The sequence below is a fragment of the Urocampus carinirostris genome, chromosome 16, assembly GCF_059441175.1.
Source record: "Urocampus carinirostris isolate Australia breed hairy pipefish chromosome 16, RoL_Ucar_1.0, whole genome shotgun sequence".
In the NCBI taxonomy this organism is placed as follows: domain Eukaryota; kingdom Metazoa; phylum Chordata; class Actinopteri; order Syngnathiformes; family Syngnathidae; genus Urocampus; species Urocampus carinirostris.
In genome coordinates, this window is record NC_142364.1 from 37,262,956 (window position 1) to 37,335,044 (window position 72,089).

At 42.9% G+C, this 72,089-nt stretch overlaps 2 protein-coding genes and 3 pseudogenes across 3 annotated transcripts; 4 read left to right on the forward strand and 1 right to left on the reverse strand.

The window, feature by feature from the left end:
• Positions 1–4,818: 4,818 nt before the first annotated feature.
• On the reverse strand, positions 4,819–5,903 carry LOC148351253 (uncharacterized; annotated as a pseudogene).
• Positions 5,904–7,844: 1,941 nt separating this feature from the next.
• On the forward strand, positions 7,845–15,681 carry LOC148351254 (uncharacterized; annotated as a pseudogene). Its single transcript, XR_015847100.1, has 6 exons — positions 7,845–8,011; positions 8,481–8,533; positions 9,425–9,528; positions 9,623–9,986; positions 10,379–10,637; positions 15,054–15,681. The product of XR_015847100.1 is annotated as an uncharacterized LOC148351254 (transcript).
• Positions 11,654–13,564, forward strand: LOC148351255 (uncharacterized). The gene has a single exon (XM_088320029.1). It carries the CDS (start codon positions 11,864–11,866, stop codon positions 13,553–13,555), a length of 1,692 nt encoding a protein of 563 aa, XP_088176155.1. The 5' UTR covers positions 11,654–11,863; the 3' UTR covers positions 13,556–13,564.
• A 4,980-nt stretch (positions 15,682–20,661) lies between the features above and the next one.
• On the forward strand, positions 20,662–21,800 carry LOC148351256 (uncharacterized). Its single transcript, XM_088355505.1, has 4 exons — positions 20,662–20,727; positions 20,795–20,942; positions 21,040–21,149; positions 21,308–21,800. The coding sequence occupies exons 1-4, from the start codon at positions 20,662–20,664 to the stop codon at positions 21,614–21,616; spliced, it is 633 nt and encodes a 210-aa protein (XP_088211631.1). The 3' UTR covers positions 21,617–21,800.
• A 28,389-nt stretch (positions 21,801–50,189) lies between these two features.
• On the forward strand, positions 50,190–62,406 carry LOC148351257 (uncharacterized; annotated as a pseudogene).
• Positions 62,407–72,089: the final 9,683 nt, after the last annotated feature.

Sequence of the window (72,089 nt, forward strand, 5' to 3'; positions counted from 1 at the left end):
GTGGGTGGAATTAAAAACGCCCTTACTCAATGGACGTAAAGAGACTTATTATTATTCACACACTGTCTCTTCATGTCAGAGGAAAGCAGGGGCATTTCTGAGGCACTGCAACCTAAAATTCTGAAAAACGCTTCGAGCCAAAGTCATTAAATCGGTTTGACGTTTTTTTCACTCACTGTTCCTTTAAGTTGTGACAAGACTTGGCTGTTTCAATGGTTCTGCTGGCAGAAAATAAAAAAGAAAACCGACCTTTCAGTCATTGTAAATAAAAAAGACTTTTTTTTTTTCAATTTAAATATTGTCTTTTTATGGATGACAAAGCATTGACTTTTTTAATACAAATCCTCCCATACAAATGATTTGACGATTATTTAACGGTGTTGCACTTTTGGGTTGAGTGCCATCTTGTGGGGTTTTTTTAGTACTGCACTCCTGTTGGAAAAACATTCTGGCTGTCCCTTTAAGTTCTCGCAAAACGTGGCTGTTTTAGGGGTTCCGAGGGAGGAAACTTAAAACGCTCTGAGGGGAATGGATGTAAATTGACGTCCTTTTTTAACACACTGTCCCTCTACGTTCTGACACAATTTGGCTGTTTTAGGGTTTCTGAGGGATGAAATTCAAAACGCTCTGAGAAGAATGGATGTAAAATGACTATTGTTTTTACACACTGTCCCTTTACGTTCAGACACAATTTGGCTGTTTTAAGGGTTCTGAGGGATGAAATTCAAAATGCTTCGAGCCAAAGTCATTCAATGGGTTTCACGTTTTTTTCACTTACTGTTCCTTTAAGTTTGGACAAATTTGGCTCTTTCAATGTTTCTTTGGGCGGAAATTAAAAACGCCCTAAGTCAGTGGACATAAAATGACTTATTATTATTCACACATTGTCCCTTTATGTCCGAGGCAAGCAGGGGCATTTCTAAGGGACTGCAACCTCAAATTTGAAAAAGGCTTTGAGCTAAAGTCATTCAATGGGTTTCACGTTTTTTTCACTCAATGTTCCCTTAAGTTTGGACAAATTTGGCTCTTTCAACGTTTCTGTGGGCAGAGATTAAAAATGCTCTCTGTCAACGGAAATAAAATTACTTATTATTATTTACACACTGTCCCTTTATGTCCGAGGCAAGCAGGGGCATTTCTGAGGCACTGCACCCTCAAATTTGAAAAAGTCTTTGAGCCAAAGTCATTCAATGGCTTTCACGTTTTTTTTTACTCACTGTTCCTTTAAGTTTGAACAAATTTGGCTCATTCAACGTTTTGGTGGGAGGAAATTAAAAACGCCCAAGTCAATGGACTTTGAAACAAAGTCATTCAATGGTTTTCACGTCTTTTATACTCTCTCTTCCTTTAAGTTCAGACAAATTTAGCTCTTTCAAGGTTTCTGTTGGCAGAAAATAAAAATGCTTTGTATCGATGGACCTAAAATGACATATTACTAATTACACACTGTCCCTTTATGTCCGAGGCAAGCAGGGGCATTTCTGAGGCACTGCAACCTCGAATTTGAAAAACGCTTCAAACCAAAGTTATTCAATGGGTTTCACGTTTTTTCACTCACTGATCCTTTAAGTTCAGTCAAATTTGGCTCCTTCAACATTTCTGTGGGAGGATATTAAAAACGCTCTGGGTCAATGGACCTAAAATAAGTTGTTATTAATTACACACTGTCCCTTAATGTCCGAGGCAAGCAGGGGCATTTCTGATGCACTGCAACCTCAAATTTGAAAAACGCTTCGAGCCAAAGATATTCAAAGGGTTTCACGTTTTTTCACTCACTGTTCCTTTAAGCTCAGACAAATTTGGCTCTTTAACGTTTCTGTGGCCGGATATTAAAAACGCTCCGGGTCAATGGACCTAAAATGACTTATTATTATTTACACACTGTCCCTTTAAGTCCGAGGCAAGCAGGGGCATTTCTAAGGCACTGCCACCTCATATTTGAAAAAGGCTTTGATCCAATATAATTTACTCGTTTTCATATTTTTTTCACTCACTGATCCTTTGAGTTTGGACAAATTTGGCTGTTTCAGCGTTTCTGTGGGCGGAAATTAAAAACGCTCTAAGTCAATGGACATAAAATCATTTAGAATTATTCACACACTGTCCGTTTATGTCCAAGGCAAGCAGTGGCATTTCTGAGGCACTGCTACCTCAAATTCGGAAAAAAACGCTTCGAGTCAAAGTCATATCAATGGGTTTCACGGTTTTTTTACTCACTTTTCCTTTAAGTCTGGACAAATTGTGACAGTGTTTCTGTGGGCGGAAATTAAAAACGCCCTAAGTCAACGGACCTAAAATGACTTATTATTTACAACCTGTCACTTTATATCCGAGGCAAGCATGGGCATTTCTGAGGCACTGCAACCTCAAATTTGAAAAACGCTTCAAACCAAAGTTATTCAATGGGTTTCACGTTTTTTCACTCACTGTTCCTTTAAGTTCAGACAAATTTGGCTCTTTTAACGATTCTGTGGGCGGATATTAAAAACGCTCTGGGTCAATGGAACTAAAATGACTTATTATTATTTACACACAGTCCCTTTAAGTCCGAGGCAAGCAGGGGCATTTCTGAGGCACTGCAACCTCAAATTTGAAAAACGCTTCGAGCCAAAGACATTTTCAACACCTCGCTAGACCAAGCCATGGTACCATCATGCTTCAAGATTGCCACCATCATCCCAGTGCCAAAGAACCCCCAGATCTTATCATTAAACGATTACCGGCCCCTTGCACTGACTCCCATCATAATGAAGTGCTTTGAGAGACTAGTTAAAGAGCACATCACCCCCAGTCCCCCCTCCTCACTCGACCCCTTTCAGTTTGCCTACAGGACAAATCGCTCCACCGGGGATGCCGTCTCCTCTGCTTTTCACCTGAGCCTGACACACCTAGAGGAGAAGAACACCCATGTGCGGATGCTGTTCCTGGACTTCAGTTCAGCATTCAACACCATCATCCCACAACACCTGGTAGACAAAATGAGACTCCTGGGTTTCACACCCCCCTGCGGAACTGGTTGCTGGACTTCCTCACTGACAGACCCTAGTCAGTGCGGATTGGTCAGAACATCTCCGATGTCATCACCCTCAGCACAGGCTCCCCCCAAGGCTGTGTCCTGAGCCCCTTGCTTTTCACCCTGATGACACACGACTGCGTCCCTTGGTCAGCCACAAACCACATCGTGAAGTTTGCGGACAACACAACAGTGGTGGGCCTCATCAGGGACGACAACGACTTGGCCTACAGAGAGGAGGTGGAGCAGTCGGTGGGCTGGTGCAGGGACAACAGCCTGGTCCTGAATGTTGACAAAACTAAAGAGATCATTATCAACTTCAGGAAAAACCAGCCCAACCATGCCCCACTTCTCATCAACAACAAGGCTGTGGAGGTTGTCAGTAGCATCAAGTTCCTAGGGCTGCACATCACAAACAAACTCACCTGGTCCGTGATCCCCTGGCCATTAGACTGTTAAATGGTCAATCAAACACATAGTAAATCTAAACTGCAGCTAATCTGTACATCTGTTGGTTTTGTTTGACTTTATTGCACTACTGGCAGTTCTTTATAGCTAGCCACTCCTTGCACAGTGTTCTTCTCTGCACTATTCGTACTACAGTGTTATTGTTACTGTTTACCTGACTTGTTTACCTGACTGTGCATTTTGCACATCTGTTTAGCTGCTCCTCTTGCACTGTTTGCACTACTATAAAATACTATATATAGCCATAATTATTTAGTATAGTAAATTTGGCTCCTTCAACGTTTCTGTGGGCGGAAATTAAAAACGCCCTAAGACAACGGACCTAAAATGACTTATTATTAATTACACAATGTCCCTTTATGTCCGAGGCAAGCAGGGGCACTGCAACCTCAAATTTTAAAAACGCTTCAAGCCAAAGTTATTCAATGGGTTTCACGTTTTTTAACTCACCGTTCCTTTAAGTTCAGACAAATTTGTCTCTTTCAAAATTTCTGTGGGCGGATATTAAAAATGTGTCCAAGGCAAGTAAGGGTATTTCTGAGGCACTGCAACCTCATATTTGAAAAAGACTTCGATCCAAAGTCATTCAATGGTTTTCACGTTTTTTACACTCACTGTTCCTTTAAGTTCGGACAAATTTGGCTGTTTCAGCGTTTTTATGGGCAGAAATTAAAAACGCCCTAAGTCAATGGACGTAATGAGACTTATTTATCAATCCAAAAATAGGAAGCCCGTCTTTTGAATCTGTGATGATGAGAGTCTTTTTATTTATATACTTGTTACCATTGATAATAATCCACTTAACAGATATGATATGCTGGAAATGGTCAATATTTAAGAAATCTCTTATCTTTGAATTCACATATTCCAAGTTTGACACTTCTGATACAGAACACAATTCTTTCTCATGTGCAAAAATTTCATTTGTGTGACTATGAACACTTTCTACCACTTTACTGTGACCTACAAGAGATTTGCAAACATTTTTGTAGTTTAATTTTGAAGACCACTTTTTAAAAAATTGATGCTCCGACTCAAATCTCATACACATGTGCCTTGTTAAGGGACCCAGCGCCTCAATTTGTGAAGGGAAATGCAACATATAATGCTGCTTTGGTGTTATATTGTTCTCAGGGAACAGCTCCTTGAATGTTTTAAGGTGCTTCTCTATCATCACTCTAAGTTTGTGAAGGGTTTCCCTAAATAGTAGAGGAGCAAAGAGGATCTGGGTTATCTGAATCAACTCTAAGATGAATTTAACATGGCTATGGTCCTTGATACTATTCAAAATATAAGGAATTATCTTCAAAAGTATCAGCATCTGCCCATAAGACTGTTTAAGTTTTGTTGTCATTTGATGTCATTGTACTGACACTGATTGGGCATGGTTTGTCTTTTATATCACTGGGTGAATATCTAAAACAATTTATACCTGAATTAATATAATCCAGATCAATCTCTCCTGACAAAATTAGGAATTTTAATACACATTTAATTTCTAGGGGCACAACACCCTCAAGCATAACGTGCATTATATCTTGAGGAGTTTGCTGGATAAGGTCATATGCTGGAAAATCTGTAAGTTTACTCCTCCTGTTAATACCAAAGGTAGTCTTAAGAACATTTTTAACGTGGTCTGTTCTGGCCCTCTCTATTTCTGTACACTGTCTCATGTGATTTTCTAACGTTCTCATGGTAAAACTCTTTTCATCAAAATTGTTCTGCATGGTCTCAAAATCACATTCAAAATGCCTACATTCACTGAAAGAGAACCCAACTCCAGACTTAAACCCAGCCAGTTCATGCTGAGCAAGAGTATCGCCACATATAGATTTTACTGCACCATGTATAATTTGACCTGTCCCAATTTTGACACCATTGTACAATTCTTTTAAATCCTTTTCAATGCGTTCTAAAATAACATCAACACCTGCTTGTGCAATGTCCTTAGCTTTGGCAATAGCAAGTAGTCATATAGCAGCCAGTTTTGACCTAAACTTGGGGTCTATGTTTCCTAGTGTATAATAAAACATGAGTAACTTGTTCACAGAAGTATGCGGTCCAAAAGGGTTACATAAGTCTATCTCATCAGAATACAATGTCAACTGTAAAGCAGTGGGCTTCGATGAAAATACGGATGACTTTTGAAAAGGCTACCATCCACTATGTTACAGAGAAATCCATCTTTGTTACAATTCTCTGGAGGAGTACTGGCCATACCGTGTATTCTTGGGTTGGACAACAGCTGCTCTAGGCTCTTGATGAGGGGAACATAGAAAAAAACCTTGTTTTTAAGTTTAAGAACCCATGAAGAACCTCTCTTAACTTTACACAGTCTTTGGGATATTACAACCTCCTCCGCTTCAACTGGGGTAAAATGTTCCTTAATGGTTTGGTCTTGCATGAATGTTGTGGTCAACATGGAGAATGGATCTGGAAAGTCATCAAATGTTGCCAGAGCCTCATGCCGTAGATGTTCTATGTTGTCTGAATGGCCATGAGTGTCAAAAATGTCTTTTACTCTTTCTTTCAAGGTTTCTACAAGATGAAATTGAAATTGTTGTACTTCTGATACAATGCTGTTTATATTCCTCTGTAGAGAGAGAGAGTGAGAGAGATCTCATTTGATAAGATCAATCAACTACAGCACAAGTAATGTGATTGGGTAGAGGGGTCACGAAACAGAAGCATTTGTCAATATTTTAACAAGAACCATTTTAATCTGCAAACCAGGCTTAATGTCTAAAAACACAACCTTGTCCTTTAATCAGTAAATTCTCAAGAAAAGTGCAAAATATGACGGCAGTAGTATCAGAATCAAAATACTTTATTAGCCCTGAAGAATAATTCAATTTCAAGTAGTAAGTATTTTTGTATGGTCACAAATATTTTTGATATTAATGTGACAATATGATTTCTCCTCACTCTAGAAAGTGTCTACTAAATGCATATAGCCTACCCGAGACAGACAACATGTTTCACGAATATCCACAGTGAAGGCAGCTGCACGTCTGGACAAGTCCTGTTAAAATAAATATATTCAGCCTTATGATAACTACAGTGGGACCTCGGTTATCCCGGTTAATGGGGACCAAAACCACCCGCGAAAAGTGAAAATCTGCGAAGTAGCGACGCCCCTTCAAAAATGCTTGAGAAAAAAATAAAATCATATTTTATTTCATCATAATTATTTTTTAGGCCCGCAAAGCTCTGAATCCGCGAACGTCGAAGCAAGAAGTAACGAGGTCCCACTGTATTTTGCCCTTCAAATCATCAAACTATTAGTCTTGACGTTAATGATATATTCTTAATTCCAAAATGAACATTTACCCACATCTCTCCATAACTTAACACTATATGATTTCCGTGCAGTGGACTTTTTAAATATTGTTTTCGGGTGCATCAGAATAGGCCTATATCTGACGAGAACATAAGTTATGTAGGATATTGTCATGTTCCAACAAACATGCAAATCATGTCAAAAGTACAAATGACATGAACAAAATAGCCTATGGTCATATTTTAGCAGCTAAGTTCAACTTATTGTTTAGCAATAAACAGAACTAGCTGTGGGAGCCTGGATTTAGCTTAACATGTCAGAACAAGTCACACTAATTGAACTGCTTAAAAAAAGCCAAATTGTTGTACTTTGTCGCTTTCAATATAAGAGCTTACATGTTCCTTGATAGTTGGCTGAGTATCGTGGACCCGCTCTTGGTTTGGCATTCTGGCGCACTCACAATGGAAAGCATCTTTTTGCGAGAAGGCGGCCTGATTGCAATTTGCATCATCGCAAGTCACAGTACTTGAGGTCGACTCTTCAATTTGGTTGCCGGTGGGTGTAATACAGTTTGAAAATATTGCTGTATCGAACCTCTCACCTCCAACCCAGCCTGTGCGAAACGGCACACACTGCATGGGTGGGCGTCCATTGGCCATATATGAAGCATGCCTCCGTTTGATATGATCGTAAAACGAATTGAATACTCAGTACTGTTCTCTGCATTCATCAATTCCACAAATTGCAAGAAAGTTCCTATTACGTCCGTGGGCTATATTAATGTGACTTAGGAGTGCCTTCAAAGTCAACGCAATAAATGCAAAACAAATAAGGCAGCGCCATCCACCCATGTCTGCTACAGCATTACTGTAATAAAATCGAGTGTGGTTGTGATAATGGTGTTGCATACGTTAGGTGCTAGTTTCCGCCTTTTTTTCGCGCTCGATAATTCCATATCAAAACAAGAGGGATGCCATTTACAATGCAAGTGACTGGCCCGTACGGTGTCCTTACTAAAATTGGATAGTCTTTACTTCGAAACACAAATTTAATATGTATAAATGAGAACACTATATTTTTTCCTTGAGATAGTTAATAGATTTTGTTTAATAATTGTATAGTGCGTTCCTTTATATGGTTCCGCCCATTTATTCGGACCTACTTGGACTCGCTCATACAATCCCAACGTTCGACGAACTCCATTCGGTAATTTGACTTCAAGAGAAGTGAAATACTTTTACAATTAAAAGGTTTGTTTGTTTGTTGTCTTAACATTTAACAAGAAACAATGTGATTAAGAATAAAATATTTTTCTCAACGGTATTTATGCGTAGTTAACGTTTTAAATATACGAACGTTTTGTAAGGCGTTGGCTTGAGTCTTGAGCTAACCCCTTACAAAACGGTCGTTGATTTAAACCGTTTACTATAATATATAACGTTAAAACTATTCAACATTACGACAAGAGCCCTGTACCAATCTAAGCGACCAGGATTACATGTTACACAGTTTCTCTCTTTGTTCAGCATGAATATAAATTCATATATCCACACATGCATATCCTGCTTTAGCTTAACATTGGGTCGATTGATAATCAATGATTTATTAATTACGTTGATTAACTTAAACTATTTTGCTAAAGTAAGAGTAGTAATGAACCTATTTGGGTAATTGTAAACAAGGTATAATGCATCAAATTAATTGTTTAAATTTTAACAGAAGCATGAATGCCCCAGAAAAATTGGACCAGGTGGCAAAGGACATTCTAGCAGGTAAGAATGATGTCATATTTTACTATTTAACAAATTACATTGGGTTTGGTTGTCACATGATCCATGGTACAACTATTGGTGGCTCATAGCCTGGGTAGGGATTCCGTTTTGCACTTTAGCCTTACCCCAGCTACAAACAGGCTTTTCTCCTGTTGATCAGTCCTGTTCAAAGTTGTGCATGACAAGGGCTTGGTCTGGCATTTGCCAGGCAAGGGGTGTACCACAAAAATTCCTAACCAATTCTCAATCTTAGAGGAGATTGAGTTGTGGTCTGGCTTTAGCCACAGCAAGGTACATCATTCAATTACCGTGGATGGCCAGATGTAGATATGGGTCTGGATATTTAGACTATGAATTAATTGGACAAGATGTTGACAATTGAATGCACACAATTCTTACTGTAGCAATATCAACAGCACGCTACTTGCACATCACACACAGCTTAACTGTATAGCACTAGTCTTAAACCAACACTGGGTGATTTATCTTATTTTATGTAGACTTCAAATGTTTGGATAAAAACATATCAGCATTAATATAGTAATCTTTGCTGCATGTTAAACACTTATCCACACTCAAGTTTACTGGATAGGTTTCACGGGTATTGTATGTCTTTGCCCCGCTCAACTTTTTCTCAGTTCGTTTTGCTTTACTCATAATATTTCTGTAATAGTTTCTTATGAAATATGCGTTTATTCAGTACTACAAAATTTAGAGATATTGTGCTGCTGTCTCTATTATGACCTACATGTCTTAACCTCTAAGCATGTTGGAACAAGAGTTTTAGGTAAAGGAACGTAACAGTGCCAGAACTACATAATCTCTGGATTATTCTTAATCAGTTGTCATTATTCTTCAATTCATTTTCCTCTGTCTCTATTTGTCACACAGTGGCACAAATTGATGCAGATGCTCTGCACACACTTTCAGACCTTTTTCCAGGGCCTGAACATTTTCTTAGGAGAAAATCCATTTGGAATGTTGTGCATCCTGAGGTATGACAAACTTGTCTCATTGTCCCTTGAGATTTTCTTAAAACACCATCTCAGCAAGGGTAAATTTGTCTTCTTTTCATGGATTTATTCACAGGAGCAGGCCTCATCCAGCAACCAACACCCAACAAACGACGATACCAACAAAGAGGAAAGTCCAGCCAAAACCATACAACTTCCGAGCCTCCGATATGTTATTTACACAGATAGTGAATTAGAGCATGTTAGAAAACACTATTTTGAAATGAAAAAAATTGGACGAGGAGGAGAGTGTGTGCTCTAGAGAGCTGTCTTGTAGGCTCATTCGAAATACAGTGACTAACATGGTCTCTAGATTGAGGGCCTCGACCGTCGAAGACTTCATAAAATACTCTACCAAAGAAGACCTGCAGTCAATGGCAAGGAGACTTGTTTTGTATTACCCAATGTTGTCCGATAAACTGGATCTACAACGTCGATGGGTAAGCAAGCATTTCAACATGTAATCATTTCATCACAATATGAGTGAAAGAGTACAATGACTTGGTGATTGGAATCCTTTGTTGTCATTATTTATTATATGAATTGATGAAATGGATATAGTCAGCCACTTAATTTGACTGATGGGAATTTGTTTCCAGTCTCAGACAATATGGGAATTGGGATCTAGATAGTATGCTGTCTATCTTATCTATAGACAAGTAACTAAGTTTGATAAACGTATTGATATCTTGGAACAAAATGGTTCTGTATTAACATCTTTACCCTTGCACACTCTTAACCAACACAAGTAAATGGATTGTTTGTCTTTGTTAGTCCATGTGTTGTCCTAAACGTTTCTGTTTACTCATGGTCTTTATATTTCATGTTTCAGTTCAAACTCTTTAAGCAACTGAACAAGAGGTTGCAAAACATCAGGACTCCACGCAAAACCCAGGGGGCTACACCAGCAAGGGGAAAAAAGAGACGCCTTCAGTTTAGCGCCACAGAGAAAGAAGATGAGGGGGATTTTGACTCCAGCACTTCCACTGTCATTGTCTCCCCAAGCTGCAGTAGCACCATCAGCAACCCAGAAAGTGAAGGGGACCTCCAAGTCATAACCAGCACTCCAGCAAAACAAGCTGATGCTCTTGGTAATTGTATAAAAAAAATGTGGCATTCTCAATGGAGTAGACCCATTCATTGAAATTACACAAAATACAAGATAAATCAGCACTGCATATCGTTCTACTTCTTTTAGGAGGGCACAGACAAAATCTCCAGCTTTTATTCAGGGATGTGATTTTTCCGCTAATTCGCGGAATTCCGCTTTTTTTATCTCCAAAAATAAAATTTTAAGATTTCCGATTTTTTAATTGGTAAAAAAAACGATTTCGTCTCTACAGCATTCCATTTTAGTGTTTCCGTAACTGAAATGAAACGTACTTGCGATTGGTTGAAGTCTCCGTGTTGACCAATAAACGCGCTTGTTATAAAGGCGTAGGAGTATGCCATTGTTAATTTCTCACACGTTTTTGCCGAGTGTTTAAAGAAAGATGTCCGAGATCGAACGCAAAGATGCTCCGCGAGGTAAAGAAATTGATAAGATCGTAAAAAACAAGTTTCGATCGGACTGGTTGGAGAAGGAATTATCTACAAATGTTGGAAAGAAGACTGTGACGAATTTGTTCAGTGACTTTATTCGGAAGATCGATCGTGCCGGGAAAGCGCTTTGCATTTGATGCCATGATACCATTGTCTATGGTGGGAGAGGTTTCAAAGCTCTTGAAAGTCACGCAAAGAGCAAAAAACACGTGAAAGAACTCCAGTCAAGAACAACAAATTATTCCATCGCTGGTAGTTTCGGTGCCCAAACGAAAACTCCAAAACTTTAAGGCCTCCATCCCTTATTGACACCACAAACGGAAGCGGTTATAAAGAGACGTGATCCACCCCAAAAACCTGTACCAGTTGCTGATAGAGTCGTGAATTTTGAGGTAGGTGGTAAACTTTTCAAATTTATTTGACAGTTTTCCCCTTTTTTTCGAAAATATTATAACGTAATATAAATGGCCATAAATATTTAACAATTACAATAATAGATTTTCATGTGTACATTACACCAACACTTTACTGTAGGGCCTATACTAGGGTGGTCCTTATTTTTCGACTTTTAAAATTTCATGCTCTGACCCCTTGAATATGTTCCAATATATACAAAACGTAATTAGGCAAAGTTTCATCAAAATCAAAGGATATTTAGAGGTCGCTCAAGGCCTCTGAAATTTTGGTATGAAAAATAAGGATTTTTCGCACATTATATCAGACCTAGTGTAAAGAGGAAACCAGAAAGCGTAGATCCGATCAAGAAATTGAGGCGATGAGTCAATCAGTGACATTGGAGGGCAGCAGTGAAACTTCGGATGAGGAGGAGTCTGGCAACTTTTCTCCAGACAGCGTTGCCTGCAGTAGCTCAACTTCCGATACCAACCAATCTAAAAGAGGCAGAAAGCAAATCATCTCCCCAGAGCTGTCGTCTAGTCTGGATCGAACCGGTATTTCCGATAGGAAAGCAATGCTTCTTGTCAGTGAGACAGCAAAGAGTTTGGGACATGATCTCTCAGAATTCTCTTTAAATCGAAGCTCAATTCGGCGACAGCGGCATGAACACAGAAAAACACAGGCCACAGCTATTAAGCATGCCTTTGATCCAAAAGCTCAACTGGTTGTTCACTGGGATGGTAAACTTCTTCGTGATTTGACTGGCTCCGAGAAGGTAGATCGGCTACCAGTTTTAGTGTCTGGACCTGGAATTTCACAACTCTTGGCTGTACCGAAACTTGGATCTGGCACGGGACAGGAACAGGCTCGTGCTGTGACAGACACCTTAAATCAGTGGGGTATATCTGATCAGGTGAAGGGTATGTGCTTCGACACAACCAGTTCCAACACCGGTCGCCAATCCGGAGCTTGCGTGCTTTTGGAGCAGATGCTTGGCCGTGACCTGATGCACTTGGGATGCCGTCACCATGTCATGGAGCTTATTGCAGGTTGTGCATTTTGGATGTGCATGGGATCGTCTTCTAGTCCAGAAATCCAAATCTTCAAGCAATTTAAAACGCAATGGAGCTTCATTGACTCCAGTGACTTTCAGAATGCAAACAGTGATGAGTACACCAGACAGAACATCACAGATGTTAGAGACAGCCTCAACGGTTTCATTTCTGAAACCCTTCAAGCGAACCAACCAAGAGACGACTACCGGGAGTTGCTCGAGCTTGTCCTTGTCTATCTCGGAGGCATACCTGAGCGAGAAGTGAAGTTTATGGCACCAGGGGCGATGCATCAGGCGAGATGGATGGCCAAGGTGATATATTCATTCAAGGTGTGGATGTTTCGACACCAGTTCCGACTGACTGCCCGTGAGGAAAAAGGTCTTCGTGACGTGTGTCTTTTCTATGCTAGGATATATGTTAAGGCTTGGTTCCTGTGTCCTGTGGCAGCCAGTGCTCCTCGCCATGATCTCGCTTTTCTAAAGGACCTGGTGAACTATGGGAACATCAACAAAGCCATCTCTCAAGCGACAAGCAAAAAGTTTGCAACTCATCTCTGGTATCTTTCTGAAGTCCTTGTTGGCTTGTCCCTTTTTGATCCCGACGTATCGCATGAAACGAAAACTGACATCTCGAGTGTCATGAAGTCAACCCCAGGAGCGGAAGAACCAGAAGTTAAAGGCCAGGTGGATCTGAAGTGCGTCAATGACAAGAAACTCGCAGATTTTGCAACCACTAATACCATCAAGCTGCTGCAGCTTCTCGAGATCTCCACCAGCTTCTTGGATGCAGAACCGACCACATGGAATGGCCGCATTGATTATAGAGAGGCATGTGACAAGGTGAAAGCATTGTCTGTCATCAATGACCACGCAGAGCGAGGCGTCGCACTGATTCAAAACTTCAATGGTCGTCTCACCCACAATGAAGAACAATTACAGTACCTGTTACTGGTGGTTGCAGAACATCGCAAAAGGTTCCCGAATACTCAAAAACAGACCATCGTGAAACAGAAATGAACACTTTGTGAACATACACAACATTTGATGATAGGCTATGTTACAATGATAAACTTAATGATTCGTTGAGGTAATTACTGAACTGAGAGCAAACGCATTGTTTTTCCAAAGACAATCGGCCTGTTTTATGTGAACTCTGAACTGGTGATTTGGAAATTATTATTCGACTATTACTCGGTAGACTGTTTGGTGTTGGCTTGTTTCTATTTTCACTTATCATATTGTTTTTGTACTGTATGCACATCAAACTGTAAGATTTGTTTTCACACTGTTTTGCATAATGCACATGATCTGTGTTGGTGAAGTTGCAAATTTAGTTCATTTTATTGACGCCCAAATTTGGATGTTATTTGGAAATGCCGATCACGCACAGTGAATGAAACCTCGAAAGGGTGGTGCCTGTTGAGGTAAAAATAAATACAATATTGTTATATTTACTTGTAACTTTTCTTGTGTTACAATTATAAGCAATGGACTGAAATTGGATGTTCTAAAACGCCGTACACATAGGGTTAAGATTTCCGTTTTTTCTCGAAAATTGCCAAAATTTTACCATTTTGGGAAATTTTAAAGTCGTTGAGCTACCTCTAAATATTATCCAAATTGTTCAAAATTGCACACAGTGTGTTTTTATCGATATAAGAACATATGCGGGGGGTCAGAGCCCAATATTTCCCCCCAAAAAATTTCGACCCCCATTAAGGACCACCCTAGCCTATACTTATTGTACTTTCATTTATAGATAACATCTTCTGCTATAACAAAGACATTTGTGGTATGTTCTAATATGAGTTACTTTTCATTTGGTCATGATACAATTATTTCTTCATGAAATTTGAACTCTTCAACATGATTTATGTGTTAACTTAGTAATCACATGAGTTAGATATGATATTCTCAGTGATAGTTTTTAAAAGCAAAGGCAGTCCAATGTTTAATGTGACTGATTTTGAGTTGACTTAAACTGTAATTTTATATGGGATAGTTCAAAATACATTGAAAATTGATGCTGTTGTTTTGTCTATTTCTTTGTCATCTGAGTGCATTGAAAGTACTTAAAAAAACGTAAAACCCATGAGCTCCGGGGGGCTTCGCCCCACTTGTCCCCCCACCAGGGCACTGCCCTGGACCTAGCTGGGTGCCCGCGGCCCCCAGACCCCCGCCTAATTTTCAGATAATTTCACTTTGGTCAAATCACATCCCTGTTTATTGAAATTTTCAACTGGTGGGCTGAACGAAACAGGAAAAAGCAGAAAAGAACAAGGCCAGGCACCAAAAAACTCAAAAATACTATTTTTTTTACAAGGGGGGTGAAAATCTTGACCTTGTAATTTTTGCCTTTTCCTGTTTCTATTCAAGTAATATTAATGAATGTCTTCATTAGATGTAGTGAACATTTTGTCTTTGTTCCAGTAGAAACAGTAGCATGAATAACATTAGCAAGAAGCAAATAATTTTGACCTCAACTGTGTTGTGATATTTTCTTTGACCTTTTTAGAATGTAGGCAGGACAGCCGCATGGCCCAGGCTAAACACTACACAACTCTGCAGGAGCTATATCGCAATACCAAAGAGAACAAAGCTGATGTGGCACAACTTCTTGACCTTGAGTTTGAGGGGAGGAGGGCCTTCATTGATTTGGACACAATAAGGGAACAAGACAGACCGGCACATAGTAGACCGGCAAAAATATTGGAGGCATAGCCATGCTTTATTTTTGTTTTGTTTCTGTTTTACTAAATATTAATTCCCCTTGTAGAGATCAAAGAGATCAAACCCAGCAGAAAAAGCTAATGTTGTGACTCATCCATTTGCAGGTAAATTGTACCCATTTTTATACTCATTATTGTTTTAATTCCTATTTTCTCATATACATTAAAAAAGGATGATGTTGGTTAAAATTCAGACTAAAGAAAAACATGTTGAATTCATTGTAAACGTTAAAAATCCACTATACGATCTCTTGTTAAAAGTATCTTGTTAAAATGTAAAGATGTAAAAATGTATTGTGTGATATTCTAAAATGTATTTTCTGTAAAGTGAAAAGAAAGCTCTTTGATATGCTTTGTTGTTAGTCTTACTAGAGAGAACTACAAAGAGATCAAAGAGATCAAACCCAGCAGAAAAAGCTAATGTTGTGACTCATCCATTTGCAGAAACTGTAATAATAAAAACCTCATCATCCAGTCCAGCGTGAATGTGGATCTTTGGTGGGACACGTACACCGCGGTTACATATATATACATAATATATATAAAGCACGGTGGGGCAGTGGTTAGCGCATGTGCGGCACAGTTCAAGTCATGGGAACCTCCTGCGTGGGTTCAAATCCAGCTCCAGACTTCCTGTGCGGAGTTTGTATGTTCTCCCCCTGCTTGCGTGGGTTTCCTCCGGGGACTCCGTTTTCCTCCCACATTCCAAAAACATGCATTTCATGTGAATTGGGCGGTCCAAATTGTCCCTAGGTGTGAAAGAGCGAGTGAGATGTCTGTCCCCGTGTGCCCTGCGATTGGCTGGCAACCAGTTCAGGGTGTCCCCTGCCCACTGCCCGATGATTGCCGGGATGGGCTCCAGCACCCCGCGACCCTACTGAGGACAAGCGGTGCAGCTAATGAGATGAGATGAGATGAGATGATATATATATATATATATATATATATATATATATATATATATATATATATATATATATATATTATATGCGGCTGCATCGGCTCGCTACAACGGGTCAGGTGCAATCGACATTTCGTTCTGTGTACATTGTTACACAGAATGACAATACAAGGAAATTATTATTATTATTATTATTATTATATATATATATATATATATATATATATATATATATATATATATATATATATATATATTTTATTATTTTTTTAGACCCGCGAAGCTCTGAACCCGCGAACGTCAAACCGCGAAGTAGCGAGGTCCCACTGTACTGTAATCAAATCGAGTTTGGTTGTGTTGATGGTGTCGTCGTCGTTGAGTCACTCAAGGCGCATAAGGTAATCCATAGTAGCGCCAGACTCGCTCGTGGGAGGCTCCGTAGTTCTCCGAAGGAGAGGGGGCTGCGACTGTCCTGTGCCGCCAGGCCTGACGGGCTGCGACACAAGCAAACCAAGCAGACGAAGCCTCTAAAGTCCTTAGTACGTTCGGACAGGCCGGTGCATGATTTATGGAAGCCCCTTGGGCAGATAGTACAGGTGATTGGGGTGTGGTCGCAGTGAATGGTTCGAAAGCACCACTGGCATTTGGACTGGGGGCCAAGGTTGCTCTCGAAGTCGCCCGCCCTAAGAAGAGCAGAGAGAGGAGAGTAGAAGAGAGAGAAAGAGAGGGACAGATAGAAAGAGAGAAAGACAAACAGAGTAAAACGCAAAAAGGGGGAAAAGAGAGTGAGAGAGGTGGGGAGAGAGTAGGAAAGAGAGGGATAGAGAAAATGAGAGACAAGAGTGTAAAGGGGGAAGAGAGAAAAGGAGAGACAAAGAAGGAGAGAGGACCAAGAAAGAAAGAAAGAGCGAGTCTGAGTGGACTGAGTTGGATTCGTAAGGCTCCCCCGGGAGAGAGCCCTTCGCAGGACACCACGGGAAGGTTCCTAGTCTTTGTCCTCTGTTGATGGTGTTGCACACGTTAGGTGCTAGTTTCCGCCTTTTTCGCGCTGGAGAATTTTATATCAAAACAATAGGGATGCCATTTACAATGCAAGTGACTGACCCGTACAGGGTCCTAACTAAAACCGGATAGTCTTTACTTCGAAACACATATTTAATATTTATAAATGAGAACACTATATTTTTCCCCTGAGATAGTTCATAGATTTTGTTTAATAATTGTATATTGCGTTCCTTTATATGGTTCCGCCCATTTATTCAGACCTACTTGGACTCACTCATACAACCCCAACGTTCGACGAACTCCATTCGGTATTTTGACTTCGAGAGAAGTGAAAATCTCATCTCATCTCATTAGCTACACCGCTTATCCTCAGTAGGGTCGCGGGGGTGCTGGAGCCCATCCCAGCAATCATCGGGCAGTGGGCAGGGGACACCCTGAACTGGTTGCCGGCCAATCACAGGGCACACAGGGACAGACAACTCATTCGCTCATTCACACCTAGGGACAATTTGGACCGGCCAATTCACCTGAAATGCATGTTTTTGGAACGTGGGAGGAAACCGGAGTGCCCGGAGGAAACCCACGCAAGCACGGGGAGAACATGCAAACTCCGCACAGGAAGTCTGGAGCTGGATTTGAACCCACGACAGGTTCCCATGACATGAACTGTGCCGCACAAGCGCTAACCACTGCGCTGCCGTGCTGCAGAAGTGAAAATACTTTTACAATTAAAAGGTTTGTATTGTCTTAACATTTAACAAGAAACAATGTGATTAAAACTAAAATATTATACTTAACGGTATTTATGCAAAGTTAACGGTTTAAATCAATGATCGTTTTGTAAGGGGTTAGCTCGAGTTTTAAGCTAACCCCTTAATAAACGGTCGTTGATTTAAACCGTTAACTATGGAATTGAGCTAACCCCTTACAAAACGGTCGTTGATTTAAACTGTTAACTATAATATATAACATTAAAACTAGTCAACATTACGACAAGAGCCCTGTACTAATCTAAGCGACCAGGATTACATGTTACACAGTTTCTCTCTTTGTTCAGCATGAATATAAATTCATATACAGTATCCACACATGCATATTCTGATTTTGCAAAACATCAGGACTCCATAGAAAACGCAGGGGGCTACACCAGCAAGGGGAAAAAAAGAGACTCCTTGAGTTTGGCACCACAGAGAAAGAAGATGAGGGGGATTTTGACTTCAGCACTTTCACTGTCATTGTCTCCCCAATCTGAAGTAGCACCATCAGCAGCCCAGAAAGTGAAGGGGACCCCGAAGTCATAACCAGCACTCCAGCAAAACAAGCTGATGCTTAGTTTCCGCCTTTTTCGCACTTGAGAATTCCATATCAAAACAATAGGGATGCCATTTACAATGCAAGTGGCTGACCCGTACAGTGTCCTAACTAAAACTGGATAGTCTTTACTTCGAAACACAAATTTAATATTTATAAATGAGAACACTATATTTTTTCCCTGAGATAGTTCATAGATTTTGTTTAATAATTGTATATTGCGTTCCTTTATATGGTTCCGCCCATTTATTCGGAACTACTTGGACTCGCTCATACTACCTCAACGTTCGACAAACTCCATTCGGTATTTTGACTTCGAGAGAAGTGAAAATACTTTTACAACTAAAAGGTTTGTATTGTCTTAACATTTAACAAGAAACAATGTGATTAAAAGTAAAATATGATTCTTAACGGTATTTATGCGTAGTTAACGGTTTAAATCAATGACCGTTTTGTAAGGGGTGAGCTCAAGTTTTAAGCTAACCCCTTAATAAACGGTCGTTGATTTAAACCGTTAACTATGGAATTGAGCTAACCCCTTACAAAATGGTTGTTGATTTAAACTGTTAACTATAATATATAACGTTTAAACTAGTCAACATTACGACAAGAGCCCTGTACTAATCTAAGCGACCAGGATTACATGTTACACAGTTTCTCTCTTTGTTCAGCATGAACATAAATTCATATACAGTATCCACACATGCATATCCTGCTTTTGCAAAACATCAGGACTCCACGCAAAACGCAGGGGGCTACACCAGCAAGGGGAAAAAAAGAGACGCCTTGAGTTTGGCGCCACAGAGAAAGAAGATGAGGAGGATTTTGACTCCAGCACTTTCACTTTCATTGTCTCCCCAAGCTGCAGTAGCACCATCAGCAGCCCAGAAAGTGAAGGTCATAACCAGCACTCCAGCAAAACAAGCTGATGCTCTCTGTAATTTTATAAAAAAAAATGTAGCATTCACAATGGAGTAGACCCATTCATTGAAATTACACAAAATACAAGATAAATCAGCACTGCACATAGTTCTACTTCTTTTAGGAGGGCACAGACAAAATCTCCAGCTTTTATTGAAATTTTCAACTGGTGGGCTGAACAGAAACAAGAAAAAGCAGAAAAGGACAAGGCCAGGCACCAGAAAACTCTCATAAATACTATTGTTTTACAGGGGGGTGAAAATGTTGACCTTGTAATGTTTGCCTTTTCCCGTTTCTAATCAAGTAATATTAATGAATGTCTTCATTAGCTGTAGTGGACATTTTGTCTTTGTTCCAGTAGAAACAATAGCATGAATAACATTAGCAAGAAGCAAATAATTTTGACCTCAACTGTGTTGTGATATTTTCTTTTACCTTTTTAGAATGTAGGCAGGACAGCCGCATGGCCCAGGCTAAACACTACACAACTCTGCAGGAGCTATATCGCAATACCAAACAGAACAGAGCTGATGTGGCACAACTTCTTGACCTTGAGTTTGAGGGGAAGAGGGCCTTCATTGATTCGGACACAATAAGGGAACGGGGCGGCAGTAGCTCAGGAGGTAGAGCGATCGTTTTAGGATTAAGGGATCCCAGTTCGAATCCCGGCTTGTCCGTGTTACATGTCGAAGTGTCCTTGGGTAAGACACTGAAACCCCAATACCCCCAATAAGCAGGTTGGCGCCTTACATGGCTGCACAGATCACGGCCGCTATTGGGAAATGTGAAGCACACTGTAAAGCGCTTTGGGAAGTCATTGACTTGAAAAGCGCTATATAAATGCAGATCATTTCATTTCATTTCATTTCAACAAGACAGACCGGCAAAAATATTGAAGGCATATCCATGCTTTCGAGATATTGACCATGTAAGTATGATCACAATTCACACTTTGATTCTATTGAACAGTGAAATTGTTCTTTTGAACATTGGATGCATACTGCTTTGATACATTAAATAGTTGTTTCGACCCCACTTACATGCAGGAAAACCTTTCATGTATTTTCTCTGAAAAAAAAAAAACGAGCAATCTGGTTTTATTTCTGCATGTAGACAGGGAAAACGGCATTTATGCATTGTGATGTGATTTTTTTCCTTCTTTAGAATATCTGATAGTCCATCGGTTTCGCAAGTTATTTGCAACACACCTGTCTATTAGCGTTTTATCATCAGTGTGAATGGAATTATTTTCACAAATGGAGGAGGGGAAGGGGGAACATAGTTTTTCAGAATACCTCTCTACATATAATTGTCGTTTTCAAGTGATGCTTTAACTACTATGTGTTGGATATTTCCATACAACATTTCTGTGTGTCTTCCCCACCAAAGGTTCTTGATGAACTAAGACAAATAATAGACAAGAACAACTCCAACTTCATGCAAGAGCTGAGGGAGCGGTGGGTCGAATTCAAATCTAGATTACGCTTCTATGGGGTTTACAAGAGGGCAATGAAACCTCCAATGTCACTTTCAGCTGGTAAGGACAGCCAACGTAATACCAATAGAATCTGTACCTTTGTTTGTTTCTGTATACTGAGAGACAAATATTTTATTTTATTTCTTTTTTTTTTTAGAGGAGCAAGCAATAAACCTCTTGACCATGCTGCCAGCTCTGTTCCCGTCTAATGTTGCTGTGCCCAAGAAGATGATATCTGCCTCTGAAGCTCTCATCCATGTTCTTCTGGTAAGTCACAAACTTTTACATAAGTGCATACTAAACTTTCTCAAATATGGTTGATCCTTTTGTTGGTCCACTATTCTGTTCATACTAAATTGTCATGTTTAGTCGAGGAATGGAGGGATGTGATTGCTGTCCTACTGATGTTGTGTTTTTCTGTTAAGCCCACAGAGGACCCCAATACATTCCTGAACAGAAGGCCACTCACCACACCACTCCTTCTGGTGGATGAAAATCTAGACTCCTTTCTCTGCCTTGGAACCGAAGCAATCCCATTACCCAAAAGGTACCTAGGGGATGCAGCATTGTACATAATTGCATACTATTATGAATTACATATGACCTACCCCAAATGTGTGGCCTCTGTTCTTTTACTTCTACAAACTGAGGTCCTGGGGGACTCAATCCATGACAAAGATGCCACACCAGCTTTTAAACGAGCAAAAAGTGATTGGATGGCCTTTTTTGCATAACTTTGTATAATGCTGCCTCCCCTCGGGAACACACCCACACACCCAGCCATGTACGTACTTTGAGAACTTTTTCTGTTATAAAACATCTGTGACCCCTGACACTTTGGCCTCTCAGTCTCCCTGTAATTTATGTGTGTGTTTTATTTGCCTTGTTTTGAGTTTAAGCACTGATTTAAAAAAAAAAGAAAGCAACTGACAAAAAAGAATGTTTGCAGTTCTCTTGGAAATTTGGTAACTTGCACTTTATATCCTGTTGGCAAAAAAATGTGTTGTCCGTTTGACAGTTCACTGATACATGTGTAAGTGATAACTTTGATTTACAGTTCGCCAACAAACGTTTCAAGATCTTATCAAGAAAATTAGTATTTCTGTTACTGATATGTCAATTGTGTTTTGTGATAATGACAAAGGTTGTGGTTTGCCAATAAAATGGTAATTTTGCATTAAAACTATTTTTGCATTTGTATAGTATATCGAAACGTAGAGAATTTCTTGAAACTGTCAGGGCGGACCAGAACAGAGCAGGAGACCCCAGAGCGTTTGTTACAAGTCTTTTATTTGGGGAAGCGTACAGGGTTAGCGGGAGACGCGATGACCGTCGAACGTCAGCAGCAACGCCGTGAAGACAACTTCGGGACACGTAGCCAATCGTAGCGTGGGACGGAAGCAGGTCGAGTTTACCGGGACTGGAGAGAAGATCGTAGCGTCGAACGGATCAGGTCGGATCGGAGGCAGGCAGAATCAGGTAAACAAGTCAAAAATACACAGGAAAATCAAGCGAGTCAAACGGGGTAAAAAGTAATCCTCCGACCAAGAGTTCTCCGCGTAACGCGTTTAAAAAGGGAGCATTAACCAATCAGGAAGCACATTCCAGCGCGCCACATGATTACCCCAGGTGGCTCCACTTGGGTAATCATGACAGAACCCCCGCCCCCAAAGAAACGGCTCCAGAAGTTCCCCAGGAAAAAAAAAAATAATAAACCCACGGCACGTCACAGAGTAACACAGGAAAATCAGGAGAGTCAACTCAAAAGAGTCGGACTCAGGGCGGGCAGGCATGGGAGTCGAACAGGCAGGCATGGGAGTCGAACAGGCAGGCATGGGAGTCATTGCGCAGTCATACGGCCGGAGGTGCCTTAGCCAATTTTGCCACGTCGGAAAGGACTTGCCGAACTGCACATTCTGAAGGGGAATTGCGCTGCTGATTCAGGCTTTCATAGTGGTCAGGGGGCAAATGTACGAACGCGGGGTCCATTCTGGTCGGAGGATTCTGTCAGGGTGGACCAGAACAGAACAGGAGACCCCAGAGCGTTTGTTACAAGTCTTTTATTTGGGGAAGCGTACAGGGTTAGCGGGAGACGCGATGACCGTCGAACGTCAGCAGCAACGCCGTGAAGACAACTTCGGGACACGTAGCCAATCATAGCGTGGGACAGAAGCAGGTCGAGTTTACCGGGACTGGAGAGAAGATCGTAGCGTGGAACGGAAGCAGGTCGGATCGGAGGCAGGCAGAATCAGGTAAACAAGTCAAAAATACACAGGAAAATCAAGCGAGTCAAACGGGGTAAAAAGTAATCCTCCGACCAAGAGTTCTCCGCGTAACGCGTTTAAAAAGGGAGCATTAACCAATCAGGAAGCACATTCCAGCGCGCCACATGATTACCCCAGGTGGCTCCACTTGGGTTATCATGACAGAAACAAGACTTCTTTGGCTAAGATTTTTAATACTTAATACAAGCAAATTTATTGTGTTTTTGACCCATTTCTAATTTATTTCCAACTTAATACAAGAATATTGATCTTGTTGTAACCTTCTTGCTAACTACTTTTGAGCAATCCTGGCTTAAACCCAGTTTGTTTCTAAACAATAATTCTCCAAAACAAGCACAAATATCTTAAAATGAGACAAAAAAACCTTGACAAGTATACTTAATATAAGTATTAACTGCTTAAAATATCATTTTTGGGTATCTTTTTTTTTTTTTTTTTTTTTTCTTGTTTCAAGAATACTTAAGTCGGATTTTCTTGCTGCACTGGCTGATAATTTTGCCGGAAACAAGTAAATTTCCTGCAATAGTGACTATATTTTCTTGTTTTTTTAGAGGCAGTTTTTGCAGTGTAAGGAGAAAAAGATCGAGGGAGCAGAAGGAATGTCACCGGTCCACGAGGGACGTGACTCGGCCATCATCCATGAAATCCGTAAATTAAGGCGAGAACATACCGAAGCAGCCAACGAGAACAAGATTGCCATGGCAAGACTTGAAAAAAACATTGAAGAACTTCTGGAGCGCACTGTGTTGCTGGAGTGGAGGGTGGAAGGCATGGAGGAGCTACATGCTAACACAGAAGCGCGAACGATACGACTAGAACAGTTCACAGCTTTTCTGCTCCAACAAACCGCCAAACTAGCAACAAAGTGTGAGGATTTCGAGTCAAGATCACGACGGAACAACATTCGAATACATGGCATTCTGGAGGGTGCCGAGAGGATCGACACAATCGGCTTTATAACAAACTTTGTGAAGTCGAACATTCCGACAACGGGACATATGGATTTGCGCATTGAGAGGGCACACCGCTCACTGGTGAACAAGTCTCAAGGTAAAGCACCGCCACGGGCAATTAGAATAGAATAGAATAGAATATACCTTTATTGTCATTGTTACAAAATGGGTTAACATATTGTGACAACGAAATTGGGGATGACACTCCAGTTTTATACATTCACAGTGAGGTATGAGCCAAGAAGATAAAGGAACAGAGAAGATAAGGTTATGAAACAAGGGGGATAAGGCTATAGTTATAATTTACATGGTATTTACACAAGAAATGTCGGCATGTGGGATGTTACATACAGTGTTGTCGTGATACCGTTGGTATCGTAAGGGTTGTGCAATATTGCATTATTGCATTTATCGTACGTTTCGCTGACTACAGAGTGAAAGAATCCGTGATGAAAGAAGCATGGAAACAGAAGACAATGTACTAAGGCAAGACCATTTACTTCAACCAAGACTACACCACGGAAATCGAAAAAAAGAGGAAACAAGTAAGGATTGTCATCAAAAAGCTAAAGGAAAAAAACGTAAAGGCACAATCACCATATCCCGCCCAGCTGAAGATGTTTTTGGACTCAGGAATAAAAACATTTTCTACACTGACGGAGGCAGCAACATTGCTAAAAGAAATGAAGATCGTAGTGGAAGAAGACAATACGGAGACATTTCAAAAGATGTTGTCAAAGATCATTTGGACCACAGTGACCAGAACGAGAGGAAGGCGAAGGAACACCCCTAACACAGAAGGTGACTTACAAGCTCTCATGGAGCAAAACAAAGCTAAATCCTGATATGGGGTGAAGGAGTAAGGACCATTTCTGCCCTTTCTATTAAGTATTCAATAAGTTAAAAGTAAGTAAAATTATTATCTTTAAATTAAAACAATATTTGTTTTTTTTTGTATAGAGCTACACTAAAATATGTAGTTAGTTATAACTATGGACAACTGTACAAAAGTGGTCCACGCACTGAGTGCATATTTCCAGGAGGGTAGCCACAACTCTCCGATTGGACTCTTGGAAGACATGTGTTTTTGTTTTTTGGGTGTGGGTTTTATTTTTTATTTTTATTTTTATTTATTTTTTTTTTTTTTTGGGTGTGGTATTATGTGTGCTTGTTAATATGTTTGCAAGTCAGTTGGTTTGTTTTGACAATGGAGGTGTTAGTAGTCAATGTATTGTTTTTGTATGCTTCAAAAATCAGTGAGCAATCTAATTATTGTTTCATATAATGTACATGGGCTAAACCACCCGATCAAGAGAAAGAAGATATAGAATCAACTCAAGACATTGCAAAGCTCAATAGCCTTATTACAAGAGACACATTTGACAGAGACTGAACATAAGAAGCTAAAAAGAGAATGGGTGAACCAGGTGTTTTACGGCTCTTATGGTAAAAGAAGGGGAGTAGCAATTTTACTTGGCGTTTAAAGTCGAAAAAGAAGAGAAGGACAATCTGGGGCGATATATAATGATTATAGGGTCAATGGCCAGTAGGAAAATATCGATAATGAATGTTTATGCACCAATTGAGGAAAAGGGGACATTTTTTCAAGTATTAGCCAAAGTAATAACCAACTGTGCGAAGGGAATGCTACTCATAGGAGGTGACTTTAAACTGTACAAAATGGCAAAGTGGACAAGTATCCATCAGTACATGGAACAAATACAAAGAGGTCGAGGATGTTAAATAACATAACTAAAGATTTGGGATTGATAGATCCATGGAGAGAGAAGAATCCCCAAACTAAAGACAATACTTTCTATTCAAACCCTCATGGCAGCTATTCAAGAATTGATTTATTTTACATTTCAAGACAACATATGCATACAGTAGTGGAGTGTGGTATAGAGAATATCAATATACCGGGGTAAGTGACCATGCTCCAATTACTTTGAAATTAAGATTAGACAATGAACCACATTTTAGGTATTGGAGGATGAATGTATCTCTCCTCTCAGATAAAAACGTAGTACAGGAAATAAAACAGTGTATAATTTTTTTCAAATCAACGACAACGGGGAGGTTTCTCCATCAATATTATGGGAGGGAGGGAAAGCTGCAATTGGATAACTACACGGCACAAAACATTTTGGGAAAACTACATTTACCAACACTAACAGGGGAGGATACATTAGAAATTATTCGCCCCATTACAAAACAGGAAATACAAGATAGAATAAATAACTTAAAAATAAATAAATCACCAGGAACGGATGGATTCCCGGGGGTGTTCTACAAAAGCTTTAAGGAAGAATTAACACCGGTACTGCATAGAGTATTTAACTATGCGCTAACAAAAGGAGATCCCCCCCCAAATCATGGTCAGAAGCCATCATAACAGTCTTGCACAAAGAAGGAAAAGACCCAATATTGTGTGAAAGCTATTGACCAGTTAGTTTATTGTGTGACGATCTAAAAATTCTTACAAGCATACTGGCAAAAAGAATGCAGAAATTCATAGAGGAATTAATTAGAAATGATGAAACGGGGTTTATTCAGGGAAGGCACGGTGCAAACAATATTAGGAGGATACTAAACATAATTACGAGCACAAAATCTAAGACCCAACCCTCGATGTTACTAAGCTTGGATGCACAAAAGTCTTTCAATAGGGTGAAATGAAAGACTTATAGCTTTTGGCTTCCCTCAAAAATTTCTAGAATGGGTGAAAATAATCTATAAAAATCCTACATCTCGTCTTAGAGTAAAAGTTCACTGCTCAGATTTCTTCGATATCAAAAGAGGAGTCCGGCAAGGGGACTGTTTAAGTCCACTCTTGTTTGCAATAAGCATAGAACCACTCGCGGAATCAATAAGACGAAATGAGGAAAAAAGGGGGTTATTAGATGAAGGAGGAACAGAACATAAAATATCTTTGTTTGCAGATGACTTGTTGATAATGCTGAAAGAACCTTCGTTATCAATACCACCACAGTTGGAGAGCCTTAAAATATATGGAGAAGTAGCTGGGTATTTAAATAATGAGAGCAAATCAGTAGCAATGATGATATCAGGAAAATGTCCAACAGATGTGATTGAAAGATTTGATTTCAAATGGACAAATAAAGGGTTTAAATACTTGGGGTTGACCATTACACCACATTCCACACAGCTGTTTGATGCAAATTATGGAATGTTGATAAAATAAATAAGGAAAGATTTGGAAAGATGGGAATTTTTGCCCTTAAGCCTTACCGGAAGGATAGAAACAATTAGAATGAATATATTACCAAGACTATTATTTCTGTTTCAATCTCTTCCTATTCTGATCCCGGCATCCACATTTAAAATGTTAAATTGTCGTGATTACCTAACCGGAGTCACCTGAGGTAATCAGCTGGTGTGCTGGAACGCGATCTCTTGATTGGTGGAAGTCTACTACATAAGCTGTCAGCGTCCAGAGATGGACGTTCGAGTGTCTTCCTCATTTCCTGAGTTAACCTCCAACATTCAAGGTACCACAAGCCCATGTATATTCCAAGTCTGATTCTCGTTGCCTGACCCTTGTCTGTTAAAAGTTTTCGATCTACTCTTCCGTCCCGGCCACCGACTTACCTGCTACGTTTCGCCACGCGTTTTCACCACGGAGTTGCCATATCGTCCCAAGAGGCTTTCCACTGCCAAGGCTCGACGTCCCAAGCCTGCTCCACCGAATCTTGTCACAATAAAGCCTTTAACTGACGCTATTGGATCCGAGTCCTTGTTCTGTTCCATGACAGAACACTCGAACCAAAGCATGGATCCAGCGACAGTTCGTCCCACCTCTGAGAGATGCGGAAATGCCGAACAGGAATCCGCGCTACAGCGCCTACAACACACCGAAGGCGCAATACAACAGATCGTCCACGACGTATCCACACTAGTCCGGCAAGTACGACGTCACCAAGAATTTTTTGAACAGTGCGAAGCTCCCCCGGCAACACGAGCACAAGATCCAGTTCCGCCCCTTTCTGATCAGGTCGGCAGTGTTGAACCACGAGTAGGTTCGCCAGAGAGATTCAGTGGAGAGCCCGCCCAGGTCCGCCCCTTTCTTATAAATTGCCGACTAATTTTTGATCTACAACCGCGAGCCTTTGTGAACGAAAAGGCGAAGGTGGCTTTTGTGATAAATCATCTGACTGGCAGAGCCCGCCTTTGGGGAACGGCAGAATACGAACGGGGGGCGACAGCATGCACCTCTTTTAATTTGCTAAGCCAGGAGATGATTAAAGTTTTTGATTCTGGAGCCTCATCAGTCGATGCTGCTCGTTCAATCTTGAACATTCGCCAGGGGAGACGCTCCATTGCCGACTATGCCATTGACTTTCGCACACTAGCAGCCCAGAGTCACTGGAACGAAGAGGCGCTGGTCGACGCCTACCTCCATAGCTTGTCCGGTTATATCAAAGACGAATTGGTTTCCCACGCTCCTCCGGTAACTCTTGACAATGCTATCGAACTGACCGCCCGGATCGACCGTAGGGTTCAGGCAAGACGCAGAGAGAGAGAAGATCCCAGCCAACCCATCACCCGGCTAAGTCAAGACATTAGTAAGATACCGAACCCCCCAACCAATTCTACCGCACCTCATGAGATGATGGAGGTGGACCGCACCTTTCTCTCCGTCGAAGAACGCCAGCGAAGGCGTACTGAACGGCTATGTTATTACTGCGGCGGCCAGGGACATAGGGTGGTCAATTGCCCGTTAAAAGCCAACGCTCGTCGGATATAGGGGACATCCGATTGAGCTCAGCTTTAGTATCGTCCCCCAAGACTGATAGACCTGTTCTCCGGGCAAATCTCATTATTTCCGGTACATCTCAACCCTTCCATGCCCTCATCGATTCTGGTGCTGAAACAAATATCCTGGATTTGTCACTCGCACACAAGATGGGGATACCTGTTGAAACCCTTCCTAACCCGGTATCAGCTCGGGCTTTGGATGGCCGCCTATTAGGCACCGTATCTCAAATAACGGAACCCATTGAACTACAGTTGTCTGGAAATCACAGAGAGAAGATCCGATTTCACTTACTTCACTCCCCTAACCAACCCCTTGTCCTGGGTCATCCTTGGTTGGTGCAACACAACCCCCATTTCGACTGGCGCACTGGGTCGATACTTGAATGGGGCATGGACTGTCACCAAACCTGTCTGCAAGCCGCTCCTTACCCAAATCATCCTGTTTCCACGAGGGCTCCACCCAATCTGTCCAAGGTCCCAGCCTGTTACCACCACCTACAGGAGGTCTTCAGTAAAGCTAAGGCCTCTTCCTTGCCCCCTCATAGGCCTTATGACTGCGCAATTGATCTCCTGCCGGGGTCTGCTCCTCCTCGGGGCCGCCTCTACTCCTTGTCCGTTCCCGAGAGGAAGGCCATGGAGGAATACATTTCCGATGCCTTGGCGGCTGGTATCATTCGACCCTCCTCTTCTCCTGCTGGGGCGGGGTTCTTTTTTGTGGGAAAAAAGGACGGGTCACTCCGGCCCTGTATAGATTATCGGGGCCTTAATGAAATCACGGTTAAAAATCGCTATCCCTTGCCGCTGCTTGCCTCTGCTTTTGAGCTTCTACAGGGGGCCACGGTCTTCACTAAACTTGATCTGCGCAACGCCTACCACTTAGTCCGAATCCGGGAGGGTGATGAGTGGAAGACGGCATTCAACACACCCAACGGTCACTACGAGTATCTGGTAATGCCGTTCGGATTAACCAATGCTCCAGCTGTTTTCCAATCTTTGGTAAATGACATTTTACGAGATGTGCTTAATCGTTTTGTTTTTGTGTATCTGGACGATATCTTGATTTTCTCAAAGTCCCTCGATGAACACCGAAAACATGTCCAGCTGGTTCTCCGTCGTCTCCTAGAGAACTCTTTATTTGTTAAGGCAGAGAAGTGCGAGTTTCACGCCAAGACAGTCTCGTTCCTGGGCTACATCGTGGCGGAGGGGACCCTTCAGATGGATCCTGCCAAGGTATCAGCAGTCACCTCTTGGCCTGTCCCTGAGTCTCGGAAAAAGCTCCAACAATTCCTTGGTTTTGCCAATTTCTACCGGAGGTTCATCAGGAACTACAGTTCGGTGGCAGCTCCCCTCACGCTTCTTACCAGTCCTAGAGAGCCATTTCGGTGGTCTTCCGAGGCTAATGCAGCTTTCAACCGTCTAAAAACCCATTTCTCTACGGCCCCCATACTCCAGGTACCGGACCCTGCACGCCAACTGGTAGTGGAGGTGGACGCCTCAGATGTGGGAGTGGGTGCTGTCCTGTCCCAGCGGTCGGACAAGGACCAGAAGATGCACCCGTGCGCCTTCTTTTCCCGGCGGTTGTCCCCGGCCGAACGCAACTACGACGTGGGGGATCGTGAGTTGTTGGCCGTCAAGCTAGCCCTGGAGGAATGGCGGCATTGGTTGGAGGGGGTAACGGTGCCGTTCATAGTTTGGACTGACCACAAGAACTTAGAATATATTAGATCGGCCAAGCGGCTCAATCCTCGCCAGTCACGTTGGGCCCTGTTTTTCACCCGCTTTAACTTCACTCTGTCCTACAGACCCGGATCTCGAAATGTGAAACCCGACGCGCTCTCCCGACAATTCCAGAATTCCAATGACACACCTCAGGGTCCCGCAACGGTCCTTCCAGCTTCCTGTATGGTGGCAGCAGTCTCCTGGGATATCGAGTCCCGAGTCAGAGAGGCGATACCCGATCAGGCGGGCCCCAGCTCCTGTCCCGAGGGTCGACTATTCGTCTCCGAACCCTTACGGTCCGAGGTCCTCCAATGGGGGCACAATTCTCACTTTTCTTGCCATCCGGGGTCGGCTCGGACTCACAGTTTCTTGTCCCGACGCTTCTGGTGGCCTACCATGGCCAAGGACGTTAGGGAATACGTCTCCGCCTGTCAAGTGTGCGCCCAGAACAAAACATCCCACCAACGTCCGGCCGGTCTGTTACATCCACTTCCGGTTCCCCGCCGCCCATGGTCCCACATCTCCTTGGACTTTGTGACGGGGTTGCCAGTATCCGAGGGGATGACGACTGTACTAACTATCGTGGACCGGTTCAGTAAGATGGTCCATTTCGTGGCACTACCGAAGCTCCCCTCCGCCAAGGAAACTGCATTGATAGTCCAGCAGCATGTGTTCCGCCTCCATGGCATCCCTCTGGACATTGTTTCTGACCGTGGTCCCCAGTTCTCATCCGCGTTTTGGAAGGAGTTCTGTCGTCTGTTGGGTGCCTCTGTCAGCCTCTCATCAGGGTTCCACCCTCAATCCAATGGTCAGTCTGAACGAGTGAACCAAGATTTGGAAACGGCACTTCGCTGCATGGTCTCTAGTGAACCGTTGTCCTGGGCTCGGCAATTGGCATGGGTGGAATATGCTCACAATTCCTTGGTTAGCTCATCCACTGGAATGTCCCCCTTCCAGTGTGTGTATGGGTACCAACCCCCTATGTTCCCTAGTCAAGAAGAGGAAGTAAACTGCCCGTCTGCTACGGCGAATGCACGTCGCTGTCGGCGAACCTGGGCTCGTGCTCGGGCCACACTCCTTCGGGCAAGCAAGACTCATGCCGTTGGGGCTAATCGACGGAGGAGTCCTGCGCCGAAGTACCAGGTGGGCCAGAAGGTGTGGCTCGCATCAGCTGATCTTCCACTGAAGGTTGAGTCGAGGAAACTGGCTCCTCGGTATCTTGGCCCGTTTCCTATAGTAAAAATTATCAACTCCTCAGCAGTCCGTCTCCGTCTACCAAGATCTATGAGAGTGCACCCCACGTTTCATGTTTCCCGAATCAAGCCCGTCAGCCAGAGTCCGTTGGCACCCATTCCACCTCCCCCCCCAGCTCCACGCTCCTTGGACGGGGAGCCTATCTATACAGTGCGCCGCCTGCTCCGCTCCCGACGCAGGGGTCGGGGCTTCCAGTACTTGGTCGATTGGGAGGGATATGGTCCGGAGGAGAGATCATGGATTCCCAGCAGGCAGATCCTGGACCGATCTCTTGTGGCAGAATTCCATCAACTGCATCCTGACCAACCAGCACCACGCCGTGGTCGTCGTCCTAGGTCCGACGCTGCTGCTCTTCCACCGGCAGACCCACCCGCTACCACCCCTTCAGATGCGGACGAAGGGGCCTCTATCCACTCGGAAGAATTCTGAGGGTTCATCGGACGACCCCTGGGCCCTCCATTTTTGGATTATTGGTGATGTATTTTGGGTTTTGGGGAATTATTTGTAACTGGCCTGTGATTTTTTTTTTTTCCCTTGGATTACCGGTGTTGCCATGTGACGTGTTTGGATTTATTTTTATTTTTCCCTGGGGGACTTCTGGAGCCGTCCCTTGAGGGGGGGGGTTCTGTCGTGATTACCTAACCGGAGTCACCTGAGGTAATCAGCTGGTGTGCTGGAACGCGATCTCTTGATTGGTGGAAGTCTACTACATAAGCTGTCAGCGTCCAGAGATGGACGTTCGAGTGTCTTCCTCATTTCCTGAGTTAACCTCCAACATTCAAGGTACCACAAGCCCATGTATATTCCAAGTCTGATTCTCGTTGCCTGACCCTTGTCTGTTAAAAGTTTTCGATCTACTCTTCCGTCCCGGCCACCGACTTACCTGCTACGTTTCGCCACGCGTTTTCACCACGGAGTTGCCATATCGTCCCAAGAGGCTTTCCACTGCCAAGGCTCGACGTCCCAAGCCTGCTCCACCGAATCTTGTCACAATAAAGCCTTTAACTGACGCTATTGGATCCGAGTCCTTGTTCTGTTCCATGACATAAATAAATTGATAACAAAATTCATTTGGCAAAACAAGAAACCTAGAATAAAATACCTGTTAGCTTCTAAAGAAAAAGGGGGCCTAGACCTACCGAATATTAAATATTACTATTGGGCAGCTCAAATTAAAGCACTTATTTTGTGGATTACTACAGACAAAGATACGATATGGGTGGACATGGAGCAGCGATCTTGTACAAATATGCCTGTGGAATCGTTACCATACATATCAGTCACGAGGTAGAAGAAATCAAAAATCCAGAATGAATGGATTAAGGGAACTATTAAAACTTAGTCAACAATACAAAACAAAAATTAAAAATATCAAGATCTGTGAATAGGGCTACAAAAATAGCGAAAAACCCAGACTTTAAACCTGGGGTTATGGAGGTAGGAATTCAAAAATGGGCCCAAAAAGGATTGATGTTGATTACCCAAGTATTCGAAGGACAGGCAATGAAATCATTCGAACAACTCCAACAAGAATTTGACCTACTAGAAACGATTTTTACAAATATTTGCAACTAAGGCATTACCTCCAGAAACATGATGAATGGGGGAAAATATGTAAGGAGCCAACTAAAGTTGAGGAATTATTAATATTATATTCAAAAGGACAATCAATAAAGGGGGTTATATCAAAACTATATAAAGCCCTGAGAATGGATCTCAGTAATGATGACATGGTGGTTAAGGAAAAATGGGAAAAAGAAACTAATGTAGTGATAAAAGACAACGAATGGGAAAAAACATTGAAAGAGGGACACAAAATAACCAACAGCCCGACATGGAGGGAGTTTGAATGGAAAGTAAAAATGCAATTCTTCTATACTCCCTCTATCACTTCAAAATATAAAATTACCGTATTTTCCGCACTATGGGGCGCACTGGGTTATAGGGCGCACCCCAAAAAGTTTTTGGTCCTATATCTTCCCTACATAAGGCGCACCGGATTATAAGGCGCTACAATGGGAACGTCGACAAAACAGTCAGATAGTTCAGTCAAACTTATTAGCCCCTTAACATTCCGAAAGCTTGCAAAGAAGCAAATATGTGTCGTAGACACGTGCGGATGCGGTGTCCGTACGATGTCACTCAAATGCATCGTTCCAAATATCATTCGGAAGGTTAAAGTCTTGGGATTCAAGAAATGCCAACCGTTCTTTAGTTTCTATTTTCTTTTTCGCTCGCAACTTTACTGTGCATATGACAACAAACACTTGGAATCGAGTTTAATTTAAAAAAGACCCATCACAGAAACATCGAGATAACTCTGAAACAAGATACTGGGAAAATATATAGCCGGAGTAGCTCACCGAAGTCGTTGCGTTCAATAATAATGTGCAACCATGGTCCTCTTATATCCGTGAGTGTAGTAAATCCAGGAGAGTAAAATATTTGCAAATACAGAATGGTGAAACATGTTTTCTCTATGTTGTAGACAACCAAACATGCTATTCACGTTCATCTTTTTCGGCCAATTGCAGGCTTTGTTTTGCCCCTTTAGCCTATGCGAGCCTGTAAATGATACAAAGGATCTGCCCCCTTTACCTCCAAATAACTTTAGCCAATAGTGATCGATTCAAATGATGATTGACACATTGGCTGGGAAATGAAACGCCGGCATATGTATCCCAGCATACACCGCGGACCACATCGCCTACGAGGAAAAATCTAGTCGGCGGCTGCTTGCCTTTGTTGCGAGACCTTGCGACTTAATATTGATCCATATATAAGGCGCACTGTATTATAAGGCGCATGGTCAGTTTTTGAAAAGAAAATAAAGGCTTTTAGGTGCGCCTTATAGTGCGGAAAATACGGTACCTCAAATCTATGTTGGCGTAACTGTGGGGGGGGGTCGGAGACTTCATGCATATTTCCTGGAATTGCCCTGTAATATAAAATTTTTTGGAGAAGTATCCAGACAGAAATAAAATTAATTATTGGCTGGGAGTTGCGGTTGGACCATGGTCCACTGTGTGTCGTAACAGGCGACTAAAGTGGAGGGAGCGAGGGGACTGGGGATCCTCTCCTCTCTATCTCTACTCCCTAAGAGACAGCAAGGCAAAGAAAGGGGGGCGGGAGACCGAAAGGTCTCGCAAACCCTAGTTATAGGGTCTTTAAATGTGACAGGATGTGGAAGTAAAGCGACTGAGTGGAAGAAAGAGGAGATCGGAAGGATGATGACTAAAAGGAAGCTTGATGTGTTAGCCTTGAGTGAAACAAAGATGAAAGGAAGGGGGGAATTACAGCTTGGAGGTATTATGTATGGTAGTAGAAGGTCTGGAATTACGGGTGGACATGCTAGAGAAGGAGTGGCTGTGCTTGTGAGTGAAAAAGCAAAGGAAAAACTGGTGGAGTGGAAAGAGATATCTTCCAGATTGATGTGGGTGAGGTTGAAGTGGGGTGTAGAAGTATGAATGTTTATAAGTGCATATGGACCTGGTTCAGAAAGAAGCGCTGAGGAGAGAGGAGTTCAGGAAGGACTTGTCCGAATGTGTGGCAAGTGCGAAAGAAGGGTGGAAAGTGGTAATACTGGTGACCTGAATGCTAGAGTGGGTGATGAAACGGTTGAAAATGTGATTAGTAGATATGGAGTACCAGGAAGAAATGAGAGTGGGAAGAAATTGATTTAGTTATGTGTGGAAAATGAGTTGGTGATTGGAAATACATTGTTTAAAAAGAGGGACATGAATAAGTATACCTTTGTCAGAGTGGATAGTGGCAAGATGGTCAACTGATGGATTATGTAGTGGTTAAGAAAGGGATGTTAAGTAGATTGTTGGATGTGCATGTTTACAGAGGTTAAATGAGTGGTATGTCTGATCATTTTTATGTGAAAGGAATACTGAGAATAGATGGATCGTGGAGGGCTAGTTATAAGAAGAGTGTGAGGGAAGAGGTAAAAATGTCAGAGTTGAATAGGGCAGAAAAGGAAAGAGAGTTTAAAGAGAGGATAAGGGAAGAGTATGAACGGGTTAGTGGAAGAGAAATGGATAGTGTGGAAATTGAATGGAAGTGGTTTAAAGAGGCAGTGTTGAGGAGTGCAAAAGAAGTGTGTGGAATGAGAAAAGTTGGTCGAGGTATTAGGAAAGGAAGTGAATGGTGGAATGAAGAGGTATCAGAGGCTGTGACAGAAGAGACGTGCCTTTGAGGAGTGGCTGCAAGATAAGAGTGAAGATGCGTATGAAAGATATAAAGTGAAGAAAAGGTTGGTAAAAGCGGCAGTGGAAGCAGCGAAAAGGAAACCATATGATGAATGGTGTCGAAAGATAGGAGTGAACTTTGAGGAAAGGAGAAAAGTGTTCTGGAAAGAAGTGAAAAGAGTAAGAAACAGTGAGCCTGGAAAGGAAGAAAAGTGAAAGATGAGGATGGTAGATTGCTGGTTAGCGGTAGTGCAGTCAGTACGAGATGGGCAGAGTATTTTGAGGAGTTGCTAAATGTGGAGGATGGGAGAGAAGTGAGAGTCGAGGCGATCGATTGAATGTAGAGAATGCCCGTGTTGGGTGATTTAAATGTGAAGCCTGTGGAAACATGGGAGGTGCAAGAGGCAGTGAAAGAAATGAAAGGGGAGAAGGCACCTGGGCTGGTTGGTTGTACTGCTGAATGCCTGAAAAAAGGTGGCACAGCTATGATTGACTGGTTAGTACGCTTGTTGAATGTATGCTTTTTAAGTGGTGTGGTTCCTGTTGATTGGTGTAGCGCATATGTGGTGCCATAGTATAAGGGTAAAGGTGATAAGTATGAATGTAGCAATTCGAGAGGTATCAGTTTGTTGTCTGTGCCGGGTAAGCTGTATGGAAGAGTCTTGATTAAGAGAGTGAGAGAAAGCACGAATGAGGTGGTGATGGAGGAGCAGAGTGGTTTCAGGAAAGGAAGAGGATGTGTGGATCAGGTGTTTGCAGTACGACAGGTGTGTGAGAAATATTTTGCTAAAGGTAAGGATGTTTATTTGGCTTTCATGGACTTGGAAAAGGCGTATGACAGAGTTCATAGAGAGGCGTTGTGGCAAGTGATGGTAATGTATGGAGTGGGTGGAAAGTTGTTGGAAGCATTGAAGAGTTTTTATATGAACAGCAGAGCATGTGTAAGAGTAGGGAGTGAGACAAGTGAGTGGTTCCCTGTGTTGACTGGTGTGAGACAGGGGTGTGTGATGTCACCATGGCTGTTTAATGTGTACATGGATGGTGTGGTGAGAGAGGTGAATGCAAGAGTTTTTGGCAGAGGGGTAGACATGATGGACAACAGTGGAACAGTGTGGCAGGTAAGTCAGTTGATGTTTGCAGATGACACAGCGCTTGTGGCTAATTCTGAGGAAACATTGGGAAGGTTGGTAATGGAGTTTGGAAGAGTTTGTGATAGGGGTAAGTTATGTGTCAAAGTTGGGAAGAGTAAGGTGATGAAGTGTTCACGTGATGGAGTGGGCATGATGTTAGAAATCAGGTTGCATGGACAGGTGCTGTTAGAAGTTGAAAGCTTTAGGTACTTGAGTTGTGATGTGGCTGCAGTTGGTGGAATGGATTGTGAGGTATTGCACAGAGTGAATCAAGGAAGCAAGGTTTTGGGTGCTCTGAGGAGAGTGATGAACAACAAGAGTATGAGAATGGATGTTAAGAGGAACTGTATGAGAGTGTGATTGTGCCGACTGTGTTGTATGGTGCAGAGACTTGGAGCCTGAACGCAGATTTAAGAAGGAAGTTGAATGTTTTTAAGATGAAGTGTTTGAGGACTATGTTAGGAGTGACAAGATTGGATAGACTGAGAAATGAAATTGTGAGAGACAGAACTGGAGTATTCGTGGAACTGAGCAAGCGTGTTGATAAGAGCGTACTCGGTTGGTTTGGACACATGGAGAGGATGGATGAGGAGCGAAGGTTGAAGAGGATCTACAGTGCAGAAGTCAATGGAAGGAGACAAAGAGGAAGGCCGCGATTGACATGGATGGATGGTGTTATGAGTGCACTGCAGGAAAGAGGTCTAAATATAATGGAAGTTAGAGCTCTTGTTGGTGATAGAAAGGAGTGGAGAGGTGTTGTGAAAGGATAGTGGGATTGTGGACGCGTTCTTAAGGATGGGGTGGGCACCTGTATGATGAAGCAGGGGTAAACCAGTGAAAGCTGTCGGGCCCACAAAAGAGTGTGTTGTGTCACCCTGACCTGAGTGACATGGCCGCTTTCTGGTGTCCCGTTTTATCTGGAGGGACACCTGGAGGAACTGTACATAATGGAAAAAATCACTGCAAGACTTCAACTGAAACTCGATCCATTCGAGAAAAGATGGAAGCCTATCACACAAATTTTACTTGATGTCTAAACACCTCCCCCTCATTTTTTTATTGTATTGATTGTATTGTATTAACATTTATTTTTTAATTTCATTTTTATTTTTTTTCCTGTTGTTCCTTGTGTTATTTAGGGGTGTGTTAAGTGTATATGTTTTGTGTTTGTGTTGATGTATGATGGTGGAATCAAACCTATGTCAAAATTTGTACCAGGAAAAAAAGTTATAAAAAAAAATAGTGTTGTGTGAAACATTACCTATTTGGGACCACTGTTTGCTCCGGTCTAGACAAGAACATAGATAAAAACACTTCACCGAAAGATAACCCAATATACAGTGGCTTGCGAAACTATTTGCCCCCCTTAGACTTTGTGACCTTTTGCCACATTTAAGACTTCAAACATCAAGATATAAAACTGTAATTTCTTGTAAAGCATCAACAATAAGTGGGACACAATCATGAAGTAGAACACACTTTATCGGATATTTTAAACTTTTTTAACAAATAAAAAAACAAAAAGTAGGTGTGCAAAATTATTCGGCCCCTTTACTTTAAGTGCAGCAAACTCTGTCCAGAAGTTCAGTGAGGATCTCCAAATGATTCAACGCTGATCTAAATGACTAACAATGATAAATGGAACCCACCTGTGTGTAATCAAGTCTCTGTATAAATGCACCTGCACTGTAATAGTCTCACAGGTCTGTTTAAAGCGCAGAGAGCATCATGAAGAACTGGGAACACACCAGGCAGGCCCAAGATACTGTTGTGGAGCAGTTTAAGGCTGGATTTGGATACCAAAAGATTTCCCAAGCTTTAAACATCACAAGGATCACTGTGCAAGCAATAATATTGAAATGGAAGGAGTATCAGACGACTGCAAATCTACCAAGATCCGGCCATTCCCTTAAACTTTCAACTCATACAAGGAGAAAACTGATCAGAGATGCAGGCAAGAGGCCCTTGATCACTTTCGATGAACTGCAGAGGTTTACAAGTGAGGTGGGAGAAGCTGTCAATAGGACAACAATCAGTCGTATTCTTCCCAAATATGGCCTTTATGGAAGAGTGGCAAGAGAGAAGCCATTTTTTAAAGATATCCATAAAAAGTGTGGTTTAAAGTTTGCCACAAGCCACCTGGGAGGCCCACCAAACATGTGGAAGAAGGTGCTCTGGTCAGATGAGACCAAAATCGAACATTTTGGCAACAACGCAAGACGTTATGTTTGACGTAAAAGCAGCACAGTTCATCACCCTCAATACACCATCCCCACAGTCAAACATGGTGGTTGCAGCATCGTGGTTTGGGCCTGGTTTTCTTCAGCAGGGACAGGGAAGATTAATAAAATTGAAAGCTGGATGGAGCCAAATACAGGACCATTCTGGAAGAAAACCTGATGGAGTCCGCAAAAGACCTGAGACTGGGACGGAGATTTGTCTTCCTACAATGATCCAAAACATAAAGCAAAAGCCACAATGGAATGGTTCACCAAAATCATATCAATGTGTTAGAATGACCAAGTCAAAGTCCAGACCTCAATTCAATTGAGAATCTGTGGAAAGAACTGAAAACTGGTGTTCACAAACACTTTCCATCCAACCTCACTGAGCTTGAGCTGTTTTGCAAGGAGGAATGGGATAAAAAAATCAGTTTCCCGATGTGCGAAACTGATAGATACATACCCCACGGACTTGCAGCTGTAATCACAGCAAAAGGTGGTGCTACAAAGTATTAACTCAATGGGGCTGAATAATAACTTTTTTGATATTTATTTGTTAAAAAAGTTTAAGATAACCAATAAAGTGTGTTCCACTTCATGATTGTGTCCCACTTATTGTTGATGCTTCCCAAGAAATTACAGTTTTATATCTTTATGTTTGAAGTCTGAAATGTGGCAAAAGGTCACAAAGTTCAAGGGGGCCAAATAGTTTTGCAAGCCACTGTACACATTAAAAGTAAAAGTGCAGACATGGTACCATGAAAACTTAATAGCAGTATAGTTAAATCAGTCAACTTTCAAGTACAATTGTGTCTGACAGTCATTATCGTTCACTCGGGAATCATGATGGAAACAAGTCGTGAATAGTGATTGAGTTCTGCAGTAGTGCAACCAGTTAAGCTATTGTCAGTTGGTGGGTGTGATTGATGTCCTTAGTGAGTGTGTGAGTGGGAGGCAAAGAGGGGCGGGGACAGAGTTCAATAGACTTACAGCCTGTGGATATAGACCAGGGGTGGCGAACAAGTTTTACACAAAGAGCCGAAATTTGTAACCGTGAGAGACAAAGAGCCACACCACGCACTGATCCGCATTAGACGTAACCTGTGCAGATGATTGGCAGTCAGTTGTGTCCCGAGGAGCATAAAAACAACACATCTGCCAAATTAATTTAAAAATATTATTTATTATTTGTTATTAACTCTGATGGATTCAAGTGTGTTTGAAGAGGGGAAAAAAAATAAACATAAAACAATACAAAGAGCCACAGTACAATGGAACCTCGGTTTTCGAATGCCTCTCAGTTTGAACAAATCGGTTCGAACGCCGGTACGCTAGGGTGCGATGCTGAACGGCGTACGGGTGTAGATCGTGTAGATTGCCCCCACCCCTCGTGAAGAACTGTTATCACGTGCGGACGTGTTTCGTTTTGCTTTCGCTTTTAATATAGGTGTACCAAGTGCTTTAGCCCCTAATTATGCCTCCGAAAAAGGTCTGTGCAAGCAGCAAAGTTGCTACAGGTGAAAAAAGAAGAGTAGCGGTACAACTATTCAGATTCAGATTTACTTTATTGTCATTCGTGTACACGTGTATACAGAACGAAATGTCGATACATCTGACCCGCCCCTGTTTGGCTGCGGCTGCATCGGCTCGCAACGGTTTTTTACACGTCGGCCATAAGATCCAGTCTTCGACTCAGTTTTGATGGCGCACAAAGTCGGCTCGAACTGCAGATTAAGAGACGATCGCAGTTTTTTTTGCTGGATATGCGATCATCCAGACATCAAGCGCTCGGTGCTACGACCACTCGGGGGTGTTTATTAGCCACGGACTGCTATGTCAACAAGACCCAGCGGCCTACAAAGCAGCGAAGCAGAGTGGCAAGACAGCGGCGTGACCGCCGGACGAGGAAGCGAGGTTGTCGGGCCGGGCTAACAGCTAGGCTAAAGGCTAAACCCTGCAAAACGCCTCTCCCATCCATTTTCCTCTCCAACGTTCGCTCTCTGGACAATAAACTGGACCATTTAACAACTGGAAGTGGCATCGAACCGCGAGATGACGAACTGTTGCGCTAAAATTCTGACGAAGACATGGTTAATCTTATCTATCCCGGCTGACGTTCAAAGAAACTATATTTGCAAAATATGAAGAAGGTGTGCGAGTTTCCGATCTTGCTATACATACAGTACAGCATGGCTTCTGCTGAGCACCACAAAGTTAAGAAATCCTATTCATGCTGCAGCACCAAGCAGGGTGCGGCTGTGGATATAGATGTGGGGCGAGTCAACCAGTTGAACAACTTTTTCAACAGGTTTGACCACTCCGCCTCATCCTCACCCCTGAGTACTGCAGCTGTCCTTCCCCCTCCCCCTCTGGACACTAGCATTGAAGACATCCCCCCACTAAAAATAACTGCAGCCCAGGTGTGTGGAGAGCTGAGAAGGCTGCGAACCAGCAAGGCAGCTGGTCCAGATGGAGTATCCCCCCGACTGCTGAAAGCCTGTGCGTCTGAGCTGGGAGACCCTCTGCAGCGCATCTTCAACGTGAGCCTTGAACAGGGGAGGGTCCCTCAGCTGTGGAAAACATCCTGCATCATCCCAGTCCCAAAGAAATCAAGACCTGAGGAACTCAACGACTTCAGGCCGGTCACCCTGACATCACATGTGATGAAAACCATGGAGCGGTTGCTGCTGCACCACCTGAGGCTACAGGTCCGTCACGCCATCGACCCACTGCAATTTGCTTACCAGGAGAAGGTGGGAGTGGAGGATGCTATAGTATACATGTTACACCGATCCCTCTCTCACCTGGATAGGGCTAAGGGGGCTGTGAGGATTACATTTTTGGACTTCTCCAGTGCCTTCAATACCATACAGCCTCTGCTACTGAGTAGGAAACTGACAGAGATGGGAGTTAGCTCACACCTTATAGAATGGATTACTGACTACCTGACAGGCAGACCCCAGTATGTGAAACAGGGGGGCTGTACATCGGACACTGTGGTTAGCAGCACAGGATCTCCGCAAGGGACCGTGCTCTCTCCGTTCCTATTCACTCTATATACATCGGACTTTAAGTACAACTCTGAGTCCTGCCATGTGCAAAAGTTTGCCGACGACACTGCGATCGTGGGATGTATCAGAAATGGGCAGGAGGAGGAGTACAGGAAATTGATTCAGGACTTTGTCCAATGGAGCGACGCAAACCACCTGCACCTGAACATCACCAAGACCAGGGAGATGGTGGTGGACTTCAGGAGAACTAGAACTCACCCGGTTCCTGTAACCATCAAAGGAGAATGTGTAGAATTTGTCCAGACCCACAAATACCTGGGTGTGAAGCTGGACAACAAACTGGACTCGACTGCCAACACAGGAGCTCTATGTAGGAAAGGGCAAAGGCGACTTTACTTCCTCAGAAGGCTTGCCTCCTTCAAAATCTGCAAGAAGCTCCTGAAAATATTCTATGAGACAGTAGTGGCAAGCGCCCTCTTCTATGCGACAGCGTGTTGGGGAGGCAGCGTCAAGAAGAAGGATGCCTCTCGTCTCAATAAACTGGCTAGGAAAGCGAGCTCTGTTGTGGGCAAAGAGCCGGACAGCCTAACAACAGTAGCTGAGAGACGGGCACTGGAAAAGCTGCGGTCAATCATGGACAATCCATCGCATCCACTACACAGCATTATCTCCAGACAGAAGAGCAGTTTCAGCGACAGACTGCTGTCACTGTCTTGTACTACGGACAGACTGAAGAGATCTTTTCTTCTTCATGCCATGAGGCTCTTTAACTCTACCCGGAAGAGTAAAAGCCCACAGTAAACCACACCACCTACATTGCATATTACCAAATCTTATTGCAATATGTATTCTGTGTAGCACTATTTAGTTATTCTATATAACACGCTACAGTGGGCATTTGCACATCACACTGGGTATTTGTATATTGTATTTTTTTTGCTTTATTATTGTATTGTTCTTAGCTCAGGGATGCTGCTGGAAATGTGAATTTCCCTTCGGGGATGAATAAAGTATCTATCTATCTATCTATCTAATTCTTTTCTTTGTTTATTTTTACACGTTCATGTTAGTGTAATCTTTCGTACGGAAGATTACGGTAACGCGAACGTACAATTAGCCTGGGTTAGCTTTGTTTACGTAAAACATTCAGGGTGTTGGAACGGAGCTCCCTTTCCAATGAAGCGCTAGCCACTTGTTGTGGAGACCCGGAAGCTAAATGACGTGTAAACAACCTGATTTTTTTTATTTTTACACGTTCATGTTAGCGTAATCTTTCGTACGGAAGATTACGCTAACACCAACGTACGATTTGCCTGGGTTAACTTCATGTTTACGTTCATGGTAAACATTCAGGGTGTTGGAACTGATTAAAACAATTATACATTACTTTTAATGGGAAACACGATTTTCGGTGATCGACCAAATCGGTTTTCGAACAGGGTTCTGGAACGGATTATGGTCGAGAACCGAGGTTCCACTGTATATAGAAAATATGATGAGGCAAAGAGCCGCATGCGGCTCTAGAGAAGCATGCTCGCCAACCCTGATATAGACTGTTGGCCAGTCTGCTCCCTGAGGGCAGAAGGTGGAAGAGGTGGTGAGCAGGATAGTTACGGTCCCGCAAGATGTTTAGGACTTTTCTCAGACAACGAGTGGTCTTGGTGGTGCTGATCTCAGGGAGAGTTTTTCCCATAATTTTCCCGGAAGCTTTCACCAACCACTGGAAAGCCTGCTTGACAGTTGAAAAACCACACTAAGCATCCGTACATTAGTACACTCCTGATTGAGTTGTTGAAGTTTGCCATCAGAGTTCTGGAGATCGTTAAGGCAAGTGACATTTTACTGGTTTGTGACGGGAATGGTGGGTGCTGATTTAAAAGAGGCAGGGACCAGTGACCAAGAAAGCGAGTTGTTGTACATGGAGGTGAAGATGTTAGCCAGCCCCGCAGAACAATCTTTCAGCACCAGTTCTAGTATTTTATCTGGACTGGCTGCTTTCCTGATGTTAATATGGCGGGAGGCACATCTCACCTCACGCGTGCGTGAGCGAGGTCGGTCGAGGGTAAGGGGGGCAGCGTTTTTCCTGTCCAAGCGGGGATGAAAGAAGTTAAGATCCTCAGCCAAAGTGGAATTACCAGCTGATGTGGATAATAACTTCTTCTTGTGGTCTGTAATGGCCCCGATACCTTCCCAGACCTGTCTCGGGTTGGTGTTTTCAAACCTGGCCTCAATACGCCTCAGATGGTCAAGTTTGGCGGTAAAGGATTTTTTACATTTGACTAGAAAGGATTTTATACGATTGATTACAGGTTACATGTATTCAGTGGGGAGCGACCACCGTACCTGCAAAACCAGGTTATGGCACCGGTGGTGACTTTAGGAGGATGTTTGCTTATGGATGTGGAAGAAAGTGAGTCGCGAATGGACTTGCCACTGTCCAGTTGATCAAGCAACCAATAAATCAGGAACGAGCGAGAGTGCGAGGCGTGGTCCAAACTCAGGAAGCCACCCCGATGACTACACAAGGAGTCTCGGGGACAGTAGGCAGAGTAATAGGGAGCCAAGAGATAAATACAGAGGGAAAAACAGGAAAACAAGAATTGAGAAAGAAGTGGTTTGAGAGTCAGTGTGAGAGGGTGCGTGAGGAAGGGAAGTCACCAATAGATAAATAGATAAGATAAGTGACAGAGAAGTAGACAGTGATAAGGAAGAAGAAAGTGAAGATGAGTTGATGCGGGAACAAAAGTATATGTAGAAAGTGCTTAATGATGTGGGTAAAAAAGATGAGGGGGAGGGCAAAGACCCCGAGGGGGAAACAAAAGGCTACGGTACGCGTAGCAGATGGTTCAGCAGAAACCACGACACATGGCACCCTTGGTAGAGACCGCACATGGTCCGCGGTATGTACCGCTGGTGTTGTTGTTGTTGTTGAGTCACTCAAGGCGCCTAAGGTAATCCTTAGTAGAGCTAGACTCGCTCGTGGGAGGCTCCGTAGTTCTCGGAAGGAGAGGGGGAGAAAGGTCTCCTTGGTGGAGGTGGCGGCAAGCATTTCCTCACCCAACTGATTTGGCGCCTACCATTTTTGTGAATGATTCAGATACAGTGCCAGAACAACATTATGCACAATGTATAGATTTGTGGATTGACAGTACAGTACCCAGGGTGCAACCCAGAGGCGGAAATGATGTTGAGAACGGCGATAGTAGGTGGACTGCCAAATGAAGTACAAGCTTTAATGAAAGCTGATTTGCTGGTTTGCCCACAAGCAAGATTCAAAAGGCATTTGTTGCATTATTGCCGGGCTCATAGTGAGAAACAAGTTAAAGAACAAAGTGAAACTGATAATCTGGCTAAAATTTTGATAAGATTACGGTAGGCAAAGCTGCATGGTGAAGCAAAACAGGAAAAAACAAAAAATAAAGTTGATCAAATGTACCAGACTCCTGTGGGGTTTGGGAGAGGTCAGGGGCGGTTTCGGGGTGGATACAGAGGCCGTGGCTGTGGTGCCCCCCCAGGCAGGTATGACACCAGTGAATAGGGGGGCCTGAGAAGCTCGGGAAGTACTGGCCAGGCAGAGCCAATGCTTATTGACAGTGGCAGACCATTCCCTCCAGATGTTGGTTGGACACAGGGGCGACTCATTCATCCATTGACTTGCCACTGCCAAGGACAGCATTGTCAAAACGACACACAACGTTGGTAGACTTCTCGGGACAACCTCAGACGCTGCCTCTCCCGAAGCCATTGCAAACGACAATTTCAAAAACTGGTCAGAACTTTTAGCATTCGTACATCCATGCCACCCAAGCTCCCATTAATTTAATGGGAAGAGACATGTTGTCAACGCTGCGAGCTCAAGTGTTGTGTGGACCAACTGGGGTCACTGTGACTTTTCCGGATGGACAGTCTGTGGAGTGTACACAAACAGTGGGGGAAGGGCAATGGTTAATGGCACCTTTTCCCCCTGTCCAAGACACCGCATGAATCTACTGGGCCAAGCTGGACCCAGAGACCCCATTTGGGGGAGGTATCTACCTTTTGTGGAAACCTTGGATTGTTTCCCTGGCCCCATACCACCCCCACAATGGACCTGTTGCACTGCACTCTGAATTATGATAGAGAATCAGATGAAGTGTATAGAGATGCTTTTGAAAAAATTCAAGGTAATAATTTGAGGTTGGAATCACCATGCATCTTTGTGGGCCCTGAAGGCGTAGCAGCCTATACCCAATTGACACCAGACTAGAAAGGATGGTTTAAAATGGCACATGAGGGGCCGCCATATGTGTCATTCGCGATCGCCCCAGGTCATGATGCCCATGGTCCTGCGGCTGACGAAATTACAAGATTGGCACAAATCACACATTTCAGATGTGTGGTACTCACCATAGACAAAATCATATTAACCATGGCCAACATGGTGGATGAGGCACTTTTGGAAATGGTTTTTCTGAATCGGCATCATGGCCGAGAACACACTGATCATGAGAAGGCTCAGGAAATGTCGGAACAAATGCCGCAAAAAGTGTGGGCACAGGGCCCCTTTGATGTGGGCCACTGTCACTCCGTTGATCCAGTTCGACTGGATATTGATGAAACGGTCCCGATTCACCGTCCTAAATATTGTTGGCCCAGTTAAGCTGAAGCTGGCATGGAGGACACTTTGACAGGACTATGGAATGGGGGGGTGTAGGAGACATCCGTATCTACGTGGAACACTCCTCTGGGACCCTTCCAAAAGGCAAACGGTGTTGATTGGAGAATGGCCAAAGTCAAAAACATTCCGGTGTTGCCTGTCCCAGACCCCCACCGCATCCTATCTTCCTTGAACCCCCGCCAGCAGTAGTCCACAGTGATTGATTTGGCACATCCATTCTTTTGTGTGCCATTGGACCGCGCCATTAGGCACGTGTTTGCCTTCACATACAGAGGGGTCAAATTGCAATACACGAGACTGCCACAAGGGTTCAAAAATTCACCAGGCATTTTAAATCAAATCTTGAGCGATGTGTTTGCCCCGTGCTCTCTCGCACAGGGGGCTGTGCTACTCCAATATGTGGACGACCTTCTAATTGCTGCAGAAACACCCACACAATGTATCGAAGCCACACGAGCTGTTCTGTTGAGACTGGCCTACTTGGGCTTCAAAGTTTCAAAAAAGAAGCTCCAGTGTTGACGAAGATCAGTGGTGTTTTTGGGGCACGTGCTCTCACCGGGAGGTCTGGCCATGTCCCCAGAGCACCGCAGTTCTATTTTGCGACACACTCGACCATCAACTGTCCAGGAGATGTTGTCATTCCTATGACTTTGTGGCTACGGCCGTGCATACATTCCGTGTTACTTAGACAAAACATCAGGTTTGCGAGCATTGATCAAGGAACAAGGCCATAAAAATGTGAAAGCAATTTTACAGTGGACACCTGAAGCGGACGCAATTTTTGTTCAGTTGATACAGGAATTGGCATCGGTTGAGGTGTTGTCTACTCCAGACTATGGCAAACCATTCCATTTGGACGTGTCGGACAACGACCAAAACGTGAATGCTGTGTTGTACCAAAATGTACCAAAAAGCAGGGCCAGGCAAGGGTGGTCCTGATGTACTGCAGTGTGTCGCTAGACGGCTTGGAACAGAGACAAGCCGCCTGTGTTCTTTTTGCCGCAGGATTGGCCAAAGTACTGCAAAAAACAGCCCATATGGTTATGCGATATCCAGTCAAGGTGTTGACGGATTATTCTATGTCAGCATTCGTGGCTTTTGCAGCATTCTCGTTGACCCCCATCAGACGGATGCGCATCATGAAAGTTTTGACCGCACCTAACATAACGTACAGTGCATCCGGAAAGTCACTTTTTCCACATTTTGTTATGTTACAGCCTCATTCCAAATTGTATTAATTTAATCTCGTATCTCAAAATTCTACACAAAATACTCCATTATGACAATGTGAAAAAGTTTTTTTTTTTACTTTTTTTGAATTTATTAAAAATAGAAAATTAAGAAATCACATTTACATAAGTATTCACAGCTTTTGCTTAATACTTTGTTGATCCACCTTTGGCAGCAAATACAGCCTCAAGTCTTTTTGAATATGATCCCACAAGTTTAGCACACCTATCTTTAGGCAGTTTTGCCCTTTCTTCTTTGCAATAAGTCTCAAGCTCAATCAGGTTGGATGAGAGACGTTTGTGCACAGCCATTTTCAGATCTCTCCAGAGATGTTCGATTGGATTCAAGTCTGGACTCTGGCTGGGCCACTCCAGAATATTCACGGAGTGGTTCTGAAGCCAATCTTTTGAGATCTTGGCTGTGTGCTTTGGGTCGTTGTCCTGCTGAAAAATTAACCTTCGCCCCAGCCTGAGGTCAAGAGCGCTCTGGGGCAGGTTTTCATCCAGGCTATCTCTATATATTGCTGCATTCAGTTTTCCTTCTATCCTGACTAGTCTGCCAGTTCCTGCTGCTGAAAAACATCCCCACAGCATGATGCTGCCACCACCATGCTTCACTGTAGGGATGGTATTGGCCTGGTGATGAGCGGTGCCTGGTTTCCTCCAAACATGGTGCCTGGCATTCAGACCAAAGAGTTCCATCTTTGTCTCATCAGACCAGAGAATTTTGTTTGTCATGGTCTGAGAGTTATTCAGGTGCTTTTTGGCAAATCCAGACGGGCTTCCATGTTCCTTTTACTAAGGAGTGGCTTTCGTCTGGCCACTCTACCATACAGGCCTTATTGGTGGATTGCTGCAGAGATGGTTGTCCTTCTGGAAGGCTCTCCTCTCTTCACAGAGGAACGCTGGAGCTCTGACAGAGTGACCATCGGGTTCTTGGTCACCTCCCTGACTAAGGCCCTTCTTCCCCGATCGCTTATTTTAAAAGGCCGGCCAGCTCTAGGAAGAAATGTCTTCCATTTACGAATAATGGAGGCCACTGTGCTCATTGGGACCTTCAAAGCGTAAATTTTTCTGTATCCTTCCCCAGATTTGTGCCTCAAGACAATCCTGTCTCGCTGGTCTACGGACAGTTCTTTTGACTTCATGCTTGGTCTTTGTGCTCTGACATGCACACTCAACTGTGGGACCTTATATAGACAGGTGTGTGCCTTTCCAAATCATGTCCAATCAACTGAATTTACTGCAGGTGGACTCCAATTAAGCTGTAGAAAGATCTCAAGGATGATCAGTGGAAATTACTATTTTTAATAAATTCAAAAAAAGTTAAAAAAAAACTTTTTCACATTGTCATAATGGAGTATTTTGTGTAGAATTTTGAGATAAGAGATTAAATTAATACAATTTGAAATGAAGCTGTAACATAACAAAATGTGGAAATAGTGAAGCGCTGTGAATACTTTCCGGATGCACTGTACGTGCATGATGGAGTCAATATGGCAGACCAACTGTTCACGGGGGCACAGGAATGTGCTTTGAAGACTCAAAACGATCAGCGTTTAAGGCAAGATTTGTACTCGGAACCCTTGGAAGGGGTGCTGTTGGCGGGCCAAAGATGGCGCCTAGCATGCCGCCGCCGCAGTAGCAGAATGGCGAGATTTTACTTTTATTCCAGTGAAAGCATTGAGAGTGACTCACAGGCCCGCAGCTGAGGTGTTGGCTTTGATTTTGGCATTAGAAGAGTGCCCGGGTGAAAAACTGACTATATATTCGGATTCAGCCCATGCCATCGCAGCGGCTTTGATTGATTTGCAAGGTTGGCTTTGGAACGGTTGGATGACTACAAAGGGGACTGAAATCGCTGATAAAACATTGATGGAGCGGTTGTATCAAGCTATCAAAGGCCCTTGTGAATTGGCCATTGTCAAAGTCCTGGGACACTTCAAAGCCGACACTTTTGTAGCACGAGGGAACGACAAGGCTGATATCTTGGCAAAATATTTGGCAGGTTACATACCGCCGGCGGCCTCTGAACCCATCATTTGGGAAGGGGAGCCACCAGGCCAGCCGGTGGGGCCCGCCATAAGTTTAAGTAGCATTTTAGAAGCACCACAACAAATTCGATGTGGTTAGCCTCAAAGGCCACCCAGCGCTCTGACGGGCTGTGGGTTGGTCCTGTTAGGAAATAAATATATAAAACTGTATCGTTTACCAAATTTTCGAATTAGTTATCTGACTCCATTAACCAAACATAACCTTCATTCACCTAACAATGCATGCTCGTTTCTTTTTGTGACAAGACGGACAAGAGACCGGCATTTCCACACGGGGGCAGATTTATTTTCTTAAATAATTTAACTAAGTGAACTCCATCAAATTAGCGAAATTAGCCGAATTAGTGTCTCTCTCATCCTCCCTCGATTTTCTCCTATCTTCTCCGGTCTTCCCACGTCTATTCACAAGCTGGCGGGCCGGCTCCTCCCATGGGCGTGTTCTGACTCCTACCATGGGCGTGCCGACTCCTCCCATGGGCGCGCCAGGAGCCAGCTTCACCACCTCCTCGCCGAAGGGTGTCGCGATGTTTGTCCTTGTACGTCTGGCCTTCTCCCGTCAGCACTCACAGGAATTCTGTTATCAAAATACGTCTGATGCATTCCAGACAGCCTAACCTTCTAATGTACCTTGAAGAAAAACAGTCAGTGAAACTCTCTACTGCATCAAACTGAGTACATGTACTTATTTTGTAGTTAATTTTATAATATCCTTTATAGTACAAATGCATAAAATCCTTCAGTTCAAAAGGCTACCCCTTGCTTCCTGAAGGTGAGTCGATGACATCAGTATTGAGTGAGTAGCACACATTGGCACATGTGGGCCCTCAGTCGATGCTTCAAAAATTAAAACAGTGGTGGCATCCCAGGTTGCAGGAAGTGGTCTGGCATTTTGTTGAAGCATGTGAGTTGTGTCAAATATTCAACGCATGGCCCACTTTGATGCCTAGACCAGGTGTTTTTACCCCATTGGCATGGCCAGGGGCCGAAATCGTATTGCGTTGATTCGGTCAGACAATGGTACACATGTTAACAACAGGGCAATGGCTAAAGTTCAAGCCCTTTTAGGCCTCCAACATCATTTTGGCTGTGTGTACCATCCACAAACTCAGGGAAAAGTTGAACGCATGAATCGCACTTTAAAAGAAAAATTGGCCAAAATTATGGCTCAAACTAATATGACGTGGGTAAAAGCTTTGCCATTGGCGCTGTTAGTTGTGCGACAAACAGTTCAAAAAATTACAGGATTTGCCCCATTCGAACTTTTGACGGGCCGACTAATGCCAGGGCCCACCTCTACCTTGATGCCTCCAATTGATGTCCCTATGCCAGACTTGTCACATGCATCATATTGGTCATATTTACACGCACTTGTTTCCAGTGTGTCTGCTCAGGAGACCCGCTTTGGATTCACAACTCACGCCTTACGTCTACTTGCGAGTACTTTCTCAAAACTGAGACTGTTTTTCAGACAGACGGAGTGGAGACAAAGATTGTGATGTTACAGAACCAATGCAACCAGACGGTCATGTACAAGGAACGGGAGGACAGCTCGGACAAGTTAAGGGACGCACAGGTGATATTGTTCTATAAAATTCGTGACCAAGACCCAGAGGTTGGTATATATGCGAAATTATTCAATCACACAATTGATTAGGAGAATTTAAGGCAACGATTGCACAATTTTGAACCATATGAAATAACCAAATGGCCTCCCCAGTGCAATAAAAGGGAAGTAAAAAACAATAAACAGATAAACGACAAGCCCTGGTTGGTGCGATGGGCTTACAATCATTCTGTACTAGTCACAGTGGCTCCGAATACAACGACAGAATTAAGGGTTCCGGTAGAAACGTCACAGGGGTTTCGAAACAGGGTACCAGTAAGCGGTGTTTCATATCCCGGGCATTGGTGGTACATGACGGGACACGTTATAGATTCAGGATGGGAGACGTTGATAACAACTCAACAGGGTGATTTTTAGCCTCTGGGAACAAGTAAAGTGGCAAAATGTTATAATAAAGTAACAATGCGAAAAAAAGGAAGTACTGCTTTTGAAGGTGGCAATGGGGAATAAGACTATTGTGCCACTAGATGAAGATATACAGATCGATAATACATCTTGTTGGACTTTTTTATTGTGGCTTTATTCATCTGGCCCGGATCCATATTTTCCTGTTGTCATTTGCGAAAAAAAACAAAACTATGGCAGACAAAGACCAACCACGTTTAGGCAATTATGCACGAAAAAAAAGAGTCAAGGTAACAGCGGTTGTTTCAGTGGATGATTGGTTTTCAGTCCACACAGGAGTAACCGCAATAACAAATAATTGGCCATTGATGGCAAAGCAGGCTGCCAAGGCGGTGAATGAGACGTGCTTCGTTTGTTTAGGACCACGTCCTCTTTTGAAAGTCGTCGCAGCAGATATCGTAGGGCGGTCGTGTATAATACCATTTATGTACAATACAACCTTAAAGGGAAATTGTGCGTATCTGGACCGAATATTCCCGCTTACAACCCTCGAGAAACAAAAACCTATTTTTGATAATAAGGTAGCCAAGCAAATATTCATGTGTCTGAAGTTGAATGGCGCAGGACACACAATCGGACAAATACCGTGGGATTGGTGGGAAACGAATGTGTCTCTTCTAGCAGGACCCCCGCTTTGCCGTGCAGACGTCTGGTTGTGGTGTGGTGGAAAATTTCTGAACGACAGGCTGCCGACCAATGCCTCTGGCAGGTGTGCCCTGGTGACGTTAATTATGCCGGTGAGTGTGACACCTGCAGATTTAGACCAGTTAAATTGGGATCAATTCAATCAAGTCATCCCGGTTTGGATAGACAAAAAAGAGGCCTGAGAGATTGGTTACAACAGGGGGACCCCACCTACATTGATGCAATAGGTGTACCAAGATGGGTCTCGGACGAATACAAATTGGCAGACCAAATCGCATCAGGGTTTGAGAAGCTTTAGAGGCGGTACATGAACAATTATCAAAAACTTCATTAATGACGTTTCAAAATAGTCAAGTCAAGTCAAGTCATTTTTACTTGTATAGCCCTTAATCACAAATAGTCTCAAAGGTCTTCACAAGTTATTACATATAAGAAGTTTAGGTTATTCATATGCTATAGCGTAGAAGTGAGAAGCTTAGACTTAAACATGTCCACTGAGGCAGCAGATCGGATGGAAGAGCATTCCACAACACCGGTGCCCGGATGGAGAACGCTCTCGAACCAGGCGGAAAACTTCTTGGCTCTTGGGATCACCAGGAGACCGGCGCTCTCAGAACGAAGGCTTTGGGCCGGGACATAGGGGGAAATAGATCTGAAAGATATGAGGGGGAAAGTCCATGTAAGATTTTGTATAGTAATAGGAGAACCTTGAAATCACATCTTAGGCTAACAGGGAGCCAATGCAGGTTAGCCAAAATTGGGGTGATGTGATCTTACTTTTTTGTCCTAGTTAAAAGCCTCGCTGCAGCATTTTGTACCAGCTGAAGACTCTTGAGTCTGGTCATCGGAAGACCGGAAAGTAGTGCATTACAGTAATCGAGACGGGAGGTAACAAACGCGTGAATTATGATTTCCGCATCCGACTGAGAAAGTATAGGACGAATTTTAGCAATGTTACGAAGATGGAAGAAAGCGGTTCTAGTAATTTTCTTCACATGTGTTTGAAAGGACAGATCGGGGTCAAATATGACACCTAAATTTTTAAGTGAGTCGCTCTGTGTGATGTGGCAATTGTCGATGTACACAGTAGTTTTAGAGAATAAGTCACGGGACTTAAATGGACCAAAAACTAACATAAACTAAATAGGTTTACTTTAGATATGTTATTGGCTGAAAAACAAGGAGTGTGCGGGATATTTCAAGATCAATGTTGTAGTTTTGTCCCAAACAACACGGCACCGGATGGGCGTCTCACCATGACATTGGAAGGTTTGCAAACTTTGCATGAAAAGATAAAAGAACATTCAGGAGTAGATTCGCAAATGTGGTCAGGATGGTTGAATGTCTTTGGTAAATGGAAAAGTCTAATTAGCTCTATATTAATTTCAGTGGCAGTATATACAGCTATCATGGTGCTTTGCGGATGTTGTTGTATACCTTGTATCTTATCTCTTACGGTTAAAACACTCAAGCACACCTTGGGCCTGCTGCCACCTGGTGGCCAGTACATGATGATCCCCGTGTCGGACCCACAATGCATAAATGGCAGTTATTTTGTCTAGGACACTTCTGATAACAGAATGCCTGGGAGTGCTGACACAGAAGGTCAGACGTAGAAGGTCAGACTTCGGGGCGCCGCTGGTGTGTGAGATTGTGGAGCCCGCCCATAGGAGGAGCCGAGACGCCATCATGCGGGGAGAAAATAGCCAATAAGAGAAAGCTAAAGTTAGTTGCAGATGACACATAGCAAATTGGGGAATAGTGGGATGTCTTTGATTTGTTTGTTGAAATGTATAAATGATCCTGGACAAATCGGGGGGTAGTCGTCTCCTGTGGGCACACTTAGATCTGCTGTTGTGAATAAACCCGCCCCCGTGTGGAACAGCCTACTGCCTGGTCTTTTGTCTCTCTCAAAAAACGAGCGCGCATAATTGTTGAATGAATGTAGGTCGTGTTTGGTTAATGGAGTCAGATAACTAATTCGATCATTTTGGTAAACGTTTGGTACATTCTTATAGTTAGGATTCCAACAGCGGTTTGGATGCTTCTCTAAGGTCAGCCCTAGCAATGCTGTATGCTTCCTTGTCACCCGAGTGGAAAGCATGGTCCTTTACTTTTATGAGTTGTTACACCGTGTGTCATCCATGGTGGTGTTTTGGTGAACTCACAGAACTGTTTCCAGAATGTGACGATTTCCATGCAGAAACATATGTAGTCCAGCACCGCAGAGGTGTAACTGTCCAGTGTGACACGATCATTAGTGTCCTGTTCCTTTAAAGCATCCCAGTCTGTGTGGTGGAAACAGTCCTGTAGCATGGGATGACTGTGGCCATATTCTCACTGTCTTTGTTGTAATCCCAACATTCTTGAATTTTGGTATGTACCCTGGGTGAAGCAAAAGAGATAGGTGGTCATACAGACACAGGTGGGGGTAGGCCTGGGCTCTGTATGCATCTGCTATATCAGTATACACTTGGTCTAAAGTTATAACTCCTCTGGTAGCACACTTCACATTTTGGTGGAATTTGTGAAGCACTGATTTTAAATCCGGTGATTAAAGTCCCCAGCACCAATAAAAACACTGTCCCAATGTGCTATCAGTCTGTTATTGATGCAGCTGCTCACTTTTGCTAATGTTAGCTTAGCATTAGCGCCTGGTGGAATTTATACAGTGCATATGTAAACACAAGAGGACTCCCCTGGGGGATAAAAAGGACAGCAATTTAATAGTAAAAATTCTGAGTCTCAGCAACAAAGTTTTCCCTTTACCTCAATATTTGTGCACGAGGAGTTGTTTATGTAGATGAATAGTCCGCCACTGATATTTTTATGAGAGTCCGCTGTCCTTCGAAGCGGTATGCGGTGGAGGCTAGCAAGCTTGATAACCACATCTGGAAATTATTTGTCTAGCCAGGTTTCAGTGAAAATCACGCACGAACAATGGTTTTGTGTTTAGCCCTTCTAGAGGGACGTGTCCCTGAGCTAGAGCAGTTTAAAAGGAAAATGTTAGGTGCCGCGGACACCACTGCTAGCGTGGGTTGTAGCGAACCTGCTAGTCCGGTTAGCATTAGCCCTAAACGGCATGCTAATCGCGGTGAGCCAATCCAGACACATAATAAGTTCAGCCCCCTAGCTAGTCCCACTCCACCCCGGTCTACTGGAGCCCGCACCCTAGTTATAGGTGACTCCATCACCCGTAACATAAAGATTAGCACCCCAGCCACGATTATGTGTATATCTGGGGCCAGAGCACCCGACATTGAGGCTAATTTGAGGGAGCTGACATGCAAATCTAGACACCAGGACAGGGCTAGCTACACCGATATAGTCATTCACGTCGGCTCTAATGATACTAAAATGAGGCAATCTGAGATTACAAAGGAAAATATTGCTCGGACCTGTAATCTCGCCAGAAAGATGACTCTGCATCTGTAATTGTCTCTGGCCCCTTGCCTGCGAGAGGCAATGATGAGAGGTTTAGCAGACTAGTCTCGCTAAACCGGTGGCTGGCAAGTTTCTGTAGTCAGCAGGGATTTAGGTATGTGGAACTGGCCTGCTTTCTGTGGCCGACCTGACCTGCTGAGGAGAAACGGCCTTCACCCTAACTGGGAAGGTGCTCTCACTCTTTCTAAAAATATATTACTGTTTGAGCCTTCCATGACAGGGTACACTAGTGCAGGCCAGGTCACAGGTGATGAACCTGAGTGAACCTGTGATCACGGGTGTGGAGTCTGTATTGCTAGGGCTAACTAGCGCTATGCTAGATTCACATAGTTTTTGTAGTTGAGAGCGTTCCATTGCCTGCACCACACACCCTGAACTGTACTGTGTTCAATAGCATCTTCTTCTGTGCTTCTTACCTCTGATTTTCCCTTGTTAGGTGAGGAGGGAGAAGAAATAACATTATTTTCTACCACTAGTCATCCTGCTACTCCACCTGTCAACAATATTCTGTGGTATGGAATTCGGGCCGCATCTGCCGCCATGCAAAGCACAAGACGCGGGACTGGCAGTATAATCCTGTGGAGGTTACCACCAAGGTAACCGTAAGGTTCAAAACTCGGGAAAGGGCTCAGCTCAGTCCACAGTGCTGAAGCTTGGCCTTCTGAATATTAGATCACTAGCCTCCAAAGCTTTACTTGTCAATGACCTTATTAATGAAAACAATCTTAAACTTGTTGGCCTTTGTGAGACCTGGTTAAAACAAAATGAGTTTGTAGTGTTAAATGAGGCTTCTCCCCCTAACTTTGTGAGTTCGCACTTGGCATGACCATGCAAAAAAGGTGGCGGCGTTGCTATTTTATCGGAAAGTAAATTGAAATTTACTCCTGGTACCCCTACTGTTATTAAAACGTTTTAAGCACTTGTTATGAGGTCTTTAATGTCAACACCAATTTATGTAGTTGTTGTGTATCGCCCACCTTGACCATACTTACATTTTTTGGATGAATTTTCGGAACTGTTAGTAACTTATGCGGACAATGTTGTAATTATTGGTGATTTTAATGTTCACATAAAATCAAATTCACTTGCAAATGCTTTTAAGTCACTGATTGATACATTTGGTTTCAATCAAATAGTTGATGTGCCCACACATAAAGATGGGAACACTCTAGATCTTGTTCTGACCCGGGGCGTAGTAGCCTCAAATGTTACAGTGTTACCGTATCCTAATGCCATCTCTGATCACGATCTTGTTAAGTGAGAGGTGCTGTTCAATGTTTACAGTGATAATGAAAATTTAGGTTTTAGCAGTCCCAATATCCGCCCTGCAATGGGATTAGCTTTAAAAGAACTATTACCTACGGTAACTGCAGCCTTCCCTTCGTACACTGGGTCTGTTGACTCACTCACAAACAACTTTAATACCGCTTTGGTTAATGTTCTTGTTTCTGTGGCGCCCCTAAGGCATACATTTCGACCTAAGAAGCATACACCTTGGTTTACTGAAGAAACCAGGTCACTCAAACAAGGTTGCAGGAAACTTAAACGAAATTGGCGCACTGCAAAGCTGGAGGTCTTCCGACTGGCCTGGTGTGACAGCTTGCTGAAATATAAAGTAGCTCTTGCCTCAGCTAAAGCATCGTTTTTCTCTAAGATTATCGTTATACGTAAGAGTAATCCGAAATTTTTGTTTGTCACAATTGCGAAACCTTCCAGACAACAACTTAACCCAAATAGTTCTACTTATTCTGCTGATGACTTTATGGAATGTTTTAATAGAAATATTCAACTCATTAGGAATGAAATTTCAAATGTACGCTCTACAACCTCGTCCTACCTCAAAAATGTGGAGGTGTTAAGAAAGGACTGTGTCGGCGGTTGTTCAGAAACATTCTCCAGTTTCAATGATTTGTCCTTTGATAGTCTAACACAGATGGTTAGTAGGGCCAAACAAACTACTTGCCTGCTTGATCCGTTTCCAGTTTCATTGGTGAAGGATCTGTTTGGGATCTTAGGACCATCAGTTTTAAAATATTATTAATATATCGCTATCCTTGGGTATTGTTCCTTTAGCTTTCAAGTCTGCCGTCATTAAACCGCCATTTTTACTTGAAAAGGTCGTTGCACAGCAGCTAAATGACTTCGTGTCAGAAAATACCCTCTTTTGAACTGGCCAGTCAGCATTTAGGGCAAATCACTCTTCTGAGACAGCCCTGGCTAAAGTAACCAATGATCTCCTTATAGCAATATATTCCGGTGCCTCATCAATGTTACTGCTACTGGATCTCAGTGCTGCTTTTGATACTGTCGACCACAACATATTGCTTGTTCGTCTGGAATGCATTGGTATCTCAGGAACTGTACTCTCGTGTTTTAGGTCCTACCTGTCAGACAGGATGCAACGTGTTAACTATGGCAATCTGACCTCTAAACACTCTGATGTCCCCTGTGGAACACCACTTGGTGACATTATCTGCAAGTATAGTATTAGCATTTCTATGCAGATGGCACTCAACTGTATGTGCCACTGGAGACAACTGGACAGTTAAATTTTCAAAATCTGGAGGCTTGCCTTACTGAGATTCAAAGATGGATGTCACTTATTTTTTTGCGCCTTAACCGAGAAAAAAACTGAAATGTCGATTATTGGTCCAGCTCACTGTTGTGAGTTTTTTTTTTCAAACACTGCCCTGAACCTAGACAAATGTAATATCACCCATAGTGACTCGGGTCAAAAATCTAGGTGTTATATTTGATCCTAATCCGTCGTTTCAGTCACACGTGAAAAATATTACTAGAATAGTTTTCTACCACCTCCGTAATATTGCGAAGATTCGTTTGATGCTGTCCAAATCAGATGCAGAGGTTTTAATTCATGCGTTTATTACTTCTCGGCTTGATTACTGTAATGCAGGGGTCGGGAACCTTTTTGACTCAAAGAGCCATAAAAGCAAAAAATATTAATTTTATTTTGGGAAAGAGCCACGCCATATATTATGAGACAAATTTACTAAATTGCTAAACCCGCGCCCCAGACAAAAGCTTAGTCTTCAGCACATTTATTTTTGATGATTTGATAAAAATTATGAAAAGAGAATAATGCCAGAGCCCCTGTCCCAAAATCAACAAACATACCACTTTAAACTTGTCTCTTTCTTGCAATTACTCAAGATCGGTTAATCTCTTTTGACCCTTTTTTTCATATATATTGGTTTCAAAACCAGATGCAAGCAGTTATTGTGTAAAAACGTCACAACATTCTGCAAATAGGGAGCCTGATGAGCTCACTTTTGGCGCAGACAGCGTAGGGCGAGAGATGGGAGGGAGTGCTTGCACTTATTGCATAGCTCCACCCATCCCCCCACTCACCCAATCAAATGACTAAGTTCTCTTCCGGTGTTTTGGCGTATTTACAGTTCTGTGGATTCATCATAAGGTATCTGAACACTGAACACAGATTATATAGTGAACTTTTATATAAAGGATTCTTTAGCGTTGTACAACCAAAACAAGTTTTTTTCCCCCTTTTTTTGTGTGACACCTTGACTGTAAATTGTAGTGAAAAACGTGCCCTATATATACTGGAAAGTAATATCATGTTTTTTAGCTTTGGTTTGGCTTTGCGTGTATCAGAATAGGATAGACAACTCAAGTTATAAGCAAGATGGAGAAATTTTGCATGCAATCAAATTTGTCTCTGAGCCAGATACTCATAGAAAGAGCCATTATTGGCTCACGAGCCATAGGTTCCCGACCCCTGCTGTAATGTATTGCTTTCTGGTCTCCCCATGTCTAGGTTCAGAATGCGGCAGCTAGACTTTTGACTAAGACGAAAAAGTTTGAACATATTACTCCTGTATTGGCCAACTTGCACTGGCTCCCAGTCCACTTAAGATGTGACTTTAAGGTTCTCTTATTAACATACAAATGTTTGCATGGACTTGCACCCTCTTATCTGATTTGATTTCCCCCTATGTTCCTGCACGGAGTCTCCGCTCGGAAAATGCCGGTTTACTTGTGACTCCGAGAGCCAAGAAGTCTGCAGGCTTGAGAGCGTTCTCCATCCGGGCCTTGGTGCTATTGAATGCCCTGCCTCCGGGGATAAGATCTGCAACCTCAATGGAAGTTTTTAAATCAAGGCTTAAGACACACTTCTTTTCCAAAGCTTATGATTGATGCCCACCTCATATTCTGTACTGTCCTGTCTTTTTCCGACTGCCTGGCTGGTGGTAATACGAAGGAGAAAGACGATTTGAGATGAGTCAGTGGACCAGCGTTTGACCTGAAGCATGTCAACGCCTGCATTGACCAGCTGGCAGAGATGGGAAGCTGCGTCGTGGCCGTCATAGACTTTCTGGACTAATTTACAGGCTGGGGGCGTCGTTGCTGTCATGCACTTTCCGGACAAATTTTCAACATGTTACCTAGTGTTTACTATGTTTGTGTACTGTAATGCTAAATCTAATTCACCCTGGTCATCCTGAAAGGGGGATTACCACTTGTGAGGTCCCATCTCAAGGTTTCTCTTTTTCCTCACGCTGAGGTTTTGAGTTGTTCCTTGCCCGCATGTTGGTTTAAGATCAGGTAATTAGTTTTGATTGCTTCAGCAAGGCACGACTACATTGCCAAGTGCTGTAAGCACAGGGCAATGTAGTTGTGCTTGCAACTATTATAATCCTCCGAGATATTATTATTATATCTATCTTCTTCCGCCGACTTTTAACGGGGAACTCCTCCCAGAGCTTTTAGAATACCCCATCGATTCATATACCAAAAATTTCGGCCCGACCGGGACTCTTGTTGTGTGTCTATTCACAGCGATACGAGTCCCCATCTGGAATAATGGGTTTTGAAATTCTCCCATCCGTAATCCATGGGCCCATTCATTTCTATGGGTAGTCATGGAAACGAGGGCTTTTCCAGATGGTAGTCATAGTAAGCAGGGACTGTCCAGGGTGGCCCGACCCAAATTTCCTTTAACCATGGGTAAACGGTGAATTCCAAAGAGTGGATGCTAGCGAGAGGATGCTAACTATGTGCGCCGCTAGCAAAGTGTTGGGCTGGCATAGCCAGCCACAACATTATCGCAAGCTAGCTGTAAACACTGTTGGTGATCAGTTGCCAGCCCAAGTATTAGCGATGAGAGGTTGATGCTATGCTTACTAATGCTAGCAGTAAAAACTGTTGGTGACAAGTTGGGCTGGCTAAGCCAGCCCAAGTATTTGCTCAAGCTAGCTGTAAACACTGTCAGCAACGGGTTGGGCTGGCACAGCCAGCCCAAGTATTAGCGCAAGCTAGCTGTAAACACTGTCGGCAATGCTAACTTCTTCATAGTAAAATTTTTGGGTAATTTTGGCTACATTTTAACGACTTCATATTTACAACTTATGCTAATGGCCTCATGTTAATGAGTTATGCTAACAGGTACATTTTTAAAAGTGATGCTAACGGCTAAATGCTAACTTTTTCATGCTAAAAAATTTTGTTAAAGGCAATATTTTAATGACTTCATATTTACAAATTATGCCAATGGTCTCATGTTCACTGCAAAAATTGAAAGTATGGACTAGTGTAATTTACTTGAATTCAGTGTATTTATCTGATCACAATTTTTTGGGGACTTATTTACTTATTCAGGCTGAAGATAGTTAAGATACTATCACTTGTTTCAAGAAAATTAATATTGTGCCAACTAACTTAGATTATTCAAGTAATTGTAAGCAAATGTATCTTAAATTGTTGAAGAGATAGCCTATAGGCATATTAACAACTCAGCTTAAGGATATTTTTTACTTGTTTCAAGACTCACATCAACTTGTTTTAAGAATGGAACCCAACTCATTGAGATAATGTAAGAATTGATTTTATGAATCATTATATGTATTCATTTACTCAGGTACAATTCAGTGTGGCAGTGTGAATGGTTGTTTGTCTGTCTGTGTTGGCCATGTGATGAGGTGGTGACTCAACCAGGGTGTACCCTGCCTTACGCCCGAGGTAAATGGGATAGGCTCCAGCCCTCCCAGCCGTGACCCCGAGAGGGAATAAGCGGTAGAAGATGGGTGGATGGATGGACAATTTAGTGTTCAATATTAAACCTTTTACTCTTGGTACGATGTTTTAAGAATAGACATTAGCCAGTTAAGGTAGCAGGTGTAGCCTTAACTATAAAGCACTGTGGGAAACACTGTCTAGTCTGTAAATGTCACTAAACTTAAATCTGATTTTATCAATTTAGTCGACCCTTAACAATAACAAAGCATGAACTTTTCTCAAAACACTGTGGGGAATACCTCAACTACTTTAAATTATAGCTATGGTTACATGTTTGGTAGACGCCTTCATCCAACATGACATACCCATCAAAACACCAATATAATGTTAAAAAAAAAAATAATCAGGAGATTTGTGTAAGAGGTCCTTAAGTTTGATTGGCTTGTAGGCACAACAGCACTCATGCAGTTTCCATCTTAATCCCCAGCTCTGCATTTCACCACATGGTTTGTTCACATATTTACATTGTATCCGCTTGGCAGGGGCTAAACACACACAAATATCTTGCCAATCACATGCACAAAGTGGCAACATAGAACGAACATGTTAAAATTGCATAGAATCACATTTAATTCTGCGTTCAAAGTCCGGAGCCAGCTAGGCCTTGCTCATACAGATAGCCCCCACAAGCCTCAGTCCAAATATCAAATATATTTAGTGTTTGTCAAAATGTAAACTCATGCATAAATGAGCACAATTTCTGCCGTTCATAATGTGTCATTTTAAACACTCGAATTCAAGAGCACACCAGTTAAGTCATATTTTCTAAAAACGTATATCTTTTCATTAAATGGTACAAAGTGGTATGCAGTGTAATCAGCTAATTTCTCAAAATCTATGAACTCTGTTGCCAGGGCAGCATTTGGTACAGCAATTTCATAAGACAGTAAATCTCGAATGAAATACAATGTATCATATATTTGATATTCGCAACGAAATAAAGATGAATCTACAACAAAAATATTATTTATCAATCCAAAAGTAAGAAGCGTGTCTTTTGAATCCGTGATGATGAAAGTCTTATTATTTAGTTATTGCGGTTAATGGGGACCAAAACCACCCGCAAAAATTGAAAATCCGCGAAGTAGCGACGCCCCTTCCAAAATGCTTGAAAAAAAATAATAAAATAATATATATATTTTTTTATTATTTTATTTTATTATTATTTTTTAGACCTGCAAAGCTCTGAACCTGCGAACGTGGAACCACGAAGTAGCGACGCCCCTTCAAAAATGCTTAAAAAAAATAAAATATAAAATTATATATATATACATATATATATATATATATATATATATATATATATATATATATATATATATATATATATATATATATATATATATATATATATATATATATATATATATATATATATATACACACGGGGACAGACATCTCACTCGCTCATTCACACCTAGGGACAATTTGGACCGGCCAATTCACCTGAAATGCATGTTTTTGGAATGTGGGAGGAAACCGGAGTGCCCGGAGAAAACCCTTGCAAGCAGTGGGAGAATATACAAACTCCGCACAGGAAGTCTGAAGCTGGATTTGAACCCACGCAGGAGGTTCCCATGACTTGAACTGTGCCGCACACACACACACATATATATATATATATATATATATATATATATATATATATATACATATATATATATATATATATATACCGTATTTTCTGCACTATAAGGTATGATGCGTTAAGAATAGACATTTAAGCCTTTATTTTTTTCAAAAGCTGACCATGGGCCTTATAATACAGTGCGCCTTATTTATGGATCAATATTAGTTCGCAAAGTCTTGCAACTAACTTGCAGCCGCCAACTAGATTTTCCCCCGAACACCAAGTAGTCCGCGGTGCATGCTGAGATTTATTTACCGGCGTTTCATTGGCTAACCAATGTGTCAATCATCATTTGAATCGATCACTATTGGCTAAAGTTATTCGGAGGTCAAGGGGCGGATCCTTTTTATCATTTACAGGCTAGCATTGGCTTGAACGGCAAAACAAAGCCTGCAATTGGCCAAAAAAGATGTGTCAATCATCAGTTGAATCGATCACTATTGGCTAAAGTTATTCGGAGGTCAAGAGGCGGATCCTTTTTATCATTTACAGGCTAGCATTGGCTTAAACGGCAAAACAAAGCCTGCAATTGGCCAAAAAAGATGTGTCAATCATCAGTTGAATCGATCACTATTGGCTAAAGTTATTCGGAGGTCAAGAGGTGGATCCTTTTTATCATTTACAGGCTGGCATTGGCTTTCACGGCAAAACAAAGCCTGCAATTGGCCGAAAAAGATGAATTTGTATAGCACGTGGCTGACGGCATACAGAAAGCATTTTTTACTATACTGTATTTGTAAATATTTTATTCTGGATTTACTACACTCACGGATATAAGAGGACCACGGCTGCACATTATCATGAACACAACGACTTCGGTGAGCTACTCCGGCTATATATCTTGTTTCAGACCGAACTCGATTTTTCTGTGATAAGCGGTGCAGATAATGGATGGAATAGAGTGTCTATTTTTAAATTAAACTCAATTCCAAGTGTTTATTGTCATATGCACAGTAAAGTTGCGAGCGAAAAAGAAAATATAAACTAGGGAATGGTTGGCATTTCTTGAATCCCAAGACTTTAACCTTCTGAATGATGGAACGATGCATTTGAGTGACATCGTACGGACACAGCATCCGCACGTGTTCTCGACACGTATTTGCGTCTTTGCAAGCTTTGGGAATATTAAGGGGGTAATAAGTTGGACTGAACTATCTGACTGTTTTGTCCACGTTCCCATTGTAGCGCCTTATAATCGGGTGCGTCTTATGTATGTCAAAAATAGGACCAAAAACTATTTTTTCGGGGTGCGTCCTATAACCCGGTGCGCCTTATAGTGCGGAAAATACGGTATATATAAATACAGTGCATCCGGAAAGTATTCACAACGCTTCACTTTTTCCACATTTTGTTATGTTACAGCCTCATTCCAAATTGTATTAATTTAATCTCTTATCTCAAAATTCTACACAAAATACTCCATTATGACAATGTGAAAACGTTTTTTTTTTACTTTTTTGAATTTATTAAAAATAGAAAACAAAGAAATCACATTTACATAAGTATTCACAGCCTTTGCCATGAAGCTCAAAATTAAGCTCAGGTGCATCTTTTTTCCACTGATCATCCTTGAGATCTTTCTACAGCTTAATTGGAGTCCACCTGCAGTAAATTCAGTTGATTGGACATGATTTGGAAAGGCACACACCTGTCTATATAAGGTCCCACAGTTGAGTGTGCATGTCAGAGCACAAACACCAAGCATGAAGTCAAAACTGTAGACCTGCGAGAAATGATTGTCTTGAGGCACAAATCTGGGGAAGGATACAGAAAAAATTCTGATGCTTTGAAGGTCCCAATGAGCACAGTGGCCTCCATTTTTTGTAAATGAAAGACATTTGGAACCACCAGGACTCTTCCTAGAGCTGGCCGGCCTTTCTAAACTGAGCGATCGGGGAAGAAGGGCCTTAGTCAGGGAGGTGACCAATAACCCGATGGTCACTCTGTCAGAGCTCCAGCGTTCCTCTGTGGAGAGAGGAGAGCCTTCCAGAAGGACAACCATCTCTGCAGCAATCCACCAATCAGGCCTGTATGGTAGAGTGGCCAGACGAAAGCCACTCCTTAGTAAAAGAAACATGGAAGCCCGTCTGGAATTTGCCAAAAAGCACCTGAATGACTCTCAGACCATGGGAAACAAAATTGTCTGGTCTGATGAGACAAAGATTGAACTCTTTGGTGTGAATGCCAGGCGCCATGTTTGGAGGAAACCAGGCACCGCTCATCACCAGGCCAATACCATCCCTACAGTGAAGTATGGTGGTGGCAGCATCATGCTGTGGGGATGTTTTTCAGCAGCAGGAACTGGCAGACTAGTCAGGGTAGAAGGAAAAATGAATGCATATAGAGATGATTTCTTAGTTTTTCTATTTTTAATAAATTCAAAAAAAACCTTTTTCACATTGTCATAATGGAGTATTTTGTGTAGAATTTTGAGATAAGAGATTGAATTAATACAATTTGGAATGAGGCTGTAACATAACAAAATGTGGAAAAAGTGAAGCACTGTGAATACTTTCCGGATGCACTGTACATATATATATATATATATATATATATATATATATATATATATATATGTAACGGGTGTAATAATAACTTTTATTTTATTGAAATTCCTGCTAAAATATGTGTATAGTTTTTGGTAAATGTCCTGCAATGCTGAGTCCAACAGTGCCATCTGCTGGTATGGGGTGGGGTTTGGTTTTGGCTTCTAACATGTGACCAGGAGGCAGGGTTTGTTGTTAGTTTAACCAGAGTACTACAAAGGGTCAAAGAGATCAGACCCAGCAGAAAAAGCTAATGTTGTGACTCATCCGTTTGCAGAAACTGTAATAATAAAAACCTCATCATCCAGTCCAGCGTGAATGTGGATCTTTGGTGGGACACGTACACCGCGGTTTCATTGGTGCCGTGACCCGTGACTTCTATCAAACTCGCCGAACCGAGGACTGTCCTACCTGCCACATGAGCTCACAGTATTTGAAATTTTAGTTACATGAGCGATATTGTTTAGCTCATTACAGTGCAGTGTCACAGTGATACGAAGGCTGCTGATTTATTTTGTGATTTTGACTTATTTACATTTTTTTTCAGTTAATCTTTGAAACATGTTTAATCAGAGCAATGTGTTAGCTCCACAATTTGACACACCTATTCACTTTGGCAGGGGCAGGGGCATGTTTACCCCCATCCCCTCTGATGATAGTTCTACCCCAGGTGGTGCTACACATAGAGTAGAGGCAGTTTCCAGTGTCAGCACCAATAATGCAGCTGACCAACATGCTAGCCTACCTTCACCTCAGGTTAGACCCACATCTACGCCAAATTCCACGAGTGAAATTTCTGAGGGTTTAGCTGATCACATGACAAATATTATTCAGGAGATAGGACATAAATTGGCTGATAGCATTTTCTCAAATATACAGTCACATAATATAGTAGCTCCTAACGCTGCTGCCACACAAGATGTAGCAAACAGATTGAGTCAGCCTAGTCATGTGTCAGATGGATCACAGGTTCAGGTGGTTACGCAGAGAAAGGTTAAGGAACCGCTGTCATTTATTGGGGATGGCTCAGACTCAATAAAAATACATGAGTGGGAAGATCTAATGAGGACATTTATTAAAAAGAGTAATGTGAGACTTGAAGAGCAAGCAGAGGAAATCCTTATGCATTTGAGAGGAAAAGCTAAAGATGTAGTTAGGTTTGGCATTAGAAACAGTAATATAGACGTCTATACCCGCCCTGACATGATTTATAGTCTTCTCAGGAAACACTTTAGCTGTACCAAGTACTCTGCTGTCCCTTTAGCTGACTTTTATTCAACTTTGCCCAAAGACCAGGAAGACCCCTATGACTACTGGCTGAGACTAAACAGAGCAGCTGACCTTGCCTCTGACTGCTTGAGTGAGCAGGGCAAAACATTTGACAACCCTGAAATAGAGGTTACTCGCATGTTTATTAGGAACTGCCCTTGCAAAGAACTGGCACTCACTTACAGATCTAAAACCATCGATAAGTGGTCAGCATGTGAAGTACTAGAGGTGCTGAATGAATACCACACTGAGAAGAGCTACAAAGCAGCTTCCCTACAACAACCTGCGAATAGAGCGGAAATTGCCGTACACAAAGCTGAGGTGAACCATGGTCCAACCCTAATGCACGAGCCACCTCAGACTTCGAGCCCACAGTATGTCCCTCTAACGGACGTTATTAGTATGTTGGAGAAAGTTCTGATACGTGTTACCTCAAACCAGTTTCAAGAGAGAAGGCGAGCTCCAACCAGGCGACCTGGAGACAGAATTAATGGTTTCACTGACAAGCCATGTATTATTTGCAAAGAAGTCGAACACAGTGCTCTCTCTCATTGCCGAGACAAAAACCTTTGCTTTCACTGCCATGCCCCAGGGCATTCTCGACGTGATTGTCCAGTGACGAAAGTTGTCCCACTGCCTCAGGGAAACTGACTGATCTGCGCTTAGGGGAGAACAGTGCAGATCAACTGAGTATACCTCCCACCACTAATGTGATGCCTGACAGGCAAGATAATAAATCAATTTATGAGTTGTATAGCAAAACGATACCACCATCGAAGAAGCTGATCTTTCAGGGGTTTCAGAGAATAGCGGAGACTGACGAACTGTTTTACACACCTGTACTTGTGCAAGATGGCCCCACTTTCAGAGCGCTGTTAGACAGCGGGTCGATGGCTTGTACAGTAAGTGAGGACACTGCTAAGTCCCTGCTGCAGCAATTCCCTGATATGATGAGTTACACGGCCGATAACTATGTCATTGTAGGCTGCGGTGGACACCAAGTTTCTCCCAGAGACATGTACGACATTCAGGTCACAGTTTACGGGTGCCAAATGATAATGCCAGTAATGGTTGTGCCAGGCCAGACAGAACAGATGATCCTTGGCAGCAATGCCATCAAATATATTTTGACTCAATTGAAAAGTACTGATGGCTATTGGAGATTAGTTTCCACTCCTGACAACGGTCTGTCCGATAACCACAGTCAATTCCTGTCAATGCTTTCTAACACAGAGAGATGGAGAGGTGATTGCATTCCAGACAAGGTAGGGACAGTAAAAATCAAGAGTTGCGTGACGCTGAATCCACGGACCGAGTACGTTATTTGGGGCAAGTTACCTGAGTTGGCCGGGACGTCAGCGGGCAGAACAGTGGTCGTGGAGCCAACCCAATCTAAGGCTGGGCCCAGACAAGTCCTTGTCGGACGAGTTGTTACTCCACTCTGGGGAGATGGATGGGTGCCTGTTAAAGTCTTTAATCCCACGGACAGAGTTGTGGTGCTGAGGAGAAACAGAAAAATTGCAGATGTGTCTCCTTGTATCGCAGCGGAAGACCTGCCCAATGCAGAGGAGGTCAAGTGCAACGTGCAGAGTGTACAGAGCAAAGAGGTCCGACCCAGGTCAGAAGAGGACATGATGCGTACATTGGAAGCTCTGGGACTGCAAGACATTGACCTGAAGTCATGTGAGGTTTCGCTGCAGTGTAAAGACAAGCTCCTTCATATCATCGAACAATTCGAGTCAATCTTTTCTCGCCATAAGATGGACTGTGGAGAGGCCAAAGAGTTTGTACATCCTATCCACCTTGTTGATGATAAGCCGTTCCGTCTACCCTACAGACGTATACCACCAATACAGTATGAAAAACTGAGGACGACTCTGAACGAGATGGAAGAGAAAGGAATTATTCAGAAGTCGACTAGCGACTATGCATCTGCGCTTGTTCTCATATGGAAGCGGAATTGAGAACTAAGGGTATGTACTGATTTCAGAAGGCATAATGCGAGAACCATAAAGGATGCCTACCCACTACCGCATCAAGCTGATGCTTTGGCCGCACTTGGGGGAAATGCCTTTTTCTCCACGATGGACCTGACGTCAGGCTACTACAATGTCCCCTTGCACCCTGATGACAAAAAGTACACGGCATTCTCATCACCCTTCGGGCTTCACGAGTATAACCGGCTCCCTCAGGGACTATGCAACAGCCCAGCAACATTTATGAGGATGATGATGTCGATATTCGGTGATCAGAATTTCATGAGCCTATTATGTTACCTCGACGATCTGATGGTGTTTGCCCCCACAGAGGAAGTTGCACTCCAACGCCAGCAGATGGTGTTTACTCGCCTCAAGGAACACAACTTCAAGCTCGCACCCAAAAAGTGTTTTTTCCTCAGACGACTGTGAAATTTCTTGGGCATGTCATCAGTGAGGATGGAATTCGGACTGACCCCGAGAAGGTGAGAGCGATAAATGACGTACAAGTCGCTGATCTAATGGAGTCTGATGGCAAGACGCCATGCCCTAGTAAAATCAGATCTTTTCTAGGCATGGTGATGTATTACCAAAGCTTCATTGAAGCATGTTCTGCGAAGGCAAAACCTCTGTTCAGGCTCACATCTGAATCTGGTGCCCAGCATAAGTGCAAGAAAGGCCGCAAACTAGTGAGGAAAGGTCGAGTGAAGCTGACGCCTGCTGATTGGTCCGATGCATGCCAGAACGCATTTGAAACACTGAAGCACAACCTCGTGACAGGTGTCACTCTGGCCCACCCAGATTTTGATGCGCCATTTATTCTGGCTGTCGACGCATCCTTCGATGGGATTGGAGCAGTCCTGTCACAGCTGCCACCTGATGGAAAAGTGGCCAGACCAGTCGCCTTTGCAAGTAAAACGCTCTCTTGCTCCCAGCTCAACTATCCTGCACACCGGCTCGAATTTCTTGCCTTGAAATGGGCGGTATGTGATAAATTCAGCCATTGGTTGAAAGGAAGACACTTCACCACGTGGACCGACAATAATCCGTTAACATACATTTTGACCAAACCAAGACTTGATGCGTGTGAACAGCGGTGGGTAGCGAAGCTAGCTGCATACAATTTTGACCTGAAGTACATTCCTGGCCCAAAGAACATCGTAGCTGACGCTCTAAGCCGTGAGCCATTTGTGCCGTCATGTGTGGGTCATCGCCTTGTTAACGAGCCCTATACCTCGCTCTTGGACCAAGTCAACGGGGTGAACAACAGTACTGTGCAAGAGGTGTTCAGAGTATCCAACAATTGTCACGCTGTTGTAGACGAGAGTGCTGGGACATCAGATGAGTCAGTAAAAAGGGCAATTCCATCAGGCTCCAATGGTTCTGTGACATCAGAAGAAGTTGCTGCTGTCCTCAGTGCTCAGTCCACTGGTGGCGTGGGTCAAGTGCTGGGAACGGATGCCAACTTCAATCTTCTGCAGAAGGGAGATCAGTCAACGGCACTCCCACAGAGTCAGCTTGTTGGTTTACAAGAACAGGACAACACAATAAGCAGAACCATGTACTTTGTGCATAGACACAAGAGACCTACCAGGCGTGAGAGAGCTGTCGAGTCGCCTAGTGTGATGAAACTACTGAAGCATTGGAGCAGACTCACCATACAGAATGGCATGCTCTACAAAATAAGGAAAGATCCTCACATGGCCAAGAAAATCTTCCAGTTTGTGGTGCCTGATTCATTGAAACAAAAAGTCCTTCACGGTTTACATGACTCAGCAGGTCACCAAGGCCAGAACCGTACTTTGTCTCTGGTGAGGCAACGATTCTTCTGGAATGGCATGGAACGTGATGTTGTGAATGATGTCAAATCCTATCAGCGTTGTGTAGTAGGGAAAACACCGGAACCACACAACCGTGCACCACTCAAGAACATAGTCACCTCTGAGCCTATGGAGTTGGTCTGTATAGACTTTTGGACTGCTGAGCAAGAGAACAAGTCTGTAGATGTCCTGGTCGTAACTGATCATTTCTCCAAAATGGCGCACACCTTCCCTTGCAGGAATCAAACCGCCAAACAAGTTGCTCGCCGTCTGTGGCAGGATTTCTTCCTTGTCTATGGTTTCCCTCG

Bases quoted from the DNA above. Each gene is read 5' to 3' on its own strand.
- LOC148351255 (XM_088320029.1), top strand. From the start codon at position 11,864: ATGAGTCAATCAGTGACATTGGAGGGCAGCAGTGAAACTTCGGATGAG.
- LOC148351256 (XM_088355505.1), top strand. From the start codon at position 20,662: ATGGAGGAGGGGAAGGGGGAACATAGTTTTTCAGAATACCTCTCTACA. The intron at 20,943-21,039 runs GTAAGGACAGCC...TTTTTTTTTTAG, and splicing joins TCCAATGTCACTTTCAGCTG to AGGAGCAAGCAATAAACCTC. The intron at 21,150-21,307 runs GTAAGTCACAAA...TTTTCTGTTAAG, and splicing joins CTCTCATCCATGTTCTTCTG to CCCACAGAGGACCCCAATAC.